This window comes from Gymnodraco acuticeps, unplaced genomic scaffold (assembly GCF_902827175.1).
Source record: "Gymnodraco acuticeps unplaced genomic scaffold, fGymAcu1.1, whole genome shotgun sequence".
Classification (NCBI taxonomy): Eukaryota; Metazoa; Chordata; class Actinopteri; order Perciformes; family Bathydraconidae; genus Gymnodraco; species Gymnodraco acuticeps.
This window is the reverse complement of record NW_022992212.1, coordinates 1-61,954: the sequence shown is the minus strand read 5'-3', so window position 1 is coordinate 61,954 and position 61,954 is coordinate 1. Positions and strand designations below refer to the sequence as shown.

At 46.5% G+C, this 61,954-nt stretch overlaps 1 protein-coding gene across 1 annotated transcript; it reads right to left on the bottom strand.

The window, feature by feature from the left end:
- Positions 1–11,495: 11,495 nt before the first annotated feature.
- Positions 11,496–59,342, bottom strand: LOC117539609 (interleukin-1 receptor accessory protein; the record flags this gene model as incomplete). The annotated part of the gene is given in 10 exon segments (XM_034205839.1): positions 11,496–12,387; positions 14,785–14,928; positions 24,150–24,293; positions 26,171–26,319; positions 28,946–29,072; positions 45,489–45,560; positions 47,378–47,546; positions 48,964–49,177; positions 55,726–55,809; positions 59,147–59,342. Coding segments are annotated over 10 exon segments (1,736 nt in total), but the record flags the coding sequence as incomplete, so codon positions are not given.
- Positions 59,343–61,954: the final 2,612 nt, after the last annotated feature.

Below are 61,954 nucleotides of genomic sequence, written 5' to 3'. Positions count from 1 at the left end.
TCTCTAAACGCTGCCATGTCTCCTCCTCAAGCTGCTGGATGTTTCTCTAAACGCTGCCATGTCTCTTCAAGCTGCTGGATGTTTCTCTAAAACGCTGCCATGTCTCCTCAAGCTGCTGGATGTTCTCTAAAACGCTGCCATGTCTCCTCAGCTGCTGGATGTTCTCTAAACGCTGCCATGTCTCCTCAAGCTGCTGGATGTTCTCTAAACGCTGCCATGCTGTCTCCTCAAGCTGCTGGATGTTCTCTAAACGCTGCCATGTCTCCTCAAGCTGCTGGATGTTCTCTAAACGCTGCCATGTCTCCTCAAGCTGCTGGATGTTCTCTAAACGCTGCCATGGGTCCTCCTCAAGCTGCTGGATGTTTCATCTAAAACGCTTGCCCATGTCGCCTCAAGCTGCTGTGAATGTTCTCTAACCTGCTATGTCCTCCTCAAGCTGCTGGATGTTCTCAACCTGCCAATGTCCGCCTCAAGCTGCTGTGATGTTCTCTAAACGCTGCCATGGTCTCCTCAAGGCTGCTGGAAGTGTTCTCTAACTAAACTCTGCCCATGTCTCCTCAAAGCTGCTGAGTGTTCTCTAAACGCTGCCATGTCCTCCTCAAGCTGCTGAGGTGTGTTCTCTAAACGCTTGCAATGTCTCCTCAAGCTGCTGGAATGGTCTCTAAACAAGCTGCCAGGTCTCCTCAAGCTGCTGAGTGTTCTCTAAACGCTGCCATGTCTCCTCAAGCTGCTGAGTGTTCTCTAAACGCTGCCATGTCTCCTCAAGCTGCTGGATGTTCTCTAAACGCTGCCATGTCTCCTCAAGCTGCTGATGTTCTCTAAACGCTGCCATGTCTCCTCAAGCTGCTGGATGTTCTCTAAACGCAGCCATGTCTCCTCAAGTTGCTGGATGTTCTCTAAACGCTGCCATGTCTCCTCAAGCTGCTGGATGTTCTCTAAACGCTGCCATGTCTCCTCAAGCTGCTGGATGTTCTCTAAACGCTGCCATGTCTCCTCAAGCTGCTGGATGTTCTCTAAACGCTGCCATGTTCTCCTCAAGCTGCTGGATGTTCTCTAAACGCTGCCATGTCTCCTCAAGCTGCTGATGTTCTCTAAACGCTGCCATGTCTCCTCAAGCTGCTGATTTTTCTCTAAACGCTGCCATGTCTCCTCAAGCTGCTGGATGTTCTCTAAACGCTGCCATGTCTCCTCAAGCTGCTGGATGTTCTCTAAACGCTGCCATGTCTCCTCAAGCTGCTGGATGTTCTCTAAACGCTGCCATGTCTCCTCAGCTGCTGGATGTTCTCTAACGCAGCCATGTCTCCTCAAGTGCTGGATGTTCTCTAAACGCTGCCATGTCTCCTCAAGCTGCTGATGTTCTCTAAAACGCTGCCATGTCTCCTCAAGCTGCTGGATGTTCTCTAAACGCTGCCATGTCTCCTCAAGCTGCTGATGTTCTCTAAACGCTGCCCATGTCTCCTCAAGCTGCTGGATGTTCTCTAAAACGGCTGCCATGTCTCCTCAAGCTGCTGGATGTTCTCTAAACGCTGCCATGTCTCCTCAAGCTGCTGAGTGTTCTCTAAACGCTGCCATGTCTCCTCAAGCTGCTGGAATGTTCTCTAAACGCTGCCATGTCTCCTCAACTGCTGGATGTTCTGTAACGCTGCCATGTCTCCTCCTCAAGCGGCTTGGACCAAGTTTCTCTAAACGCTGCTATGTCTCCTCAAGCTGCTGGATGTTACTCTAAACGCTGCCATGTCTCCTCCAGCTGCTGGATGTTCTCTAAAATGCTGCCATTTACTCCTCAAGCTGCGGAGTGTTCTCTAAACGCTGCCATGTTCTCCTCAAGCTGCTGGATGTTCTCTAAACGCTGCCATGTCTCCTCAAGCTGCTGGATGTTCTCTAACGCTGCCATGTCTCCTCAAGCTGCTGGATGTTCTCTAAACGCTGCCATGTCTCCTCAAGCTGCTGTGTGTTCTCTAAATGCTGCCATGTCTCCTCAAGCTGCTGGATGTTCTCTAAACGCTGCCATGTCTCCTCAAGCTGCTGAGTGTTCTCTAAACGCTGCCATGTCTCCTCAAGCTGCTGAGTGTTCTCTAAACGCTGCCATGTCTCCTCAAGCTGCTGGATGTTCTCTAAACGCTGCCATGTCCCTCAAGCTGCTGGTAGTTCTCTAAACGCTGCATGTCTCCTCAAGCTGCTGAGTGTTCTCTAAACGCTGCCATGTCTCCTCAAGCTGCTGAATGTTCTCTAAACGCTGCCATGTCTCCTCAAGCTGCTGAGTGTTCTCTAAACGCTGCCATGTTTCCTCAAGCTGCTGGATGTTCTCTAAACGCTGCCATGTCTCCTCAAGCTGCTGAGTGTTCTCTAAACGCTGCCATGTCTCCTCAAGCTGCTGAGTGTTCTCTAAACGCTGCCATGTCTCCTCAAGCTGCTGGATGTTCTCTAAACGCTGCCATGTCTCCTCAAGCTGCTTGATGTTCTCTAAACGCTGCCATGTCTCCTCAAGCTGCTGGATGTTCTCTAAACGCTGCCATGTCTCCTCAAGCTGCTGGATGTTCTCTAAACGCTGCCATGTCTCCTCAAGCTGCTGGATGTTCTCTAAACGCTGCCATGTCTCCTCAAGCTGCTGGATGTTCTCTAAACGCTGCCATGTCTCCTCAAGCTGCTGGATGTTCTCTAAACGCTGCCATGTCTCCTCAAGCTGCTGAATGTTCTCTAAATGCTGCCATGTCTCCTCAAGCTGCTGAGTGTTCTCTAAACGCTGCCATGTTTCCTCAAGCTGCTGGATGTTCTCTAAACGCTGCATGTCTCCTCAAGCTGCTGGATGTTCTCTAAACGCTGCCATGTCTCCTCAAGCTGCTGAGTGTTCTCTAAACGCTGCCATGTCTCCTCAAGCTGCTGGATGTTCTCTAGACGCTGCCATGTCTCCTCAAGCTGCTGGATGTTCTCTAAACGCTGCCATGTCTCCTCAAGCTGCTGGATGTTCTCTAAACCCTGCCATGTCTCCTCAAGCTGCTGAGTGTTCTCTAAACGCTGCCATGTCTCCTCAAGCTGCTGGATGTTCTCTAAACGCTGCCATGTCTCCTCAAGCTGCTGAGTGTTCTCTAAACGCTGCCATGTCTCCTCAAGCTGCTGGATGTTCTCTAAACGCTGCCATGTCTCCTCAAGCTGCTGAGTGTTCTCTAAACCCTGCCATGTCTCCTCAAGCTGCTGAGTGTTCTCTAAACGCTGCCATGTCTCCTCAAGCTGCTGGATGTTCTCTATAACGCTGCCATGTCTCCTCAAGCTGCTGAGTGTTCTCTAAACGCTGCCATGTCTCCTCAAGCTGCTGAGTGTTCTCTAAACGCTGCCATGTCCTCCTCAAGCTGCTGGATGTTCTCTAAACGCTGCCATGTCTCCTCAAGCTGCTGGATGTTCTCTAAATGCTGCCATGTCCTCCTCAAGCTGCTGGATGTTCTCTAAACGCTGCCATGTCTCCTCAAGCTACTGGATGTTCTCTAAACGCTGCCATGTCTCCTCAAGCTGCTGGATGTTCTCTAAACGCTGTCATGTCTCCTCAAGCTGCTGGATGTTCTCTAAACGCTGCCATGTCTCCTCAAGCTGCTGGATGTTCTCTAAACGCTGCCATGTCTCCTCAAGCTGCTGGATGTTCTCTAAACGCTGCCATGTCTCCTCAAGCTGCTGAATGTTCTCTAAACGCTGCCATGTCTCCTCAAGCTGCTGAGTGTTCCTCTAAACGCTGCCATGTCTCCTCAAGCTGCTGGATGTTCTCTAAACGCTGCATGTCTCCTCAAGCTGCTGGATGTTCTCTAAACGCTGCCATGTCTCCTCAAGCTGCTGAGTGTTCTCTAAACGCTGCCATGTCTCCTCAAGCTGCTGGATGTTCTCTAGACGCTGCCATGTCTCCTCAAGCTGCTGGATGTTCTCTAAACGCTGCCATGTCTCCTCAAGCTGCTGGATGTTCTCTAAACGCTGCCATGTCTCCTCAAGCTGCTGGATGTTCTCTAAACCCTGCCATGTCTCCTCAAGCTGCTGAGTGTTCTCTAAACGCTGCCATGTCTCCTCAAGCTGCTGGATGTTCTCTAAACGCTGCCATGTCTCCTCAAGCTGGAGATGTTTCTTTATGTGGAACATTTGGGTTTCTATATCTGCATCCTTTCTGAAGCTGCAGCACGTTCCTCCTGTTAGCCTCCGTACTCCTGGATGACACACTCGCCTAATTTAAATTTCCCTTTTTGCATCATTTCAAAAGTTTGCTTTAAAATTGAAACGCAGATTATGCTACACCATCCATGGTCCAACCGAACGTCCAGAGTTAGGCTGATGTCGTGTTTGAACCCAGCATTAATGTCTTATTTATAATGTGTAAACAAAATCATCTTTCAGGTAGTGTCAGAACCTCGGACACACACTAGCTGATGAGCGTCGCTTTAACAACAAGCCCCTCCCCTTTTCCCGGTGACTCAGAAGTCCTGGAGCCATTCATCTGCTGACGTGTGGGGAGGGTGGTGTCTTTTGTGGGGGCGGAGCCATGTGTGTGGGCGGAGCCATTTGTGTGAGAGGAGCCATTTGTGGGGGCGGAGTCATGTGTGGGGGCGGAGCCATTTGTGGGGGGCAAAGTCATGTGTGGGGGTGGAGCCATGTGTGTGAGAGGAGCCATGTGTGGGGGCGGAGTCATGTGTGGGGGCGGAGCCATGTACATGGGCGGAGCCATTTATGGGGGCAGAGTCTTGTGTGGGGTTGGGGCCATGTGCATGGGCGGAGCCATTTGTGGGGGCAGAGTCATGTGTGGGGGCGGAGCCATGTGCATGGGCAGAGTCATTTGTGGTGGCATAGTCATGTGTGGGGGCGGAGCCATGTGTATGAGAGGAGCCATGTGTGGGGGCAGAGCCATGTGTATGAGAGGAGCCATGTGTGGGGGCGGGGCCAGGAGATGTGTGACAGTCCTGGGCGGGTTCAGGCCTGTCATGTGACACCTGGTTTATCTCCACTGTTGGCCCCGCCCCCCTCTGCTGCACCTGACCAATAACCCAAGCGCATCCCGAGCAGCTGATACCATTTGACCCCACCCCCTCTCTCACCCGGCCCCTCCCCCTTCTGGCTGGCGCCCGATTGGCTCTCTGATTGGCTCTCTGATTGGCTCTCTGATTGTGTTGATGCACTTTCATCAGAGCGAGCGCAGCCAGGTCAGAGTGAGACGACGTGCTGTCAATCATCCTCCGGCCCAGAGCGATCGGACGGAGGGGCAGCGCCAGCCGGAGGCGGAGCCAGAAGCGGGAACGCAGAGGCTCGGATCGGGATCCCCGCCACGAGACGGAGACAGAGGCAGCCTGGAGAGGAACGTTTATTTATTTATCACCTTTCAACACGAGGCAATTCAAAGTGCTTTACAAAAATGAAAGACATTAAAGGTCTCCTATCATGTTATTTTAAGGCATATATTACAGGTCTCAGATATATGAAAAACAAGTCTCTTTAAACCCAGCATGAGGATGTTCAGATGTTCAGACCCAGAATGAGGATGTTTAGATGTTTAGACCCAGAATGAGGATGTTCAGATGTTCAGACCCAGAATGAGGATGTTTAGATGTTTAGACCCAGAATGAGGATGTTCAGATGTTCAGACCCAGAATGAGGATGTTCAGATGTTCAGACCCAGAATGAGGATGTTCAGATGTTCAGACCCAGAATGAGGATGTTTAGATGTTTAGACCCAGAATGAGGATGTTTAGATGTTCAGACCCAGAATGAGGATTGTTCAGATGTTCAGACCCAGAATGAGGATGTTTAGATGTTCAGACCCAGAATGAGGATGTTCAGATGTTCAGACCCAGAATGAGGATGTTTAGATGTTTAGACCCAGAATGAGGATGTTCAGATGTTCAGACCCATAATGAGGATGTTTAGATGTCAGACCCAGAATGAGGATGTTCAGATGTTCAGACCCAGAATGAGGATGTTTTAGATGTTCAGACCCAGAATGAGGATGTTTAGATTTCAGACCCAGAATGAGGATGTTTAGATGTTCAGACCCAGAATGAGGATGTTCAGATGTTCAGACCCAGAATGAGGAGTTTTAGATGTTCAGACCCAGAATGAGGGTGTTTAGATGTTCAGACCCAGAATGAGGATGTTTAGATGTTCAGACCCGAATGAGGATGTTTAGATGTTCAGACCCAGAATGAGGATGTTTAGATGTTCAGACCCAGAATGAGGATGTTCAGATGTTCAGACCCAGAATGAGGATTGTTCAGATGTTCAGACCCAGAATGAGGATGTTTAGATTTCATACCCAGAATGAGGATGTATCGAGATGTTCAGACCCAGAATGAGGATGTTTAAGATTTCAGACCCAGAATGAGGATGTTCAGATGTTCAGACCCAGAATGATGGATGTTCAGATGTTCAGACCCAGGAATGAGGATGTTTCAGATGTTCAGAACCAGAAATGAGGATGTTTCAGATGTTCAGACCCAGAATGAGGATGTTTAGATGTTCAGACCCAGAATGAGGATGTTCAGAGATGTTCAGACCCAGAATGAGGATGTTCAGATGTTCAGACCCAGAATGAGATGTTAGATGTTCAGACCCAGAATGAGGATGTTTAGATGTTTCAGACCCAGAATGAGGATGTTTAGATGTTCAGACCAGATGAGGATGTTCAGATGTTCAGACCCAGAATGAGGATGTTTCAGATGTTCAGACCCAAGAATGAGGATGTTTAGATGTTCAGGACCCAGAATGAGGATGTTTAGATGTTCAGACCCAGAATGAGGATGTTAGATGTTCAGACCCAGAATGAGGATGTTTAGATGTTCAAGACCCAGAATGAGGATGTTCAGGAATGAGGGTGTTTAGATGTTCAGACCCAGAATGAGGATGTTTAGATGTTCAGACCCAGAATGAGGATGTTTAGATGTTCAGACCCAGAATGAGGATGTTTAGATGTTCAGACCCAGAATGAGGATGTTTAGATGTTCAGACCAGAATGAGGATGTTTAGATGTTCAGACCCAGAATGAGGATGTTTAGATGTTCAGACCCAGAATGAGGATGTTTAGATGTTCAGACCCAGAATGAGGATGTTTAGATGTTCAGACCCAGATGAGGATGTTTTATGTTCAGACCCAGAATGAGGATGTTTAGATGTTCAGACCCAGAATGAGGATGTTTAGATGTTCAGACCCAGAATGAGGATGTTTAGATGTTCAGACCCAGAATTAGGATGTTCAGATGTTCAGACCCAGAATGAGGATGTTCAGATGTTCAGACCCAGAATGAGGATGTTCAGATGTTCAGACCCAGAATGAGGATGTTTAGATGTTCAGACCCAGAATGAGGATGTTTAGATGTTCAGACCCAGAATGAGGATGTTTAGATGTTCAGACCCAGAATGAGGATGTTCAGATGTTCAGACCCAGAATGAGGATGTTTAGATGTTCAGACCCAGAATGAGGATGTTTAGATGTTCAGACCCAGAATGAGGATGTTTAGAAGTTCAGACCCAGAATGAGGATGTTCAGATGTTCAGACCCAGAATGAGGATGTTTAGATGTTCAGACCCAGAATGAGGATAGACCTGTTGGAGCTGCGCTGCCTCCACGCTGGGATGTTTGCTGACGGACTGAAACACCACGGAGACGATGGAGGCGCGACGCTCGTTCTGCAGAAACAAACCCAGCCGGCACTCCAATAGGCTGAAGCTCTTCTCTGAGAGGAAGGCGGGGCTTAGCACGAAGAGGAGGCGGCGGCTTCGCTGCATTGCCTGCAGGATGCACTCTGATTGGTCTAAAGGGGGACAAACAGGAAGTGTCAGGAATAACGGATGACACAATACAAGACAGACGCGAAGAAGGGAAGCTCAGGAACACGTCGTAGAGTTAGGGAATGATCTGATGATATGAAGATGAAGAATGAGCTAAATAAAACAACAAATACTGTGGCAGAACGAAAAACCATCCTGTGCTCCTGGAGCCACATTTAAACACTGATTTAGACTAGTGTTTGAATCCATTATCGTGCAAACATCACACTCTCCTCGGAGCCACGAGACTCCGACAGAAACAGAATCACCTCGGAATAAACTTTAACAAAAACCATCAGCGTCTGACAGTGTTTCTAAAGATCACTCACCAATGAGAATGATCCAATGAAGATGAGACTCTGTTTGACCTTTTCCTGCGCTCTGATTGGCTGTTCAGCTTCAGCCAATCCCGGGTCGCAAAAAGGGCAGAAAAAAAGAAACCAAAACACCAATCGTAGCAAATCTTCACTTCCCGTCCGGTTCGAACGCACCATACGAGGTCCTGACTACCATGCTGTTGTCCGGATGCTAACTCATCGCTTGCTAATCGTAGCATTACGCCAGTAGAGAGAGCTGCTAACGAGGCTGCTGGAGCTATATATTGCTTTATAATATTTAAAGTAAAACATGTATTTACTTTTTGTTTATAGTGAATGATTGTTATTTAGTGTTGTTATTTGTTTGTATTCTTATATGTTGAAGGCATGTTAGGGCACCTGGTGTAATTGTGTATACATTGGAGACAGGTGGAGCACCAGGAGGGTAAGGGTTTTTACCAGGGTGAAGTCATAGGAAAGTCTTTAAGGAAAGGAATCGATAGGAAACCTGTTCATCGTTCTGTTGTTTATGATATTAGATCATTAAAGAAATCCACAAACTTAGATTTTCGGATCATTAACCCTGCGTACGATTGGCTAATCGAAGCCTCTAATGTTCAGTTAAGGATCTGTTTTATTTCGACATGATTGTGTCCGACACAGTGGCTCTAAACACATACTAAATGTGTGTGTTCGTGGACAGCTGAGAATAAGTGACTTTTTGATCTTCTGGAGGCAAAATAATAATTGTAAACGATATGAACATTATGATCCAAACGACATGGTGGAAGGAAGACATGAAATGAAGATGTTCACAAACCAGTCAATGAACAAAGCCTTTATTAAAAAGCAACATGAAGTGAATTACAGTCAAAATACAGTGAAATGCAAGAAGACGAAGTGCAGGATGCTTTCTCCCATTATCGCTAAGTGTAAAAGATGAAGAGCACAGTTTCCCTTAATCAACAGAAATATAAACCTTGATTAATTGCAGATGCATTTATACGATAAAACCATCTTTAAAATGAAACAGAGAAATGTAATGAACTTAAGAAACTAAATGTCTCTTTTTATCTTTATCGATTTGTTTCTGTCTTTGTATACATGTATGTATGTACATGTACGTATGTGCATGTGTGTAGGTATGCACACACATGTATGTGTATATGCGGGTATACATATGTGAGTATATGGGTACATGTATTACTGTTACTATTCTTTATTTCCTTATCTATTAATTTTCTTTTAATATTATCTTCTACATTACTTTACTTTGACCTATTTATTGAGTTATGTGATCTACTAGCTAGGCCCGGGAGGGGGAAAGGGAAAAACATAATATTGACTGTATAAATGTAAACTCATTGTGCCGGACTCAATAAGAATCAGGTGAGTTTAAAACATATATTTCTGACTCAAACACAATTCAAATCGCTGCTGTACATCCGAGGGTTGGTTTCCCTTCAACATGTTTACAAGTAGTTGTTAAAGTGTATCTTGCGTGATATCTTAAATCTCCCAACCTTATTTACATGCTTTTTAATGTGCAGTTCCTCTAACGGCCACTAGAGGAAGTCAATGGGAACTTCCCTCTAGAGGTGCAACTTAAATATAAAAAGTTAACGGTTCCCTGAGGGATATTACTAAATGTTAATTATCAGAACAAACCTTTAAAAACTAAGGACAAAAGTCTATGTACGTGTGTGTGTGGTGTGTGTGTGTGTGTGTGTGTGTGTGTGTGTGTGTGACCATTAACGAGGCTTTCATCTCCAAGTCTAACTTATACTAGGTGGATGCAATTCAAACAGAGGTTGTAAAAGGTCCAAAAATGATCTGGTTAATGTGTTTTGGTGTAAGAAGATGATTGACAGATGTCTCGGCCAATCAGCCGTCCATTTTTGGAGAAATGGTAGTGAGGAAACACTCGGTTTAAAAACACATTCACTGTGACTTCTTAGCACGATGCAGTGACAGGTAATACACATGGAGGTGAGACGTGGTCAGAGTGCAGGTGAAGGCGCTTCATGCTGATGAGACGACAAATAATACTGAGTTCATGAGAAAAGTAAATTCATCTGAGACGAAAGGCTTTTTTATTTCTATGTTTTCAGTACATTCGTCGTGGGTCTGGTCGAAAACGAAATGACTCTGCTTGAGTTATTGTTATCTCAGTTTCAACTCATCTGTGAACGTCTGTGGTCTCACGATGACATCACTTCCTGCACCATGTGACCGATGTGGGTCACGTCTAATCTGCAGACGTCACGTTAAAGTGAGACATTTCCAGTGGCGAGCCGTGACTTTTATACCCAGGCCCTCTGACCCCCACCCCTTCCCTCGAGTTATTACGTCACAGCGTATACTTCAGCGGAATATCAAAACAACGGCCCGGGGTGCAAAACGCATCAATGACAGCGACCCTCTACCACACAGAACAACACCTGTAAATAACCCTATTTGTGTTCTTTGACATTGAAAAGGATATTGCATTGTGTTTGTTACTTTCGTTGCAGTTGTATGTCTTAAGTGTAATATGGCATGCTTTTATTTTGAAGGCGAGTTAACAAAATAACTCCTGTTGACAGGAAGTTGTTGTTGTTATGGAAACAAGAAAAGTTTCACAGCGGGCGGAACTTGTCATAAAGTCCGTGATAATAACACCCACCCATTTAGAGGGAAGATATGATTGGTCAATTGTACTGTCATTTGACATTACTCTCTCGTGCAGTTACTATAGCAACCCTCTGTGAATTCATAGCTGGACCGCCTGGACGTCCAATCAGCTCCTCTCTTCAGTCAGAGACGAGCTTCTTTCATTTAACCCTTCACATTCCAACAGAAACTGAATAGGCAGATTTGAAGGATTTATTTCTTTGGAAATGTTATTTTAAATACAATTAAATCAAGTTATTTTGGTAAAACTAATGAAAAATATAACTAAAAATATAACTAAAAAAATATATAAAAAAATACATTATTTTTTTTAATGTTTTTAAATATTATTTTGTAGAATATTTTAGGCCCTCACAGAGGGCCCTCACAGAGGGCCTAGAGGGCCCTGACGGCTCGCCACTGGACATTTCTTTCTGGCTGTTCTGTTCTTGTTCTATTTTGCCTTCCTTAATAATGCTTTCTGCACGGCCCGCCACTTCCAAATAGAATCTGCTGCAGTTTAAAATATATACTCATTGTTGTAAGTGCTTTTTAGCTTTTAAGGTTATTTGTATAGTCACATTTACATTTGGTGTGTTTGTCTTTAGCATCCTTTTTTAATGCTAAATTGTTTCTTAAATATATATATTTTTATTATACTTATATTTCTTACTTTGCAACTTGTTTTTTATTACCCTTATATAATTCTTTTTTTTACCTAATCATACATGTTTTGGATTGTTAATGTTCGCAGCACCAGACCCCAAAGCAGAGTCCTTGTATGTGTGAACGAACCTGGCTATAAATCTGGTTCTGGTTCTGGTATGTGGAGCGTTGCAGTACACGGATCTGTCTTCTAGGGGTTGATTCCTCTACAGCAGCGCTGCTTTAATATTGATGTTGTAAATCTCCCTCAATGCAGACGACCATAATATTTATATCTGTATGACAAAATCTAACAGAGGTTAACCAACTACGGGACAGGGTTCAGGCCACATGTGAACATTCGGTCTCAAAGATTTGGACTTTTTTCTCAGAATTATAAAAAGGTTTCTGGGAATTTTGACTTTTTTTTCTCAGAATTTTGCAAATGAGTCCTGGCTCTGCGCTGCATCACGTTAAGATCAGGTAAGTCGACGCCACATGTGAACATTTGTCTTGAAACTTGGACTTTTTCTCAGAATAAAAAAAAAAGTCTACGCCGCGGCCTGGAAGACCTTCTGCGGGTGTTTGATGCTGTTGGTGATGAGGCCCGTCTGGGAGTTGGTGCTGTTCTGACTTTGCAGCCTCAGCCCCTTACCCCCCTCCTCCCCCCTCCCTCCCCCCCTCCTCACTGGAAGCTCCACCCTCAGCCTCTTCCAGAAGCGAGAGGTTAGATCTCTGGATTTGTCCCCCTGCCATCGGACCAGAGCCAGAACCACGCGGGCACTCCTGAGCTCGCGGACCAGGCCCCATCCCCCCCCCGGCTGGTACTGCACCAGGATGACCCTCAGCTGCCCCCCCCGGGCCATGCTGTCCAGCCCCACCTGCAGCTCCAGCAGAGCCTGGGACCCCCGTGAGGCGTAACCCGGGCCGAGGACCACCAGGAGGCGCCGGCTGCGAGACACGAAGCTCAGAGTCTCGTCTGTGATGGCTGGGAGAGAGGGGGTGAAGGGGGGGGGGGGGGGGGGGGGGTTGAGATGAAGGGTGACTCTGTTTCTGATAACTCTCACTGTCACACGTTAGTACTGTAGTATCAGTGTGTAGTATCAGTGTGTAGTATCAGTGTGTACTTGTAACCTCAGATGTTAGCGTAGAGCTGTTCAGGGCAGCAGTGTTAGCCATCATGTGAAGTTTGGGGCCATTGGGATGATTTTCCTTTAAGTTATGAGAAAACCATGTTTCATGGCGAGCATTGTGTTGCTATAGCAACGGCTTTTGATGAAATCTCCAAACTGACATGAATATGTCTTCAGGGCTGGACCGTTAGCACACGTGAAGTTTGAGCACTTTTGTGCATTTTCATGGGAGCAATATCGTGTTTTACGGTGAGGGCTTTTGAGAAAAACTCACGAGTGGCACATAGACATGTTCACTCGTCTCCGCACCTTAGATATACGTAGCGATTTTCGTTAGTTTACGTGAAAGGAAGTGGGCGTGGCTTGCATGTTTTTTTACGCAAAGTTCCGGAAATAAGAATCATAAATAATAATAATAATCCTATCGATATCAATAATGAATAGTGTGCGCATGTGTGTGTGTGAGTGTGTGTGTGTGAGCGTGTGTGTTGTAATGTGTGTTTCTGTGCTTTTGCCCATTGTTTTCCCTGTTCTGTGTGTTTGGCAGGATTACAGCAGGGTCTTCACCGACCCCCGCTCTCAGACCCTAGTACACAAAACCTCAGAATGAGAAGGTGTGTCCAAACTTTTGACTGGTACTGTACTTGTGTGTACTATGGTGCGGTAGGTGTGTGTACATCAGAGGTCGCGTTAACCGAATATATTCCGTCTATGACGGAATTTTTTTAACAATGACGGAAAAATCTGAAAGCAGTCCGTCATTTTGACGGATTAGAACAAACTCAGAACAGCGCCAAAGTTTCCCCGCAGCAGGGCTCCGGTGTTATGCCGTTATATCGTTTCCAGACCTAACTATGCCGTACAAATCATTGAAATGTCTGGGAGTTTATGCTTAACGCTGTGGCGCGCTCCCGCAAGGTGCAGTGGGCATGCATAACATGGCATAACACCGGCCCTAACAGTTCACAAGAGTGCTCTTCCCCCCCACCCCCCCCCCCGTCAGTTGTGTACAGACCGACGGGTAATAATGGATTTTGACGGAAATGTTACGATCCTGTCCGTCAAAATGAGTCTAGCACAACCTCTGGTGTACATGTACTTGTCAGGGTTTCCGCTAGGATTTTTTCTCGCCGGTCAAATGTCCGGGCAGAATTTATTTTATCGGACAAATTTGAAACTTACCGGTCATATTTCAATAATAATAATAAGAGTTGTGTAGCAGAGTTTCCGTTAGCGGGTAATCACCGGACTATGAGCAGATATGCTGATGTTTAAAACACAGTTAATGGGAGTCATTTTTATATTGCTTCAGTCTATAATCGTAACAGATCGAAAAATTCAGATTCATTTCCAATAAATGATTCCACAAACAACATAATTATTACATTCAAACAAACTACTTGTAGTAGATGAAGTACATTATTCAAAAGTTTACATTAACTTTGAATAATAACACGGGAGAAACGGATCCTCTCTTTTCCCCTCTCCCTCTCTCTCCCTCTCTCTCTCTCTCTCTCTCTCTCTCCTGACAGCCCGTCAGTTTCTCCTGCAGCTCGCTAAACAGTGGGCGGGGCTTCAGGTGATCATGCAGAGCTGCGTGTCTCGGTCTGACTCAGCAGCTGATCTGATCTCTCTCGCGTGTCCGGTTATACTTCACTCGCGTTTATGTCCATATCGATCAGATCCAGCTCTCCTGATCGGCCTTTATAGAGAGCACCGATCAAACTATTAACAGTGAATATCGGCCGATAATGACCGGCGGCAGATCTATCGGAGCCTCCCTAATTATTACCAGACATTTTGACCGGCAGGTTTTGAATTTACCGGTTTTTAATAAATGTTACCAGCTAAAAACCGGTAATTACCGGCTAACGGAAACCCTGGTACTTGTGTGTACTGTGGTGCGGTAGGTGTGTGTACATGTAGCCTACTTGTGTGTACTGTAATGCGGTAGGTGTGTGTACATGTACTTGTGTGTACTGTGGTGCGGTAGGTGTGTGTTCATGTACTTGTGTGTACTGTGGTGCGGTAGGTGTGTGTACATGTAGCCTACTTGTGTGTACTGTAATGCGGTAGGTGTGTGTACATGTACTTGTGTGTACTGTGGTGCGGTAGGTGTGTGTACATGTACTTGTGTGTACTGTAGTGCGGTAGGTGTGTGTACATGTACTTGTGTGTACTGTGGTGCGGTAGGTGTGTGTACATGTACTTGTGTGTACTGTGGTGCGGTAGGTGTGTGTACTTGTACTTACTCCCCCCCGGCAGGCTGTCTCTGTCGAAGATACACACAGAGTACCCCAGCTCGTTCTCCAGAACGCTGCGAAGAGTGGAGAGAACGAAGAGTTCCTCCTCACTGCCCCTCGCATAGGAGATGTACAAATCGTATTCCTTATCATCTACACACACACACACACACACACACACACACACACACACACACACACACACACACACACACACACACACACACACACACACACACACACACACACACACACACACACACACACACACACACACACACACACACACACACACCACACACACACACACACACACACACACACACACACACACACACACACACACACACACACACACACACACACACACACACACACACACACATTATTAAATTACATTTAGGAAGAGGAAGTAGAAGTACTCAGATCTTACAAAGTAGCAGAAAATGGAAATACTCTAGTACAAATACCTCAACATTGTACTTAAGTACAGCACTTGTACTTACTACTATTAATACACTACTGTATTAATAGTAGTAAACATATTTTAACTAGGGCCGGGACTCGATTAAAACAATTAATCTAATTAATTAGAGGCTTTGTAATTAATTAATCGAAATTAATCGCATTTTTAATCACATATAAATATTTGACCTGAGAACAGTGAGAAGCAATTTTTTTCACATGGATTTTAGTATACCATTAGGCGCATTCACACCGCAGTACTTTTCCCACAAAGGTTCATGAGAACTTGGTTCATGAGAACTCTTTGAACCTGGGGGTGGATTAGGCAAATGAAGCCGTTGACGTCACTTCTTCTTCTTCTGCTTTGGGTTTACTGGCAGGCCGCAAACCACCCAAAGTCCCCGGCCGGAAGTCCCCGGAGTTGGGGACTGGCTTCAGTAGAAGCTGCTGGGACTCCCAGCAGCTTCTACTGAAGCCTTCCGAGTAAATCGCCAGAACGCCGACACCTCCTCATCTCCACCGCTCCCATGTTTTATTTTGTGTTGCCATAAGTTAGTCTCTCTGCGTTTCTGCGCTGGGCTAATGCTAATACGAGGATAATAAAATGGCGGCTTCACAAAACTTTTTGGGAGTTTTACGGGGCGTGGTTTGCAATCCGCCCAGCCAATCAGAAATATAGCTCTTTTCTCACAAGAGAGCCGTACGAAAGTCCCTGCTCTCTAGCAGCTCTCTGCTCTCTAGCAGGGACTTTCGTGGGGGTAAAAAAGGTTCTCATGAACTAATTTTAGTACCGGCTCTTTTTGGTGTGAACGCGATAAAAGAGGCTAACGTCCACGCTAGCTTCCACGCTAGCTGCTATATGTTTTGCATTGAGGTGATACTTGAGGCTTGATGTGCTGCGGTGATATGCGAATTCCTTTTTGCATAATTTGCACACAACCGTGCTCTTATCGACGCTTCCATCCGTCCGTTTTTTAAAACAACATTTCCCACTGTTGTTCACTGTGGTTTGTTGTTGTCTGAAGTCATGAACGTTAGTTGGTGCTCCAGTATAATCGGTACGCCTGAAACTCATCCAGTGAGAAACGTTCCGCGGTGCAAAAATAAGTGCGATTAAAATGCGTTAATTTTTTTAACGCGTTAATTTTTGTGTAATTAATTAATCTTAATTAACGCGTTAAAGTCCCGGCCCTAATTATAACTAATATCTCAGATTGAGGCTTTCTTTCCAAATAAAAGCCCCATAGAGTAACTGAATACCAACAGGACGATCATGAAGAGGCCCGTACTGTAACGTATACTTACAGAAAACGCCTGGTGAGGCTTGTTTTTCAAAATAAAAGCCCTAGACAGTATGCGATTAAAATGCGTTAATTTTTTTAACGCGTTAATTTTTGTGTAATTAATTAATCTTAATTAACGCGTTAAAGTCCCGGCCCTAATTTTAACATATGACTATTATATATATGTACTTAATGTTCTCAGAGTTGAACTCTCTGTTCAGAAACAGAGTTCAGATCGACTGATTCCTCAGAAAGAAGCGTCTTGTTTACGTCACATGATCAGATCAGTTTCCACCTCCCTCTCTACGTCACATGATCAGATCAGTTTCCACCTCCCTCTCTGCGTCACATGATCAGATCAGTTTCCACCTCCCTCTCTACGTCACATGATCAGATCAGTTTCCACCTCCCTCTCTGCGTCACATGATCAGATCAGTTTCCACCTCCCTCTCTGCGTCACATGATCAGATCAGTTTCCACCTCCCTCTCTACGTCACATGATCAGATCAGTTCCACCTCCCTCTCTACGTCACATGATCAGATCAGGTTCCACCTCCCTCTCTGCGTCACATGATCAGATCAGTTTCCACCTCCCTCTCTACGTCACATGATCAGAATCAGTTTCCACCTCCCTCTCTGCGTCACATGATCAGATCAGTTTCCACCTCCCTCTCTGCGTCACATGATCAGATCAGTTTCCACCTCCCTCTCTGCGTCACATGATCAGATCAGTTTCCACCTCCCTCTCTACGTCACATGATCAGATCAGTTTCCACCTCCCTCTCTGCGTCACATGATCAGATCAGTTTCCACCTCCCTCTCTGCGTCACATGATCAGATCAGTTTCCACCTCCCCTCTCTGCGTCACATGATCAGATCAGTTTCCACCCTTCCCTCTCTACGTCACAATGATCAGATCAGTTTCCACCTCCCTCTCTGCGTCACAGGATCAGATCAGTTTCCCACCTCCCGCTCTGCGTCACATGATCAGATCAGTTTCCACCTCCCTCTCTGCGTCACATGATCAGATCAGTTTCCACCTCCCTCTCTGCGTCACATGATCAGATCAGTTTCCACCTCCCTCTCTGCGTCACATGATCAGATCAGTTTCCCACCTCCCTCTCTGCGTCACATGATCAGATCAGTTTCCACCTCCCTCTCTGCGTCACATGATCAGATCAGTTTCCACCTCCCTCTCTGCGTCACATGATCAGATCAGTTTCCACCTCCCTCTCTACGTCACATGATCAGATCAGTTTCCACCTCCCTCTCTACGTCACATGATCAGATCAGTTTCCACCTCCCTCTCTACGTCACATGATCAGATCAGTTTCCACCTCCCTCTCTACGTCAACAATGATCAGATCAGTTTCCACCTCCCTCTCTACGTCACATGATCAGATCAGTTTCCACCTCCCTCTCTGCGTCCATGATCAGATCAGTTTCCACCTCCCTCTCTACGTCACATGATCAGATCAGTTTCCACCTCCCTCTCTACGTCACATGATCAGATCAGTTTCCACCTCCCCTCTACGTCACATGATCAGATCAGTTTCCACCTCCCTCTCTGCGTCACATGATCAGATCAGTTTCCACCTCCCTCTCTGCGTCACATGATCAGATCAGTTTCCACCCCTCCCTCTCTGCGTCACATGATCAGATCAGTTTCCACCTCCCTCTCTACGTCACATGATCAGATTCAGTTTCCACCTCCCTCTCTACGTCACATGATCAGATCAGTTTCCACCTCCCTCTCTACGTCACATGATCAGATCAGTTTCCCACCTCCCTCTCTGCGTCACATGATCAGATCAGTTTCCACCTCCCTCTCTACGTCACATGATCAGATCAGTTTCCACCTCCCTCTCTGCGTCACATGATCAGATCAGTTTCCACCTCCCTCTCTACGTCACATGATCAGATCAGTTTCCACCTCCCTCTCTGCGTCACATGATCAGATCAGTTTCCTCCTACCCTCCCTCTCTGCGTCACATGATCAGATCAGTTTCCACCTCCCTCTCTACGTCACATGATCAGATCAGTTTCCACCTCCCTCTCTGCGTCACATGATCAGATCAGTTTCCACCTCCCTCTCTGCGTCACATGATCAGATCAGTTTCCACCTCCCTCTCTGCGTCACATGATCAGATCAGTTTCCACCTCCCTCTCTACGTCACATGATCAGATCAGTTTCCACCTCCCTCTCTGCGTCACATGATCAGATCAGTTTCCACCTCCCTCTCTACGTCACATGATCAGATCAGTTTCCACCTCCCTCTCTACGTCACATGATCAGATCAGTTTCCACCTCCCTCTCTGCGTCACATGATCAGATCAGTTTCCACCTCCCTCTCTACTCAGGAAGTCAAACTCTAAACATGTAAAGGTCAGAAAGCCCTCGATGTTGATCTGCAGCAGAGCGTCTCTGAGGGACAGAGTGAACATCTATACAGACACACTGAGAGTCTCACAGAGTGACGCTCACAGAGTGACACAGAGTGACACAGAGTGACTCTCTCAGAGTGACTCAGAGTGACTCTCTCAGAGTGACTCAGAGTGACTCTCTCAGAGTGATACAGAGTGACGCTCACAGAGTGACTCAGAGTGACTCAGAGTGACGCTCACAGAGTGACTCAGAGTGACACAGAGTGACTCAGAGTGACACAGAGTGACTCAGAGTGACTCAGAGTGACTCAGAGTGACACAGAGTGACTCAGAGTGACGCTCACAGAGTGACTCAGAGTGACTCAGAGTGACTCAGAGTGACGCTCACAGAGTGACTCAGAGTGACACAGAGTGACTCAGAGTGACACAGAGTGACTCAGAGTGACTCAGAGTGACTCAGAGTGACACAGAGTGACTCAGAGTGACGCTCACAGAGTGACTCAGAGTGACACAGAGTGACTCAGAGTGACACAGAGTGACACAGAGTGACTCAGAGTGACTCAGAGTGACTCTCTCAGAGTGATACAGAGTGACTCTCTCAGAGTGACTCAGAGTGACGCTCACAGAGTGACTCTCTCAGTGTGATACAGAGTGACTCAGAGTGACTCTCTCAGAGTGATACAGAGTGATGCTCACAGAGTGACTCTCTCAGAGTGACTCTCTCAGAGTCCTACGGGAGTCACGAGGGAGGCAAAGAGGAGACAAATCCTACTCTGATTGGATTTGCTACTCTGATTGAGCTGGTGTCTTATTTCTCTTTTATTTGGTTGTTTAGCCCCTCAGGCTATAATCATGTGTATTTTCTCCATTCCTGTTTATGTGTCTTCTCGCAATTATCACTGGCCCCGTGTATCTCGTAATCGATATAACCGGCCTGCTCTCGTCTATCCCACGTGCTCCACTGAGATCCAACATCTAGTTTCAGGCGGCCTGTGGAACTGCCAGTCAGCTGTTCCTAAGGCTGACTTCATCTCTGGCTACGCCTCCCTGCAGTCTCTGGATTTCCTTGCTCTCACTGAGACCTGGATTACTCCATCCAACACATCCACCCCAGCAGCTCTCTCCACTGCATATTCCTTCTCCCATACACCCAGACCCACTGGCAGAGGAGGTGGCACTGGTCTCCTGCTCTCTCCCAAATGGAGCTTTTCCCTCTTCAAGCTACCTAACTTCACTCCTTCCACCTTTGAATTCCATGCCGTCACAGTAACCCATCTTATACAGTTAACCATTGTTGTTCTCTACCGTCCACCAGGCGCCTTGGGGGACTTCTTGGAGGACTTCTTGGAGGAATTAGATCATCTCCTCTCACTCATCCCTGAAACTGGCCCTCCCGCTGTACTTCTCTGAGACTTCAACCTCCAGACGGGGAAGATAGACGAACTAACATCTCTGTTAACCGCCTTTGCTTTCTCACTGTCTCCGTCCCCACCGACTCATAAAGCTGGCAATGTCCTTGATCTCATATTCTCAAGGAACTGCGCTACTTCTAACCTCTCTGTAAACCCGCTCCACACATCCGATCACTTCTTCATTTCATTCTCTCTACCCCTTTCCAAACATAACAAACTAATCTCTTCTCATCCTGCACTTGTCCGCCGTAACCTTCGTTCCCTCTCCCCCTCTACCTTTACCTCATCGGTGCTCTCAGCCCTCCCTTCCTCTGACTCGTTCCAACTCCTGCCTTCAAACTCTGCTGCAGAATCTCTCCTCTCTACTCTCTCATCCACTCTGGACTCTCTCTGTCCTCTCACATCTCGGCAGGCTCGTCAGTCCCCTCCTGCTCCCTGGCTAAATGATGCACTGCGTGCTAATAGAACCGTCCTTAGGGCAGCAGAGCGGAAATGGTGGAAATCCAAACACCGTGACGACCTCCTAAACTATCAGGCTCTCCTCTCCTCTTTCTCTGCTTCGATCTCTCAGGCAAAAAGCACTTTCTTTCAAGATAAGATCCAATCTTCCTATTCCAATCCTAAAAAACTATTCTCCATCTTCTCCACCCTCTTGGACCCTCCAAAAGCTCCTCCCCCCTCCTCACTTCTGTCAAACGACTTTGTTACCCACTTTGAAAAAAAGGTTGATGATATTCGCTCTTCTTTTTCTGACTCACCTTTACTCACCGCTGGGTCACCAGACCCTCCTTCCACCAACACACTAACCTCCTTTTCCCCTCTCTCTCCAAGTGAGGTTCTTACCCTCATTACCTCTGCCCGCCCTACCACCTGTCCTCTGGACCCTATCCCTTCAAACCTCCTTCAGACTATCGCTCCTGATATTCTACCGTTTCAAACCCATTTCATCAACACTTCTCTAACTTATGGTCACTTTCCAAACAGTCTCAAGGAGGCAAGAGTAAACCCTCTCCTAAAGAAACCCACTCTCAACCCGTCTGATGTTATAAACTACAGGCCTGTCTCTCTCCTCCCGTTCCTGTCTTTAGATAACTCTCCTGTTATCTCCATCAGAAAAACCTTCTGGATCCGCACCAGTCTGGTTTCAAGGCAGGTCACTCCACAGAAACTGCTCTCATTGCTGTCACGGAGGAACTGCACACTGCCAAAACTGCATCCCTCTCCTCTGTCATCATCCTATTGGACCTGTCTGCTGCATTCGACACGGTGAATCATCAGATCCTCCTTCGCACTCTCCAAGAACTTGGAGTTTCAGGCTCTGCACTTTCCCTCCTCACCTCATACCTCAAAGACCGTACCTACAGGGTGACTTGGAGAGGGTCTGAGTCCGACCCTTGTCAATTAACTACAGGGGTCCCTCAGGGCTCTGTTCTTGGTCCCCTCCTCTTCTCCCTGTTAACAAACTCGCTCGGATCAGTCATTAGCCCGCATGGTTTTTCTTACCACTGCTACGCTGACGACACCCAATGAATTCTCTCCTTTCCCCGCTCAGAGACCCAGGTCGTTGCACGCATCTCTGCTTGTCTAGCTGACATCTCTCAGTGGATGTCTGCTCATCACCTCAAGCTCAACCTTGACAAGACTGAGCTGCTCTTCCTTCCGGGAAAAGATTGTCCCACTCTTGACCTAACAATCAACATCGGCACCTCAGTTGTTTCCCCGACTCAGACTGCAAGGAATCTGGGTGTGACCCTAGATAACAACCTGTCCTTCACTGCAAACATTGCTGCTACAACCCGCTGCTGCAGATACACGCTTTATAACATCAGGAAGATACGTCCCCAGCTGACACAGAAAGCGACGCAGGTTCTGGTCCAGGTTCTCGTCATCTCACGCCTAGACTACTGCAACTCCCTCCTGGCTGGTCTACCTGCATGTGCCATCCGACCTCTGCAGCTCATCCAGAATGCAGCGGCTCGCCTGGTCTTCAACCTTCCTAAATGTTCCCACACCACTCCGCTCCTCCGCTCCCTTCACTGGCTTCCGGTAACTGCTAGAATCCACTTCAAGACACTGGTACTTGCGTACCATGCTGCGAATGGATCTGGCCCTTCCTACATCCAGGACATGGTTAAACCGTACACCCCAGCACGTGCACTACGCTCTGCATCAGCCAAACGACTCGCTGCACCCTCGCTGCGAGGGGGACCCAAGTTCCCATCGGCGAAAACACGTGGGTTTGCTATCCTGGCTCCAGGATGGTGGAATGAGCTCCCCATTGACATCAGGACAGCAGATAGCTTGCACATCTTCCAGACTGAAAACTCATCTCTTTCGACTCCACTTCGAGCGATAGAACTATTAACAAAGCACTTATATACTAATAAAGGACTGGATTACCTAAAGCCAGTTGAGTAGCACTTGAAATGTTTGGCTCTATGAAACCTGATGTACTTTATGATTCTGTTTTCTTCAAGTTTGTGTCTTCCTGGTCGAATGCACTTATTGTAAGTCGCTTTGGATAAAAGCGTCAGCTAAATGCAATGTAAAGAGTGATACAGAGTGACACTCACAGAGTGACGCTCACAGAGTGACGCTCACAGAGTGACTCTCTCAGAGTGATACAGAGTGATGCTCACAGAGTGACGCTCACAGAGTGACGCTCACAGAGTGACTCTCTCAGAGTGACTCTCTCAGAGTGACTCTCTCAGAGTGATACAGAGTGATGCTCACAGAGTGATGCTCACAGAGTGATGCTCACAGAGTGATGCTCACAGAGTCTCACAGAGTGAATCTCTCAGAGTGATACAGAGTGACTCTCTCAGAGTGATACAGAGTGATGCTCACAGAGTGACTCTCTCAGAGTGATACAGAGTGACGCTCACAGAGTCTCACAGAGTGACTCTCTCAGAGTGATACAGAGTGACGCTCACAGAGTGATGCTCACAGAGTGACGCTCACAGAGTGACTCTCTCAGAGTGATACAGAGTGACTCAGAGTGACTCTCTCAGAGTGATACAGAGTGATGCTCACAGAGTGACGCTCACAGAGTGACGCTCACAGAGTGACGCTCACAGAGTGACTCTCTCAGAGTGACTCTCTCAGAGTGATACAGAGTGACGCTCACAGAGTGACTCTCTCAGAGTGACTCTCTCAGAGTGATACAGAGTGACGCTCACAGAGTGACGCTCACAGAGTGACGCTCACAGAGTGACTCTCTCAGAGTGATACAGAGTGACTCAGAGTGACTCTCTCAGAGTGATACAGAGTGATGCTCACAGAGTGACGCTCACAGAGTGACGCTCACAGAGTGACGCTCACAGAGTGACTCTCTCAGAGTGACTCTCTCAGAGTGATACAGAGTGACGCTCACAGAGTGACTCTCTCAGAGTGACTCTCTCAGAGTGATACAGAGTGACGCTCACAGAGTGACGCTCACAGAGTGACGCTCACAGAGTGACTCTCTCAGAGTGACTCTCTCAGAGTGATACAGAGTGATGCTCACAGAGTGACGCTCACAGAGTCTCACAGAGTGACTCTTTCAGAGTGATACAGAGTGATGCTCACAGAGTGACTCTCTCAGAGTGATACAGAGTGACGCTCACAGAGTCTCACAGAGTGACTCTCTCAGAGTGATACAGAGTGATGCTCACAGAGTGACTCTCTCAGAGTGATACAGAGTGATGCTCACAGAGTCTCACAGAGTGACTCTCTTAGAGTGATACAGAGTGACTCTCTCAGAGTGATACAGAGTGATGCTCACAGAGTGACTCTCTCAGAGTGATACAGAGTGATGCTCACAGAGTGACGCTCACAGAGTGACGCTCACCTGTGTGCCGCTCGTCGGTGCCGAACCAGGACCTGTAGAGCAGCAGCAGCTCCAGCCAGAAGACGTGATAGATGATGAAGAGGAGCAGCATGAGGACGAGGGTCGCCCCGAGGCCGACGCCCAGCTCCACCGAGGGCACCCACACTGGAGGAGATACAACACGTTACAATACAATACGTTAGTTTGTATTAAAGGGATCCAGAAATAAAACACAAACTGGTTTCAGGTTTTTTTTTAACTTTATTTTCCTTTTTCTTAGGATATATACAAATATATAAAAAACATGTCCATGAAGTGTTTTGCTCAAAATACCCATGCCTCATCCCCCTCTATTTCAGTCCTGTTACTAAAGTGCTGATTCTGGGTCTGTTGCTTTAAAGAACTCATCAGGAGGATTCTACCCAGATACCCATATCATGTTCCAAACCACATCAAGGATTATTTCTGAAAGAGTATGGAGCTCAAACTCAAGAAAAGAAAGAGGGTTTATTTCCTGACACTTAGTGAGTCTCCTGTCACACCGGGGACACACCGGGGACGCACCGGGGACGCACGGGGACGCACCGGGGACACACCGGGGACACACCGGGGACGCACGGGGGACGCACCGGGGACGACCCGGGAACGCACCGGGGACACACGGGGGACACACCGGGGACACACGGGGACACACCGGGGACGCACGGGGACGTACCGGGGACGCACGGGGACACACGGGGGACACACCGGGGAGACACGGGGGACACACAGGGACACACCGGGGACACACCGGGGAGACACGGGGGACACACGGGGACACACGGGGACACACCGGGGACGCACGGGGACACACCGGGGACACACCGGGGACGCATGGGGACACACTGGGGACACACGGGGGACACACCGGGGAGACACGGGGGACACACGGGGACACACCGGAGACACACCGGGGAGACACGGGGGACACACCGGGGACACACCGGGGAGACACGGGGGACACACAGGGACACACCGGGGACACACCGGGGACACACCGGGGAGACACCGGGGACACACCGGGGAGACACGGGGGACGCACGGGGACACACGGGACACACACGGGGGACACACCGGGGAGACACGGGGGACACACGGGGACACACGGGGACACACCGGGGAGACACCGGGGACACACCGGGGACACACCGGGGACGCACCGGGGAGACACCGGGGACACACCGGGGAGACACGGGGGACGCACGGGGACACACCGGGGACACACCGGGGAGACACACCGGGGAGACACCGGGGACATACCGGGGACACACCGGGGACACACCGGGGACACACCGGGGACACATTTTAAATGATAAACGGACAAATGGTTAAAATCACATTACAAAAACCTCAAACCAAACATGAAACAGAAACACACAGATGAAGGGTAGTCATGGCTTCAGGCTGTGTTTTTACCCGCAGGTGACCATCGTCTTTAAGAGCTAATTGATAATGCTAAAAAACAACCTCTGGAGGTCTCGTACTAAAAGCTTCTTTGGACCATAAACCCCGTCTTCCTCGTTTTAATGTGAAACTTCAGCAGGAAGTGTTTAACGGCTGCATCTTAGCAGATGTATCATACGGAGAGAGCAGAGAGATGGAAGATCTCCCCATAGGTAGTGAAGGCGCCAGAATGCTACTTAGCATGAGTTCTTTATTTGTATTAGTTGTTCTTTATTTGTATTAGTTGAGCACTTCAATCGTCACATGGTCGTGGTTTGTGTATTCATGTCACCTGTTACATGTCGGGGGGCGGGTGACAGAGGGTGAGCTAGCGTTGACATTGTTTCTGTTGATCTTTTTGGTCCTTCTAAGTTATTGTTTGATTTTGTTTATTAAACATCTTCAACCTTTGGAGCGTCAGTATGGACTTTCTCACTGAAAAGGCGTCGCAGCAAAAAGCTCAGCCTCTCGGCGACTTGAATTGAGCCGCCACGTGTAGAGTTAAACGTTGACAGGAAGGAGAGGAGCTTCCTGGCTCCCCTCCACAATAAAAGCCTCACCCTCCAGCTGCAGGGCGGCTCTGCGGGTCTGGACCCCTTCCTCGTTCTTGACGGAGCAGTTAAACTCCCGGTTCAAGTCCTCGGAGGAGAAGTCCTGGATCAGCAGAACGCTCTCCTCCGTACGGTCGCCGTGGTCGTCGCTCAGCAGCCTGAAACATAGGGACGAGGAATAAAACACGAAGAATAAAACACGGAGAATAAAACACGGAGAATAAAACACGGAGAATAAAACACGGAGACGCAGTGAAATACACGAGCAATACATCCTGCAAGAAGAAGAAAAAGAAATGAAGGTACATTTCAAAAGAAAAGCTGTAAAACAGAATTCACTGAACTTAGAAACCATATTATCCATACATGATAACAGTTAGAAACAAGAAGGGGATGAGTTAGGAAATAAGGAAAACAGAAATAAAACAAAAAGAGGGGACAAATTGTAAAAGGAAAAATGGAAGAAATAAAATAAACAGAAAATATTGAAAAAATGAAGAAATGAAAAATAAGATAAATAAGAAGAAAACTGAAAGAAAGGGAAAAAGAGGGAACAAGAAAAACAAAAGAAATAAAAAGAAAAAATTGATAAAAAAGACCCATGTCGTATATTTCAAAATAAAGCTCTCACACGAACATACAAAGAGACGGACTGGAGATCTAATGCTACCCATCACTCCTGCATCGAGTTCAGATTCAGAAGAGATGAAGGAAGAAGACGAACAAAACACACACACACACACACACACACACACACACACACACACACACACAACACACACACACACACACACACACACACACACACACACACACACACACACACACACACACACACACACACACACACACACACACACACACACACACACACACACACACACACACACCACACACACACACACACACACACACACACACACACACACACACACACACACACACACACACACACACACACACACACACACACACACACACACACACACACACACACACACACACACTAAATGCCAGGATTGAGCCACGTAGTAGATTTCAAAATAAAGCACTCGGACGTCGTAAACCCGGCCTGTCCGTGACCTGCAGATTTAAAACGAGCCATAAATCCTGCACGCATGACCCCGCTGAGCTCTGCCATATAAATATTCATATATTTCATGCACTGCACTTGTTCCTGGCAATCCTAAAGTCTACGTTTGGGTTTGGTCCAGGACTGCTGGGTGAACCGAAGGAAGCACGAAATCTATTTCACTCTCTTGTTTTCGAGGTGGAAACTCCACATATAATCACCTTCTGGTAAGAAATGAAGAAATATACCAGCTTCAACCAAAGTTATGTTCTTTAATAAAGAGTTATAGCATTTAACAGAATCAATATATTTCCATCTGGAAGGCCAGATAACCTGGACCAATGTGTGCTCAAGACATCTCTCCATCAAACAAATGACAAGACTCTTTAAGGGAAGAGAGCAACAGATGGGAAGGGGAACAGCCAAGAGTGGTGGCTCCACGGGGTTACGGGATGATGATTGGCCTGACACCGGTCACACCTTCTGTTGAATGAGAACAAGAGGAAGCCAGTCTGTGTTGAAGGTGTGAAGAAGCTGTAGCTCACATCCAACTGAAACATTTAAACCATGAAGAAGCTGTAGCTCACATCAAACTGAAACATTTAAACCGTGAAGAAGCTGTAGCTCACATCAAACTGAAACATTTAAACCGTGAAGAAGCTGTAGCTCACATCAAACTGAAACATTTAAACAGTGAAGAAGCTGTAGCTCACATCAAACTGAAACATTTAAACCGTGAAGAAGCTGTAGCTCACATCAAACTGAAACATTTAAACCATGAAGAAGCTGTAGCTCACATCAAACTGAAACATTTAAACCGTGAAGAAGCTGTAGCTCACATCAAACTGAAACATTTAAACCGTGAAGAAGCTGTAGCTCACATCAAACTGAAACATTTAAACCGTGAAGAAGCTGTAGCTCACATCAAACTGAAACATTTAAACCGTGAAGAAGCTGCAGCTCACATCAAACTGAAACATTTAAACAGTGAAGAAGCTGTAGCTCACATCAAACTGAAACATTTAAACCGTGAAGAAGCTGTAGCTCACATCAAACTGAAACATTTAAACCGTGAAGAAGCTGTAGCTCACATCAAACTGAAACATTTAAACCGTGAAGAAGCTGTAGCTCACATCAAACTGAAACATTTAAACCGTGAAGAAGCTGTAGCTCACATCAAACTGAAACATTTAAACCGTGGGAAAAACACAAGAAAGAAAGTTACAGTGACACATCTCATTGAATGAGACTCAGGATGCATTTCTGCGATAGTAGAGTTGAAAGAGGGAGACAGAGGGGAGAGAGGGAGGGGAGAGAGAGGGGAGACAGAGGGGAGAGAGAGGGGAGACAGAGGGGAGAGAGAGGGGAGAGAGGGGAGACAGAGGGGGAGAGAGAGGGGAGACAGAGGGAGAGAGAGGGGAGACAGAGGGGAGAGAGAGGGGAGACAGAGGGGAGACAGAGGGGAAACAGAGGGGAGACAGAGGGGAGACAGAGGGGAGACAGAGGGGAGAGAGAGGGGAGACAGAGGGGAGACAGAGGGGAGAGAGAGGGGAGACAGAGGGGAGACAGAGGGGAGAGAGAGGGGAGACAGAGGGGAGACAGAGGGGGGGAGAGAGGGGAGAGAGAGGGGAGACAGAGGGGAGAGAGAGGGGAGACAGAGGGGAGATGGCTCGGGATTCGAACCGGCTTACTGGGCAGCGGTCTCCTCGTACCTGTTAGTTTTGGAGAAGCGGTCGGGCAGCTTGTCCAGAGTCTTCCCGTCCACCGTCCACCAGAGGTCCCAGGGAGTGTCTTCCAGGTACGGGAGCAGAGCTTTGCAAACCAGACGCACCTCGGAGTCTGGATCACAGCAAGAAGATTAGTGTCATAACAAACTACCTTCAACTGAACAGCGACAAATCTGATATCATCATAATCGGACCCCCATTCCGCACCAACACCACTCAGAACTTCAACCTCACCCTTGACAACACCACTCTAACCCCCTCTCCTCACATTCGCAGCCTTGGAGTAATCTTGGACAGCCAGCTCAAATTTGACAAACACACAAACCACATCACCAGGACTGCCTTCTTCCATCTGAAAAACATTGCCCGCCTCCGCCCCTCACTCACCTTCCCGGCTGCTGAAACCCTCATCCACGCATTTGTCACTTCAAGACTGGACTACTGCAACAGCATCCTGTATGGTTCATCATCCAAAATCCTAAATAAACTACAATACATCCAGAACTGCGCTGCCCGCCTCCTCACCAACACCCGCTCCAGAGACCACATCACCCCCGTCCTTCAAAACCTGCACTGGCTCCCTGTTCGTCAACGAATACACTTCAAAATCCTTCTGCTAACACACAAAGTTCTCAATAACCAGGCTCCCCCCTACCTCTCTGACCTGATCCACCACTACACCCCTTCCCGCAGCCTTCGCTCATCAGAAGCGAACCTCCTCTCTATCCCCAAGAAAACCAAGCTCCGAACCTGGGGGGATAGAGCCTTCTCCATCGCTGCCCCCCACCCTCTGGAACTCCCTCCCACAACACATCAGAGACTGCACTGACCCCCCCACTTTCAAAACACTGACCAAAACACACCTCTTCAGACTGGCTTTTAATCTGTGAATTATGCTGTATTGCTGTTTTAATAACTTTTAAATGTTATTTTATCTTGTTTTAATAACTTTTAAATTCTATTTTATCATGTTTTATCACCACTGTAAAGCGTCTTTGAGCACCTGGAAAAGCGCTTTGAAATGCAATGTATTATTATTATTATTATAGGAATATAATCTGACAGTTACAGTAAGTCACTTTGAGTCTCTTTGAAGTCCCACTTTGAGTCACTTTGAGTCTCTTTGAAGTCTCTTTGAGTCTCTTTGAAGTCTGTTTGAAGTCTCTTTGAAGTCACTTTGAGTCTCTTTGAAGTCACTTTGAGTCTCTTTGAAGTCACTTTGAGTCTCTTTGAAGTCTCTTTGAAGTCACTTTGAGTCTCTTTGAGTCTCTTTGAAGTCACTTTGAGTCTCTTTGAAGTCTCTTTGAGTCTCTTTGAGTCTCTTTGAAGTCTCTTTGAAGTCACTTTGAGTCTCTTTGAAGTTATTTTGAGTCTCTTTGAAGTCACTTTGAAGTCACTTTGAGTCTCTTAGAAGTCACTTTGAATCTCTTAGAAGTCACTTTGAGTCTCTTTGAAGTCTCTTTGAAGTCTCTTTGAAGTCTCTTTGAAGTCACTTTGAGTCTCTTTGAAGTCACTTTGAGTCTCTTTGAAGTCACTTTGAGTCTCTTTGAAGTCACTTTGAAGTCACTTTGAGTCTCTTTGAAGTCACTTTGAGTCTCTTTGAAGTCTCTTTGAGTCTCTTTGAAGTCACTTTGAGTCTCTTTGAGTCTCTTTGAAGTCACTTTGAGTCTCTTTGAAGTCACTTTGAGTCTCTTTGAAGTCACTTTGAGTCTCTTTGAAGTCACTTTGAGTCACTTTGAGTCTCTTTGAAGTCACTTTGAGTCTCTTTGAAGTCTCTTTGAGTCTCTTTGAAGTCACTTTGAGTCTCTTTGAAGTCTGTTTGAAGTCTCTTTGAGTCTCTTTGAAGTCTCTTTGAGTCTCTTTGAAGTCACTTTGAGTCTCTTTGAAGTCTCTTTGAAGTCTCTTTGAAGTCACTTAGAGTCTCTTAGAAGTCTCTTTGAGTCTCGTTGAAGTCACTTTGAGTCTCTTTGAAGTCAGTTTGAGTCTCTTTGAGTCTCTTTGAAGTCTCTTTGAGTCTCTTTGAAGTCACTTTAAAGTCACTTTGAGTCTCTTTGAAGTTATTTTGAGTCTCTTTGAAGTCACTTTGAGTCTCTTAGAAGTCTCTTAGAAGTCTCTTTGAAGTCTCTTTGAAATCTCTTAGAAGTCACTTTGAGTCTCTTAGAAGTCACTTTGAAGTCACTTTGAGTCACTTAGAAGTCACTTTGAGTCTCTTAGAAGTCACTTTGAAGTCACTTTGAGTCTCTTAGAAGTCACTTTGAGTCTCTTTGAAGTGACTTTGAGTCTCTTAGAAGTCACTTTGAGTCACTTAGAAGTCACTTTGAGTCTCTTTGAAGTGACTTTGAGTCTCTTAGAAGTCACTGAGAGTCTCTTAGAAGTCTCTTAGAAGTCACTTTGAAGTCACTTTGAGTCACTTAGAAGTCACTTTGAGTCTCTTAGAAGTCACTTTGAAGTAACTTTGAGTCTCTTAGAAGTCACTTTGAGTCACTTAGAAGTCACTTTGAGTCTCTTTGAAGTGACTTTGAGTCTCTTAGAAGTCACTTTGAGTCACTTAGAAGTCACTTTGAGTCTCTTTGAAGTGACTTTGAGTCTCTTAGAAGTCACTTTGAGTCTTAGAAGTCTCTTTGAAGTTATTTTGAGTCTCTTAGAAGTCTCTTTGAAGTCACTTTGAGTCACTTAGAAGTCACTTTGAGTCTCTTAGAAGTCACTTTGAAGTCACTTTGAAGTCACTTTGAGTCTCTTAGAAGTCACTTTGAAGTCACTTTGAGTCTCTAAGAAGTCACTTTGAGTCTCTTAGAAGTCACTTTGAAGTCACTTTGAAGTCACTTTGAGTCTCTTTGAAGTCTTAGAAGTCACTTTGAAGTCACTTTGAGTCTCTTAGAAGTCACTTTGAGTCTCTTAGAAGTCACTTAGAAGTCACTTTGAGTCTCTTAGAAGTCACTTTGAGTCTCTTTGAAGTCTCTTTGAAGTAACTTTGAAGTCACTTTGAGTCTCTTAGAAGTCACTTTGAGTCTCTTTGAAGTTATTTTGAGTCACTTTGAGTCTCTTAGAAGTCACTTTGAGTCTCTTAGAAGTCACTTTGAAGTCACTTTGATTCTCTTAGAAGTCACTTTGAAGTCACTTTGAAGTCACTTTGAAGTCACTTTGAGTCTCTTAGAAGTCACTTTGAAGTCACTTTAAGTCTCTTAGAAGTCACTTTGAGTCACTTAGAGTCTCTTAGAAGTCACTTAGAGTCTCTTAGAAGTCACTTAGAGTCTCTTAGAAGTCACTTTGAGTCTCTTAGAAGTCACTTTGAGTCTCTTAGAAATCACTTTGAGTCACTTTGAGTCTCTTAAAAGTCACTTAGAGTCTCTTAGAAGTCACTTTGAAGTCACTTTGAGTCTCTTAGAAGTCACTTTGAGTCTCTTAGAAGTCACTTTGAGTCTCTTAGAAGTCTCTTTGAAGTTATTTTGAGTCTCTTAGAAGTCTCTTTGAAGTCACTTTGAGTCACTTAGAAGTCACTTTGAGTCTCTTAGAAGTCACTTTGAGTCTCTTAGAAGTCACTTTGAGTTTCTTTGAAGTCTCTTTGAAGTCACTTTGAGTCTCTTAGAAGTCACTTTGAGTCTCTTAGAAGTCACTTTGAAGTCACTTTGAGTCTCTTAGAAGTCACTTTGAAGTCACTTTGAAGTCACTTTGAGTCTCTTATAAGTCACTTTGAAGTCACTTTAAGTCACTTTGAAGTCACTTTAAGTCTCTTAGAAGTCACTGAGAGTCTCTTAGAAGTCACTTAGAAGTCACTTAGAGTCTCTTAGAAGTCACTTAGAGTCTCTTAGAAGTCACTTTGAGTCTCTTAGAAGTCACTTTGAGTCTCTTTGAGTCTCTTAGAAGTCACTTAGAGTCTCTTAGAAGTCACTTTGAGTCTCTTAGAAGTCACTTTGAGTCTCTTAGAAGTCACTTTGAGTCTCTTAGAAGTCACTTTGAGTCACTTTGAGTCTCTTAGAAGTCACTTAGAGTCTCTTAGAAGTCACTTTGAGTCTCTTAGAAGTCACTTTGAGTCACTTTGAGTCTCTTAGAAGTCACTTTGAGTCTCTTAGAAGTCACTTTGAGTCACTTTGAGTCTCTTTGAAGTCACTTTGAGTCTCTTTGAAGTCACTTTGAGTCTCTTTGAAGTCACTTTGAGTCTCTTAGAAGTCACTTTGAGTCTCTTTGAAGTCACTTTGAGTCTCTTAGAAGTCACTTTGAGTCTCTTAGAAGTCACTTTGAGTCTCTTAGAAGTCACTTTGAGTCTCTTAGAAGTCACTTTGAAGTCACTTTGAAGTCACTTTGAGTCACTTTGAGTCTCTTAGAAGTCACTTTGAGTCTCTTAGAAGTCACTTTGAAGTCTCTTAGAAGTCACTTTGAGTCTCTTAGAAGTCACTTTGAAGTCACTTTGAAGTCACTTTGAGTCACTTAGAGTCACTTTGAAGTAAAAAAATAACATAATAAGAAAAAGGGGGAAGTCCGGAACAGTAAGACAAACCAGTTAATAAATAAATAAAAGAGGGGAAAAGGAAAAACAAAAGAAAAAAGACGGAAAAGGAGAATATGATAAAAAAGAAATACATTTCAAATAAGAAGAGCTAAACATGACACACGTGGTACGGCATCAGAATAGACGGACTGCCAGTGAACCTGGAGATGTAGAACTACCCATGAATCCTGCACGTTAAGATTCAGATTAAGAAGAGATGAAAGAATCTTTTGAGTCTCTTTGAAGTCATTTTGAGGTCATCTTGAGTCTCTTAGTAGTATTTTGAGGTCATCTTGAGTCTCTTAGTAGTATTTTGAGGTCATCTTGAGTCTCTTAGTAGTATTTTGAGGTCATCTTGAGTCTCTTAGTAGTATTTTGAGGTCATCTTGAGTCTCTTAGTAGTTGTCTTTTGTGTGACTTAGTAGAAATCCTTTTCAGTTTTAATTTTCTGTATTTTTTTGGTCCTTATTGTCGTTTTGCATGTCTTTCGAAATCATTTTTGTGTCATCACCACCAGTGATACTGTGTGTGTTGGTGAGCGTGCGTGATGGTGTGTGTGTGTGTGTGTGTGATGGTGTGTGTGTGATGGTATGTATGTTGATCTGTGTGTTGTTGTGTGTGTGTGTGTGTGTGTGTGTGTGTGTGTGATGGTGTGTCCTAACGGCCTGTTCTTATTGGACGAGCTCCTGCAGCTAATTCTTCTCGCTCTGTTAGCGTTGAATCTGCCGCGAGGAGACGCTCTCAGGAAACCAATCTAGAGAAGTTCAGAGTGTGTGTGTTGGTGTGTGTGAGTGTTGGTATGTGTGTTGGTGTGTGTCGGTGTGTGTGTTAGTGTGTGTGTTGGTGTGTGTGTGTGTGTGTGATGGTGTGTGTTAGTGTGTTGTTGGGTGTGGTGATGGTGCTGTGTGTTGGTTGTGTTGGTGTTTGGTGTGTATGTGTGTGGTGTGAGTGTTGGTACTGTGTTTGGGTGTGTGGTGGTGTGGTGTTGTTTCTGTGGTGTGTTGGTGTGTTGTGGTGTGGTGTGCTGGTGTGTTTCGTGTGTGTGTTGGTGTATGTAGCTGGTGTGTTGTTGGTGTGTGTGTCTGTTGGTGTGTGTGTGTGCGTGTTGGTCTTGTGTGTTGTGTGTGTCTGTGTTGGTGTGTTGGTGTTGTGATTGGTGTTGTGTGTGTGGTGTTGTGGTGGTGTGGTGTTGTGGTGGTTGTTGTGTGTGTGCTGTGTTGGTGTGTATGTGTGTGTGTGTTGGTGTGTGTGTGTTGGTGTGTGTGTGTGTGTGTGTGGGTGTGTGTGTGTGTTTGGTGTGTTTGGTGTGTGAGTGCTGGGTGTGGTGTGTGTTGGTGTGTGAGCCTGCCGGTGGAGCTGCCATAAACCCCCATAAGTGAGGAACACATGAAGCTCCATCTGGCCGCGGCATGGGGGGTGATTAACATCGCATTCATCACTGGAGCTCTGTTGCAACGCTGCGGAGAAACTGCAGCTGCATCAGAACCTCACTGAGAACAGGAGAAAGAGTCAGGGGCCGGTTCATCAGAACCTCACTGAGAACAGGAGAAAGAGTCAGGGGCCGGTTCATCAGAACCTCACTGAGAACAGGAGAAAGAGTCAGGGGCCCGGTTCATCAGAACCTCACTGAGAACAGGAGAAAGAGTCAGGGGCCGGTTCATCAGAACCTCACTGAGAACAGGAGAAAGAGTCAGGGGCCGGTTCATCAGAACCTCACTGAGAACAGGAGAAAGAGTCAGGGGCCGGTTCATCAGAACCTCACTGAGAACAGGAGAAAGAGTCAGGGGCCGGTCATCAGAACCTCACTGAGAACAGAAGAAAGAGTCAGGGGCCGGTTCATCAGAACCTCACTGAGAACAGGAGAAAGAGTCAGGGGCCGGTTCATCAGAACCTCACTGAGAACAGGAGAAAGAGTCAGGGGCCGGTTCATCAGAACCTCACTGAGAACAGGAGAAAGAGTCAGGGGCCGGTTCATCAGAACCTCACTGAGAACACGAGAAAGAGTCAGGGGCCGGTTCATCAGAACCTCACTGAGAACAGGAGAAAGAGTCAGGGGGGCCGGTTCATCAAACCTCACTGAGACAGGAGAAAGAGTCAGGGCCGGTTCATCAGAACCTCACTGAGAACAGGATAAAGAGTCAGGGGCCGGTTCATCAGAACCTCACTGAGAACAGGAGAAAGAGTCAGGGGCCGGTTCATCAGAACCTCACTGAGAACAGAGAAAGAGTCAGGGTCCGGTTCATCAGAACCTCACTGAGAACAGGAGAAAGAGTCAGGGGCCGGTTTCATCAGAACCTCACTGAGAACAGGAGAAAGGGTCAGGGCCGGTTCAATCAGAACCTCACTGAGAACAGGAGAAAGAGTCAGGGGCGGTTCATCAGAACCTCACTGAGAACAGGAGAAAGAGTCAGGGGCCGGTTCATCAGAACCTCACTGAGAACAGGAGAAGAGTCAGGGGCCGGTTCATCAGAACCTCACTGAGAACAGGAGAAAGAGTCAGGGGGCCGGTTCATCAGAACCTATCTGAGAACATGAGAAAGAGTCAGGGGCCGGTTCAATCAGAACCTCACTGAGAACAGGAGAAAGAGTCAGGGGCCGGTTCATCAGAACCTCACTGAGAACAGAAGAAAGAGTCAGGGGCCGGTTCATCAGAACCTCACTGAGAACAGGAGAAAGAGTCAGGGGCCGGTTCATCAGAACCTCACTGAGAACAGGAGAAAGAGTCAGGGGCCGGTTCATCAGAACCTCACTGAGAACAGGAGAAAGAGTCAGGGGCCGGTTCATCAGAACCTCACTGAGAACAGAAGAAAGAGTCAGGGGCCGGTTCATCAGAACCTCACTGAGAACAGGAGAAAGAGTCAGGGGCCGGTTCATCAGAACCTCACTGAGAACAGGAGAAGAGGCAGGGGCCGGTTCATCAGAACCTCACTGAGAACAGGAGAAAGAGTCAGGGGCCGGTTCATCAGAACCTCACTGAGAACAGGAGAAAGAGTCAGGGGCCGGTTCATCAGAACCTCACTGAGAACAGGAGAAAGAGTCAGGGCCGGTTCATCAGAACCTCACTGAGAACAGAGAAGAGGTCAGGGGCCGGTTCATCAAACCTCACTGAGAACAGGAGAAAGAGTCAGGGGCCGGTTCATCAGAACCTCACTGAGAACAGGAGAAAGAGTCAGGGGCCGGTTCATCAGAACCTCACTGAGAACAGGAGAAAGAGTCAGGGGCCGGTTCATCAGAACCTCACTGAGAACAGGAGAAAGAGTCAGGGCCGGTTCATCAGAACCTCACTGAGAACACGAGAAAGAGTCAGGGGCCGGTTCATCAGAACCTCACTGAGAACAGGAGAAAGAGTCAGGGGGCCGGTTCATCAGAACCTCACTGAGAACAGAGAAAGAGTCAGGGGCCGGTTCATCAGAACCTCACTGAGAACAGGAGAAAGAGTCAGGGGCCGGTTCATCAGAACCTCACTGAGAACAGGAGAAAGAGTCAGGGGCCGGTTCATCAGAACCTCACTGAGAACAGGAGAAAGAGTCAGGGGCCGGTTCATCAGAACCTCACTGAGAACAGGAGAAAGAGTCAGGGGCCGGTTCATCAGAACCTCACTGAGAACAGGAGAAAGAGTCAGGGGCCGGTTCATCAGAACCTCACTGAGAAACAGGAGAAAGAGTCAGGGGCCGGTTCATCAGAACCTCACTGAGAACAGGAGAAAGAGTCAGGGGCCGGTTCATCAGAACCTCACTGAGAACAGGAGAAAGAGTCAGGGGCCGGTTCATCAGAACCTCACTGAGAACAGGAGAAAGAGTCAGGGGCCGGTTCATCAGAACCTCACTGAGAACAGGAGAAAGAGTCAGGGGCCGGTTCATCAGAACCTCACTGAGAACAGGAGAAAGAGTCAGGGGCCGGTTCATCAGAACCTCACTGAGAACAGGAGAAAGAGTCAGGGGCCGGTTCATCAGAACCTCACTGAGAACAGGAGAAAGAGTCAGGGGCCGGTTCATCAGAACCTCACTGAGAACAGGAGAAAGAGTCAGGGGCCGGTTTCATCAGAACCTCACTGAGAACAGAAGAAAGAGTCAGGGGCCGGTTCATCAGAACCTCACTGAGAACAGGAGAAAGAGTCAGGGGCCGGTTCATCAGAACCTCACTGAGAACAGGAGAAAGAGTCAGGGGCCGGTTCATCAGAACCTCACTGAGAACAGGAGAAAGAGTCAGGGGCCGGTTCATCAGAACCTCACTGAGAACACGGAGAAAGAGGTCAGGGGCCGGTTCATCAGAACCTCACTGAGAACAGGAGAAAGAGTCAGGGGCCGGTTCATCAGAACCTCACTGAGAACAGGAGAAAGAGTCCGGGGCCGGCTCATCAAGAACCTCACTGAGAACAGGAGAAAGAGTCAGGGGCCGGTTCATCAGAACCTCACTGAGAACAGGAGAAAGAGTCAGGGGCCGGTTCATCAGAACCTCACTGAGAACAGGAGAAAGAGTCAGGGTCCGGTTCATCAGAACCTCACTGAGAACAGGAGAAAGAGTCAGGGGCCGGTTCATCAGAACCTCACTGAGAACAGGAGAAAGGGTCAGGGGCCGGTTCATCAGAACCTCACTGAGAACAGGAGAAAGAGTCAGGGGCCGGTTCATCAGAACCTCACTGAGAACAGGAGAAAGAGTCAGGGGCCGGTTCATCAGAACCTCACTGAGAACAGGAGAAAGAGTCAGGGGCCGGTTCATCAGAACCTCACTGAGAACAGGAGAAAGAGTCAGGGGCCGGTTCATCAGAACCTATCTGAGAACATGAGAAAGAGTCAGGGGCCGGTTCATCAGAACCTCACTGAGAACAGGAGAAAGAGTCAGGGGCCGGTTCATCAGAACCTCACTGAGAACAGAAGAAAGAGTCAGGGGCCGGTTCATCAGAACCTCACTGAGAACAGGAGAAAGAGTCAGGGGCCGGTTCATCAGAACCTCACTGAGAACAGGAGAAAGAGTCAGGGGCCGGTTCATCAGAACCTCACTGAGAACAGGAGAAAGAGTCAGGGGGCCGGTTCATCAGAACCTCACTGAGAACAGAGAAAGAGTCCAGGGGCCGGTTCAATCAGAACCTCACTGAGAACAGGAGAAAGAGTCAGGGGCCGGTTCATCAGAACCTCACTGAGAACAGGAGAAAGAGTCAGGGGCCGGTTCATCAGAACCTCACTGAGAACAGGAGAAAGAGTCAGGGGCCGGTTCATCAGAACCTCACTGAGAACAGGAGAAAGAGTCAGGGGCCGGTTCATCAGAACCTCACTGAGAACAGAGAAAGAGTCAGGGGCCGGTTCATCAGAACCTCACTGAGAACAGGAAGAAAGAGTCAGGGGCCGGTTCATCAGAACCTCACTGAGAACAGGAGAAAGAGTCAGGGGCCGGTTCATCAGAACCTCACTGAGAACAGGAGGAAAGAGTCAGGGGCCGGTTCATCAGAACCTCACTGAGAACACGAGAAAAGAGTCAGGGCCGGTCAATCAGAACTCCACTGAGAACAGGAGCAGAGAACGAGTCAGGGGGGCCGGTCATCAAACCTCACTGAGAACAGGAGAAAGAGTCAGGGGCCGGTTCATCAGAACCTCACTGAGAACAGGAGAAAGAGTCAGGGGCCGGTTCATCAGAACCTCACTGAGAACAGGAGAAAGAGTCAGGGCCGGTTCATCAGAACCTCACTGAGAACAGGAGAAGAGTCAGGGTCCGGTTCATCAGAACCTCACTGAGAACAGGAGAAAGAGTCAGGGGCCGGTTCATCAGAACCTCACTGAGAACAGGAGAAAGGGTCAGGGGCCGGTTCATCAGAACCTCACTGAGAACGGAGAAGAGTCAGGGGCCGGTTCATCAGAACCTCACTGAGAACTGGAGAAAGAGTCAGGGGCCGTTTCATCAGAACCTCACGAGAACAGGAGAAAGGTCAGGGGCCGGTTCATCAGAACCTCACTGAGAACCTGGAGAAAGAGTCAGGGGCCGGTCATCAGAACCTCACTGAGAACAGGAGAAAGAGTCAGGGTCCGGTTCATCAGAACCTCACTGAGAACTGGAGAAAGAGTTCAGGGGGCCGGTTCATCAGACCTAACTGAGAACAGGAGAACGAGTCAGGGTCCGGTTCATCAGAACCTCAACTGAGAACCGGGAGAAGAGTCAGGGTCCGGTCATCAGAACCTCACTGAGAAACAGGAGAAAAGGGTCAGGGGCCGGTTTCATCAGAACCTCACTGAGAACAGGAAGAAAGGTCAGGGGTCCGCTTCATCAGAATCTCACTGAGAACAGGAGAAAGGTCAGGGCGGTTCATCAGAACCTCACTGAGTACAAGGAGAAAGAGTCAGGGTCGTTTCATCAGAACCTCACTGAGTAACAGGAGAAAGAGTCAGGGGCAGGTTCATCAGAACCTCACTGAGAACAGAAGAAAGAGTCAGGGGCCGGTTCATCCAGAATCTCACTGAGAACAGGAGAAAAGGGTCAGGGTCCGCTTCATCAGAATCTCACTGAGAAACAGGAGAAAGAGTCAGGGGCCGGTTCATCAGAACCTCACTGAGAACAGGAGAAAGGGTCAGGGGCCGGTTCATCAGAACCTCACTGAGAACAGGAGAAAGAGTCAGGGGCCGGTTCATCAGAACCTCACTGAGAACTGGAGAAAGAGTCAGGGGCCGGTTCATCAGAACCTCACTGAGAACAGGAGAAAGAGTCAGGGGCCGGTTCATCAGAACCTCACTGAGAACAGGAGAAAGGGTCAGGGGCCGGTTCATCAGAACCTCACTGAGAACTGGAGAAAGAGTCAGGGGCCGGTTCATCAGAACCTCACTGAGAACAGGAGAAAGAGTCAGGGTCCGGTTCATCAGAACCTCACTGAGAACTGGAGAAAGAGTCAGGGGCCGGTTCATCAGAACCTAACTGAGAACAGGAGAAAGAGTCAGGGTCCGGTTCATCAGAACCTCACTGAGAACAGGAGAAAGAGTCAGGGTCCGGTTCATCAGAACCTCACTGAGAACAGGAGAAAGGGTCAGGGGCCGGTTCATCAGAACCTCACTGAGAACAGGAGAAAGGGTCAGGGTCCGCTTCATCAGAATCTCACTGAGAACAGGAGAAAGAGTCAGGGGCCGGTTCATCAGAACCTCACTGAGTACAGGAGAAAGAGTCAGGGTCCGGTTCATCAGAACCTCACTGAGAACAGGAGAAAGAGTCAGGGGCCGGTTCATCAGAACCTCACTGAGAACAGAAGAAAGAGTCAGGGGCCGGTTCATCAGAACCTCACTGAGAACAGGAGAAAGAGTCAGGGTCCGGTTCATCAGAACCTCACTGAGAACAGGAGAAAGAGTCAGGGGCCGGTTCATCAGAACCTCACTGAGAACAGGAGAAAGAGTCAGGGGCCGGTTCATCAGAACCTCACTGAGAACACGAGAAATAGTCAGGGGCCGGTTCATCAGAACCTCACTGAGAACAGGAGAAAGAGTCAGGGGCCGGTTCATCAGAACCTCACTGAGAACAGGAGAAAGAGGCAGGGGCCGGTTCATCAGAACCTCACTGAGAACAGGAGAAAGAGTCAGGGGCCGGTTCATCAGAACCTCACTGAGAACTGGAGAAAGAGTCAGGGGCCGGTTCATCAGAACCTCACTGAGAACAGGAGAAAGAGTCAGGGTCCGGTTCATCAGAACCTCACTGAGAACAGGAGAAAGAGTCAGGGGCCGGTTCATCAGAACCTCACTGAGAACAGGAGAAAGAGTCAGGGGCCGGTTCATCAGAACCTCACTGAGAACAGGAGAAAGAGTCAGGGGCCGGTTCATCAGAACCTCACTGAGAACAGGAGAAAGAGTCAGGGCCGGTTCATCAGAACCTCACTGAGAACAGGAGAAAGAGTCAGGGCCGGTTCATCAGAACCTCACTGTTCATCAGAACCTCACTGAGAACAGGAGAAAGTAGTCAGGGGCCGGTTCATCAGAACCTCACTGAGAACACGAGAAAGAGTCAGGGGCCGGTTCATCAGAACCTCACTGAGAACAGGAGAAAGAGTCAGGGGCCGGTTCATCAGAACCTCACTGAGAACAGGAGAAAGAGTCAGGGGCCGGTTCATCAGAACCTCACTGAGAACAGGAGAAAGAGTCAGGGGCCGGTTCATCAGAACCTCACTGAGAACAGGAGAAAGAGTCAGGGGCCGGTTCATCAGAACCTCACTGAGAACAGGAGAAAGAGTCAGGGTCCGGTTCATCAGAACCTCACTGAGAACAGGAGAAAGAGTCAGGGGCCGGTTCATCAGAACCTTACTGAGAACAGGAGAAAGGGTCAGGGGCCGGTTCATCAGAACCTCACTGAGAACAGGAGAAAGAGTCAGGGGCCGGTTCATCAGAACCTCACTGAGAACAGGAGAAAGAGTCAGGGGCCGGTCATCAGAACCTTACTGAGAACAGGAGAAAGGGTCAGGGGCCGGTTCATCAGAACCTCACTGAGAACAGGAGAAGAGTCAGGGGCCGGTTCATCAGAACCTCACTGAGAACAGGAGAAAGAGTCAGGGGCCGGTTCATCAGAACCTCACTGAGAACAGGAGAAAGAGTCCCATTGGCAGAAGGAAGAACGGAGAGAAATATGTGGAAATAAAACCATGAATAAAATGTTACCTCTCATTTATCAGATATGAAGAATTCATTTTCAAACATCGATCAAAGCCGATCTTAAAAAGATGAACCAAACGCCCGTCTGAGACTCCTCAGCGTCATGTCGCTTTTAGACGCTTTCATCCAAAGCGACTCACATACTCGATACTGTGGGCACTTTGGGGTGAAGCGTCTCAGGGACACAACGACATGCTGACTGCAGTGGGGTTTGAACCTGTGACGCCCTGACCCCGACACCAACGCACTACCCACTGCACCACAGCCTCCCTGTGTTATGATCAGCCCTCGATGATGTTCTCTTGTTATGAAATGTTTCCTCATAAATGATGCGGTGAGCAGGAGGACAGAATTACGTCTGAACTGACGCCGTGTTGCTTTTCTATAGGTTGTAGATACGAGCATGGTTTTATATACTATCACGTTTAATCGTGTTTTATGCCGTTTGCTAAGACTTGATAAGTCGCTCGTAAAACACAGGAGGTATGGAAGCTAAGAACACCATGTGGTCAATTGTACAGCTGATATAACACATTAGTTGTGTTTCCTCTAACTGGTGGATTATGGAGATAGAGTTGCTGATCGACAGCTGGGACACAAACCACCAAATACAAACACATAATTCAGATCAGTCGTCATGACTCCACTCCGGAGGGATTCCCCGATCACTTCTTACAGTCTCTCATCAAGGGGGGTCTCCTGTCCCCGGTGCAAACACACTGCCTGAGGAAGGCTGTGTGTATTGTTTTTGTCATGAACCTTTTTCGGACCAATTATTTATGTTGGTGACGATCCGACCTCCATGCTGCTACTCTGGTTCAAACTGCATCCACCAAACAATATGATTTATCTCCACCTCCCCAAAATAACCCACATCTGACACGGTGTGAGACGTCTGTTTTAGCTTTCTGTCGTCATTTCCTGCGATCTCCTTCATGCAGTCAGTCAGAATGAATGAATGAATGAATGAATGCATGAATGAATGAATGCATGAATGAATGCATGAATGAATGAATGCATGAATGAATGAATGAATGAATGAATGAATGAATGCATGAATGAATGGATGGATTAATGGATGGATTAATGAATGAATGGATTAATGCATGAATGGATGAATGGATGGATGAATGAATGGATGGATTAATGAATGAATGGATGGATTAATGAATGAATGGATTAATGGATGAATGGATGAATGAATGAATGGATGAATGAATGGATGAATGAATGGATGAATGGATGAATGAATGGATTAATGAATGGATGAATGGATTAATGAATGGATGGATGGATGAATGGATTAATGAATGAATGAATGAATGGATGAATGGATGAACGAATGAATGAATGGATGGATGAATGAATGGATGAACGAATGAATGGATGAATGAATGGATTAATGAATGAATGAATGAATGAATGAATGAATGGATTAATGGATGAATGGATGGATGAATGAATGGATGAATGGATGAATGAATGAATGGGCGTTACGTGAAGCCCGCAAAAGCTGAGCCGCATTTCGAGTCGGTTGTGATTTATAAAGGAAACCGGCGAGGGACATGCCATACGCACTTTCCTCGCCGGTACGCAATGTTTTGTGAATCGGAAAGTGTCGGTGCGTATTTATTTGCTTTGTCCTACGTAAGCAACCTTCCCACGTCAATCCTACACAAGGCTTTATCAATGAGGCCCCTGAACTTTAGAAAGAACATCCAGAACATTCATCCGTTTGCATCGTGCTAATTATTTATCTAATATATCATATTCCAATTACCTGTATATCGACTCTCCTTGCACTATTTGATCTGTGTCATTGTGTTGCTCTGTGGGAGGAGCCTCAGATTTTAATTGCTGTATCTAAACTGTAGCTCTGTACGAATGACAATACAAGCCTTGAACCTTGAATCTTGATTGTTACAGAAAAAAAAAGTAAATATATGCTTCTAATTGACGTCTTACTGTGTCTACGTACACATTACATTAACAACACAGTTTATAATAATTGCTATTTGTGTGTATTCTTCAAGGCAGTCTGTTTTTCCGGACTATTTAACAGTTATTTGATGCATCATCGATCTACTCTGTGGAAGTTACATAAGGTCAGGTTTCTGCAGGATCCTCTCTCTTAGTTCCTTAAAATGAAGTCATCTGGACGGTTAGTTTTACCTGGATCATTTTTACTTATTGACTTCGGAAAAACTGCTTAAATATATTATTGTATTGTTGTTGTTGTAATACTCGTTTGGGCCACTAGAGGCTGAAGTGCAGAAAGAAACCCTTTGTCTCTAAATAGGACTAGAAGCAGTATCAGTACTTTCATTTGAAGGATATGCTGCACTCTTGTAGTCTGGATTATAACTAAGTACATTTATTAAGTATTTTCATGGACTACAATTCTCAAGGAAATGTTGATCTTTTTACTTCTCGATATGTGTCTTACAGCTTTAGGCCCCGTCCACACGGATGCGATTTCAGTTGTATCCGCTAACGTTCTTCATCGTATAGACGGTTCGTCCACACGAAGCCGAAACGGAGCCCGAAACCGGCTCCCGAAGTGGGTAGGTCTGGAGACGACACGCTTGCGGCTCGGTGTGTTCGCCCTATACGATCTTTTCCTGAATCGATGACACCATAGCCCCGCCTCTCCCCACCTCTCCCGCTCACCCCGCGTCATTGCTGATGCGTTTCGCCAACAACAACAACAATGGCGGATCACAGGGTTGCGTTCGTGCTCCAGACGCTACTGACCATGATAGAGATGTTAGTGCAACATCTACAGCTCCTCGACCACAACCATCAGCAACAAGTGGACCTGGAGAACTACATGAACTAGCTAGTTTGTTTGTTTATGCCTTATGCCCATGCTCGGGGGTCTTATTCGCTGCTTTTGGTGTATTTAGTGGCGGAAGTACAGCGCCACTTACAGGCTGGCATATGTACTACAGCGTTTCCAGCGGGTCGAGCGCTCTCGTGCGGACGCGTTTATTGAGCCGACTCCGTGTGGACGGAAGACTTTCTTGAAATCGACTTCGGTTTCTAAATCGGTTTCGTCTCCGTGTGGACGGGGCCTAAGATACTTTACAAAATGTGATTTTTGCATAAAAAGCACAATAGCGGATAAAATATGTTTGTTATAAATTAAACTAGCCAACATTTTATACAAATAGAGTTTATTAAATAACTAATTAGCCTGTTGAGAGATAATCAATGGGTATGCATCAACGTTTATAAATATTCTAAATGATTTATGAATAATTTAGAGTTTACAAAACATTTAAAAAACTACATTTTGCTGATTTGGGGAGCTAGCGTTAGCGTTAGCCACAATCTGAAACTCTTTTTACTGCTTTGTACGCGAGGAGAGGAGGAGCCACACTGAAGCTGAACACTACAACTCCCATGATGCAACGCTGCATGCTTCACTCACCCTGTTTGACCGTGAAGATCTGCTCCTTAGCCGGGTTCAAGATGGTCGGTATTTTGGGCAGACCGGGCGGATCTGAGAGAGAAACAGATTATTAACCTTCTTCATTAAGGTCTGTGGTGTAAATACACACGTGTGGTGTAAATACACACATGTAGTATACATATACACACATGTAGTATAAATACACACATGTAGTGTAGTATAAATATACACACATGTAGTATAAATACACACATGTAGTGTAGTATAAATATACACACATGTAGTATAAATATACACACATGTAGTATAAATACACACATGTAGTGTAGTATAAATATACACACATGTACTGTAGTATAAATATACACACATGTACTGTAGTATAAATATACATATGTAGTGTAAATACACACATGTAGTATAAATATACACACATGTGTGATGGTGTGTATATGTGTGTGATGGTGTGTGTGTGTGCGTGTGATCGTGTTCAAATCAATAGGCACGCAATGACTCTAAATAATAATGATCACGCATCAAACACACATTCAGACTAAAGGAACCAGCTGTTTGGAAAATGTAAGAAGTAGAAAGTACAGGTATTTGAGTTCAACATGTAAGAAGTAGAAAGTACAGGTATTTGAGTTCTACATGTAAGAAGTAGAAAGTACAGGTATTTGAGTTCAACGTGTAAGAAGTAGAAAGTACAGGTATTTGTGTTCAACATGTAAGAAGTAGAAAGTACAGGTATTTGTGTTCAACATGTAAGAAGTAGAAAGTACAGGTATTTGAGTTCAACATGTAAGAAGTAGAAAGTACAGGTATTTGAGTTCAACATGTAAGAAGTAGAAAGTACAGGTATTTGTCTTCAACATGTAAGAAGTAGAAAGTACAGGTATTTGAGTTCAAAGTGTAAGAAGTAGAAAGTACAGGTATTTGTCTTCAACATGTAAGAAGTAGAAAGTACAGGTATTTGTGTTCAACATGTAAGAAGTAGAAAGTACAGGTATTTGTGTTCAACATGTAAGAAGTAGAAAGTACAGGTATTTGAGTTCAACATGTAAGAAGTAGAAAGTACAGGTATTTGTGTTCAACATGTAAGAAGTAGAAAGTACAGGTATTTGAGTTCAACATGTAAGAAGTAGAAAGTACAGGTATTTGAGTTCAACATGTAAGGAGTAGAAAGTACAGGTATTTGAGTTCAACATGTAAGAAGTAGAAAGTACAGGTATTTGAGTTCAACATGTAAGAAGTAGAAAGTACAGGTATTTGTCTTCAACATGTAAGAAGTAGAAAGTACAGGTATTTGAGTTCAAAGTGTAAGAAGTAGAAAGTACAGGTATTTGTCTTCAACATGTAAGAAGTAGAAAGTACAGGTATTTGTGTTCAACATGTAAGAAGTAGAAAGTACAGGTATTTGTGTTCAACATGTAAGAAGTAGAAAGTACAGGTATTTGAGTTCAACATGTAAGAAGTAGAAAGTACAGGTATTTGTGTTCAACATGTAAGAAGTAGAAAGTACAGGTATTTGGGTTCAACATGTAAGAAGTAGAAAGTACAGGTATTTGAGTTCAACATGTAAGAAGTAGAAAGTACAGGTATTTGAGTTCAACATGTAAGGAGTAGAAAGTACAGGTATTTGAGTTCAACATGTAAGAAGTAGAAAGTACAGGTATTTGAGTTCAACATGTAAGGAGTAGAAAGTACAGGTATTTGAGTTCAACATGTAAGAAGTAGAATGTAGAAAATTGTCAGAAAAATAAGTAGTGGAGTAGATGAACTGAGACCAGAAACATGTACTCAAGTACAGTAACGAAGTATTTGTACTCCACTTCTTCCCACCTCTGTACACATGTAGTATAAGTACACACAGTATATATACTATATATGTAGTATAGGTGACTCACTGACGGCGCTGAGGTTGATGCTGCGGGTGAAGTTGAGGGGTCTTCCTCTCCTCTGGTAGCTCACGGTGCAGAAGTAAAGACCCTCGTAGCTCCCCAGCATGATGTGGACCCTCAGGCTGACGCCCCTCAGCTGCCGGTTACCCCCAACGAACGGGGGGCGCTTACATTTCTGACATCACAGAGACACAGGGTTTAAACAACTGAGCTTTAAAGAGACACCTATTATACAAAACGTCTTCTCTACATCAACATGTGTCCCCTCTTCTTCATGTCTCTTCTACATCAACATGTGTCCCCTCTTCTTCATGTCTCTTCTACATCAACATGTGTCCCCTCTTCTCCATGTCTCTTCTACATCAACATGTGTCCCCTCTTCTTCATGTCTCTTCTACATCAACATGTGTCCACTCTTCTTCATGTCTCTTCTACATCAACATGTGTCCCCTCTTCTTCATGTCTCTTCTACATCAACATGTGTCCCCTCTTCTTCATGTCTCTTCTTCATCAACATGTGTCCCCTCTTCTTCATGTCTCTTCTTACATCAACATGTGTCCCCTCTTCTTCATGTCTCTTCTACATCAACATGTGTCCCCCTCTTCTTCATGTCTCTTCCTACATCAACATGTGTCCCCTCTTCTTCATGTCTCTTCTACATCAACATGTGTCCCCTCTTCTTCATGTCTCTTCTACATCAACATGTGTCCCCTCTTCTCCATGTCTCTTCTACATCACCATGTGTCCCCTCTTCTTCATGTCTCTTCTACATCAACCATGTGTCCCCTCTTCTTCATGTCTCTTCTACATCAACATGTGTCCTCTCTTCTTCATGTCTCTTCTACATCAACATGTGTCCCCTCTTCTTCATGTCTCTTCTACATCAACATGTGTCCCCTCTTCTTCATGTCTCTTCTACATCAACATGTGTCCCCTCTTCTTCATGTCTCTTCTACATCAACATGTGTCCCCTCTTCTTCATGTCTCTTCTACATCAACATGTGTCCCCTCTGTGGAAAGAGACTGAAAGTCTCAGAAACAAAGATTCTCTCTCTTTTTGATCCATTTCTATAAAAACCTGTCTGAAAATGAACTGAATCTCCTCTTAGAGCACCATTGAGTTCTTTGTAACCAAATGTCTCTCAGAGGGGCGTGGGGAGGGGCTCCTTATTTTCATCTAAAGTAACAGACAGAGAATCAGCACTTTGGAAACAGGGCTGAAACAGAGGGGATTATGGGTAATGCTGCAATGATCTGTTTGGTGTTTCAGCCAATCAGAGACAGGCCTGTGATATATTGTTGAAGAAGAAGATAATAGGGGACCTTTAAACATATTTCATTGTGTTGTGAAAATCCTGAGTGTCCTCTTCCAACATGAGAGTAGCATGCTAACAGAGGTATCAACTGCAGCTGTGAACATGACAGGATGTGTGATTACCTAGAAGAGCATCAGGACTGTTTGAGGCAGATGATAGCTATGTGATTAACATGATGATTCAGCCTCTATGGAGAGAGACATCAAGCATGCTCATTTCTGACGTGGAGCTAATCTGAAGTAAACATTGAATACTGGGTGTTATTATTCCCTCACGTTGTACCAGGTGACGGTGACGGTGGTGTTGTTGTCGGCCATCTTGCCGGCCTCTTTCAGGTCGGGGCAGTCCATGGTCCCTCCCTTCTGGAAGGGGATGACCTGCCGGGTCGATTCCCAGGCGACGGGGGGGTCGCAGTCATTGGCGCGGAGCACCTTGCTGGGCCGCAGGACGGAGAGACGCATCGCCATCTTACTGCACGACGTCTTGTTCCTGAGGAGAGACGGACAGTAACCATAACAGAAGCTGTGTTGCTGCTTTCTGGGGCTTTTATTTTGAAAAAACAAGCATAGATCTAAGCTGAAAACATGGTCCATCCTTCCTTCCATAAAGTAACTATGGGCTTTTATTTTGAAAAAAAAGCATAAATCCGAGCCTCCTGTAATGGTGCAGTTACTTTCTGGGGCTTTTATTTTGAAAAACAAGCCTAAACCGGAGCTTTTGGTTACCACAATGTCAACTTCTAGGTCTTTTATTTTGAAAAACAAGCCTAAATCTGAGCTTTCTCTTATGGTGAAGTCACTTTCTAGGGCTTTTATTTTGAAAAACAAGCCTAAATCTGAGCTTTCTCTAATGGTGTAGTTACTGTCTAGGGCTTTTATTTTGAAAAACAAGCCTCACCAGGCGTTTTCTGTAAGTATACGTTACAGTACGGGCCTCTTCATGATCGTCCTGTTGGTATTCAGTTACTCTATGGGGCTTTTATTTGGAAAGAAAGCCTCAATCTGAGATATTAGTTATAATTAGGGCCGGGACTTTAACGCGTTAATTAAGATTAATTAATTACACAAAAATTAACGCGTTAAAAAAATTAACGCATTTTAATCGCACTTATTTTTGCACCGCGGAACGTTTCTCACTGGATGAGTTTCAGGCGTACCGATTATACTGGAGCACCAACTAACGTTCATGACTTCAGACAACAACAAACCACAGTGAACAACAGTGGGAAATGTTGTTTTAAAAAACGGACGGATGGAAGCGTCGATAAGAGCACGGTTGTGTGCAAATTATGCAAAAGGAATTCGCATATCACCGCAGCACATCAAGCCTCAAGTATCACCTCAATGCAAAACATATAGCAGCTAGCGTGGAAGCTAGCGTGGACGTTAGCCTCTTTTATCGCGTTCACACCAAAAAGAGCCGGTACTAAAATTAGTTCATGAGAACCTTTTTACCCCCACGAAAGTCCCTGCTAGAGAGCAGAGAGCTGCTAGAGAGCAGGGACTTTCGTACGGCTCTCTTGTGAGAAAATAGCTATATTTCTGATTGGCTGGGCGGATTGCAAACCACGCCCAGTAAAACTCCCAAAAAGTTTGGTGAAGCCGCCATTTTATTATCCTCGCATTAGCATTATTAGCATTAGCCCAGCGCAGAAACGCAGAGAGACTAACTTATGGCAACACAGAATAAAACATGGGAGCGGTGGAGATGAGGAGGTGTCGGCGTTCTGGCGATTTACTCGGAAGGCTGCTGGGACTCCCAGCAGCTTCTACTGAAGCCAGTCCCCAACTCCGGGGACTTCCGGCCGGGGACTTTGGGCGGCAGTATACGCCGTGAAGTGGTTTGCGGCCTGCCAGTAAACCCAAAGCAGAAGAAGAAGAAGTGACGTCAGCGGCTTAATTTGTTCTCATGAACTAAGTTCTCATGAACCTTTGTGGGAAAAGTACTGCGGTGTGAATGCGCCTAATGGTATACTAAAATCCATGTGAAAAAAATTGCTTCTCACTGTTCTCAGGTCAAATATTTATATGTGATTAAAAATGCGATTAATTTCGATTAATTAATTACAAAGCCTCTAATTAATTAGATTAATTTTTTTAATCGAGTCCCGGCCCTAGTTATAATAAAGCGATTTATTCTGAAAAACACATTCCATCCTAAGCTTCCTGTGAGGATAGAGTAACTCTGTGGGGCATTTATTCTGAAAAACACATCCCATCCTAAGCTTCCAGTGAGGATAGAGTAACTCTGTGGGGCTTTTATTTGGAAAAAAATGCCTCATCATAAGCTTCCTGTGAGGATAAAGTAACTCTGTGGGGCTTTTATTGTGAAAAACACATCCCATCATAAGCTTCCTGTGAGGATAGAGTAACTCTGTGGGGCATTTATTCTGAAAAACACATCCCATCCTAAGCTTCCTGTGAGGATAGAGTAACTCTGTGGGGCTTTTATTTGGAAAAAAATGCCTCATCATAAGCTTCCTGTGAGGATAAAGTAACTCTGTGGGGCTTTTATTGTGAAAAACACATCCCATCCTAAGCTTCCTGTGAGGATAGAGTAACTCTGTGGGGCTTTTATTTGGAAAAAAATGCCTCATCATAAGCTTCCTGTGAGGATAAAGTAACTCTGTGGGGCTTTTATTGTGAAAAACACATCCCATCATAAGCTTCCTGTGAGGATAGAGTAACTCTGTGGGGCATTTATTCTGAAAAACACATCCCATCCTAAGCTTCCTGTGAGGATAGAGTAACTCTGTGGGGCTTTTATTTGGAAAAAAATGCCTCATCATAAGCTTCCTGTGAGGATAAAGTAACTCTGTGGGGCTTTTATTGTGAAAAACACATCCCATCCTAAGCTTCCTGTGAGGATAGAGTAACTCTGTGGGGCTTTTATTGTGAAAAACACATCCCATCCTAAGCTTCCTGTGAGGATAGAGTAACTCTGTGGGGCTTTTATTTGGAAAAAAATGCCTCATCATAAGCTTCCTGTGAGGATAAAGTAACTCTGTGGGGCTTTTATTGTGAAAAACACATCCCATCCTAAGCTTCCTGTGAGGATAGAGTAACTCTGTGGGGCTTTTATTGTGAAAAACACATCCCATCCTAAGCTTCCTGTGAGGATAGAGTAACTCTGTGGGGCTTTTATTTGGAAAAAAATGCCTCATCATAAGCTTCCTGTGAGGATAAAGTAACTCTGTGGGGCTTTTATTGTGAAAAACACATCCCATCCTAAGCTTCCTGTGAGGATAGAGTAACTCTGTGGGGCTTTTATTTTGAAAAAAATGCCTCATCATAAGCTTCCTGTGAGGATAAAGTAACTCTGTGGGGCTTTTATTGTGAAAAACATGCCTCTTCTGGAACAACCATGTGTTATAAAAAGTCTCTCAGCGTTGTGTCGCTGTTGCTCCAGAATGAGGTCACAGTGGAGAGACACGTTCCACGTGTTCTGTCATTTTACCCGTGAGAGCTGAGTGCGTCAGACAGGAAACAGGAAGTGAGTTCTGACCACACAGGAAGTGAAAGCAGAGCGCACTGGGCTGTTGAAATAAACCTGTTTGTGTCTCACTCACTAACTCTGAAACTAAGACTAACTAAAACAGATACCTCATTTACCTCAACAAATAAATACAAATGTTTTATTTTATTCATTTAATGTTCATTTAATTTAATGATGGTTCTACTTTTATATATTTTATTTAATTAGTTTTACTTTTTTTTAATTTGTATTTCATTTTATTTACTTCATTTATCTTAAAGGTCCCGGCCATTTCCACTGATCATAGTTCCATCGTTGAGGTCTATAGAATAGATGTACATTGTTCAATGTTCCAAACTCACATTGGTTTCTCACAGCCTCTCTGTGTAGTCTGTGTATTCACTCTCTGTCCTACACGGCTTGTTGGAGCTCCCTCCCCCCCTGTGAGCCCACTGTGCTCTGATTGGTCGGCTCGCCCACTCTGTTCTGATGAGTCCACCCCCGTTACAGCTGAACATCAGTGATTATGTTTTACAATGGCGTTTGTTAGCAACCAGGAAGTGACACCAGTGATGACAAACAGGTGAGAATGCTGCGTGGGGTCTGGGGGCCGTGTTGGGGGGCCGTTGGGGGGCTCGCTGCTCCGCCCTGTGAGGCTCGAGGGGCCGACAGTGTGAGCTGGGTTACTGCTGTCGTTCCCTGGTTGCTGCGTGGGGTCTGAGCTTCGATCTCTCAGGCAAAAAGCACTTTCTTTCAAGATAAGATCCAATCTTCCTATTCCAATCCTAAAAAACTATTTTCCATCTTCTCCTCCCTCTTGGACCCTCCAAAAGCTCCTCCCCCCTCCTCACTTCTGTCAAGCGACTTTGTTACCCACTTTGAAAAAAAGGTTGATGATATTCGCTCTTTTTTTTCTGACTCACCTTTACTCACCGCTGGGTCACCAGACCTTCCTTCCACCAACACACTAACCTCCTTTTCCCCTCTCTCTCCAAGTGAGGTTCTTACCCTCACTACCTCTGCCCGCCCTACCACCTGTCCTCTGGACCCTATCCCTTCAAACCTCCTTCAGACTATCGCTCCTGATATTCTACCGTTTCTCACCCATTTCATCAACACTTCTCTAACTTCTGGTCACTTTCCAAACAGTCTCAAGGAGGCAAGAGTAAACCCTCTCCTAAAGAAACCCACTCTCAACCCGTCTGATGTTATAAACTACAGGCCTGTCTCTCTCCTCCCGTTCCTGTCTAAATCACTTGAACGCGCTGTCTTTAAACAACTCTCCTGTTATCTCAATCAGAACAACCTTCTGGATCCGCACCAGTCTGGTTTCAAGGCAGGTCACTCCACAGAAACTGCTCTCCTTGCTGTCACGGAGGAACTGCACACTGCCAAAACTGCATCCCTCTCCTCTGTCATCATCCTGTTGGACCTGTCTGCTGCATTCGACACGGTGAATCATCAGATCCTCTTTCACACTCTCCAAAAACTTGGAGTTTCAGGCTCTGCACTTTCCCTCCTCACCTCATACCTCAAAGACCGTACCTACAGGGTGACTTGGAGAGGGTCTGAGTCCCACCCTTGTCAATTAACTACAGGGGTCCCTCAGGGCTCTGTTCTTGGTCCCCTCCTCTTCTCCCTGTACACAAACTCGCTCGGATCAGTCATTAGCCCGCATGGTTTTTCATACCACTGCTACGCTGACGACACCCAATTAATTCTGTCCTTTCCCCGCTCAGAGACCCAGGTCGTTGCACGCATCTCTGCTTGTCTAGCTGACATCTCTCAGAAGCAGAAACACGTGGGTTTGCTGTCCTGGCTCCAAGATGGTGGAATGAGCTCCCCATTGACATCAGGACGGCAGATAGCTCGCACATCTTCCGGCGCAAACTGAAAACTCATCTCTTTCGACTCCACTTCGAGCGTTAGAACTATTAACGAAGCACTTATATACTAATAAAGGACTGGCTTACCTAAAGCCAGTTGAGTAGCACTTGAAATGTTTGGCTCTATGAAACCTGATGTACTTTATGATTCTGTTTTCTTCAAGGTTGTGTCTTCCTGGTCGAATGTACTTATTGTAAGTCGCTTTGGATAAAAGCGTCAGCTAAATGCAATGTAATGTAATGTAATGTAATGTAATGAGCCAGTGTTGCCAACTCCATAGTAAGGAGTAGCTATTGGCTGTCCGAAAAGTCGCCAGAAGTCCCTAAATGACGTCATCGCCTAATTTGCATATCATGTAATGGCGGTAAAAAAACGTTCCACTCCCTTCAAGGATCAAAACTTAAAACCACCAGAGTAAATCCAGACGACAGTAGATCAGACATGTCTCTATTAGACAAAGTAGAAAGTAGAAATAGTTTTAGTAGAAATCTCCCTTACAATAAAGGCAGTACGCCCGTGTGTCATCTCCAATAAATGTCTTCAACCATCCTTTAAACTCAGGGTTTGATTCCCACTCCTCTCTGTACTTTAGTGAATACAGTTCAGACTGTGACACGATGAGCTATGTGGATGTTTAGCTTGTCACAGAGAGGCACACACAGTGGACGAGGTGATTAAGTGACTGAAGCTGTCTCGACGCGGGAGAGTGTGGCTGTCTCCTCTCTGCTCTGACTGCAGCTGAGCTGCTGCGGGAGGCAAAGTGAGTCTGCGCGCCTGTGAGGGCTATGGGAGGGCTATGGGAGGGCTATGGGAGGGCTATGAGAGGGCTGAGGGAGGGCTATGGGAGGGCTATGGGAGGGCTATGGGAGGGCTGAGGGAGGGCTATGGGAGGGCTATGGGAGGGCTATGGGAGGGCTGAGGGAGGGCTGAGGGAGGGCTATGGGAGGGCTATGGGAGGGCTATGAGAGGGCTATGAGAGGGCTGAGGGAGGGCTATGGGAGGGCTATGGGAGGGCTATGGGAGGGCTGAGGGAGGGCTGAGGGAGGGCTGAGGGAGGGCTGAGGGGCTCACGGCAGCTCGTTAACTGCAGAACAATACGTGAGTCTCCGAACACCAGAAAAGTCCCTGATAACACCATTACAAGTCGTTCGATCAGTCGTTAGTCGCTTTTGACAAAAACAAGTAGCCGGAAGGTTTGGAAAGCCGTCGAATTTAACGACAAAGTCGCCAAGTTGGCAGCACTGGTCTGAGCTCCTGCTGAGTGAGTGTGTGCCGGTAAAGCTCCCACTCCCGCAGAGCTTTACCGGCACACACACTCAGGCTGAGTGTGTGTGTGTGTGCCGGTAAAGCTCCGCGCAGCACCGTGGCTGAGAAAAGACAAGGCTGAGTGAGTGTGTGTCAATTTGGACTTCGTTACATCACTTGGTTCCCAGAAGAACAACATGGAGAAAGAGAAATGTCCAACGAGGCGTTCTGGCAGCACAGACAGGTCTTCTCTGAGTCAGAGTGTTACTCCCTACAGGGGGCACTTTGAGGCTCAGAGCGTTCACATGCAGAAGCTTCAGAACACAAGGGGACGGGTCAGAACCAGAGGAGCAGGACGTGGGACCTTCAATAGTTTCTTCATGAGTTTCTTACCTGCTAATGACAGTAACTAAAGGTGTGATGTCTCTCACCTCAGCATGCAGATGTAGAGTCCGGTGTCGGCGGCGCTGCTCGGCTGGAGCCACAGTCTGACTCCGTCTCTGCTGATTCTGGAGCTGCACAAACACACCAGAACCAGAACTGATGTTAGCTGCTGACGCTAACGAGCCTCCATGCAACCTGTCTGACGGGAAATCATTAAAACACTCGCTCACTGAGTCTGTTAGAATCCCTGCTGACCTCTACGGGCTGAAGGACGATGGGGTTCATTACTGTGGACCGAGGCTGGGGAACATATCGTTATAATATTCATATTGTGATTGAGATTAGATAGATATTGTGGAAATGTCATTTAATCCTACATCGGTCTCTGCACCTTCCTGAGTCACTGTAATCCGTGGGGTTATAAAACACGTCGGGCCTGGACCTTCAGAGGATGGTCAGATAAGATGTCCCTTAATAATCCTAGTTCTGGGAAATGTGTTTGTTGTTGAACTGGGACCTCTCCATGCTGCCTTCAGGGACCAACAGCACTAGGGAGATGCTGCCTTCAGGGACCAACAGCACTAGGGAGATGCTGCCTTCAGGGACCAACAGCACTAGGGAGATGCTGCCTTCAGGGACCAACAGCACTAGGGAGATGCTGCCTTCAGGGACCAACAGCACTAGGGAGATGCTGCCTTCAGGGATCAACAGCACTAGGGAGATGCTGCCTTCAGGGACCAACAGCACTAGGAGATGCTGCCTTCAGGGAACAACAGCACTAGGGAGATGCTGCCTTCAGGGGCCAACAGCACTAGGGAGATGCTGCCTTCAGGGATCAACAGCACTAGGGAGATGCTGCCTTCAGGGACCAACAGTACTAGGGAGATGCTGCCTTCAGGGACCAACAGCACTAGGGAGATGCTGCCTTCAGGGACCAACAGCACTAGGGAGATGCTGCCTTCAGGAGCCAACAGCACTAGGGAGATGCTGCCTTCAGGGACCAACAGCACTAGGGAGATGCTGCCTTCAGGAGCCAACAGCACTAGGGAGATGCTGCCTTCAGGGACCAACAGCACTAGGGAGATGCTGCCTTCAGGGGCCAACAGCACTAGGGAGATGCTGCCTTCAGGGGCCAACAGCACTAGGGAGATGCTGCCTTCAGGGGCCAACAGCACTAGGGAGATGCTGCCTTCAGGGACCAACAGAACTAGGGAGATGCTGCCTTCAGGGAACAACAGCACTAGGGAGATGCTGCCTTCAGGGACCAACAGCACTAGGGAGATGCTGCCTTCAGGGACCAACAACACTAGGGAGATGCTGCCTTCAGGGACCAACAACACTAGGGAGATGCTGCCTTCAGGGACCAACAGCACTAGGGAGATGCTGCCTTCAGGGATCAACAGCACTAGGGAGATGCTGCCTTCAGGGGCCAACAGCACTAGGGAGATGCTGCCTTCAGGGATCAACAGCACTAGGGAGATGCTGCCTTCAGGAGCCAACAGCACTAGGGAGATGCTGCCTTCAGGGATCAACAGCACTAGGGAGATGCTGCCTTCAGGGACCAACAGCACTAGGGAGATGCTGCCTTCAGGAGCCAACAGCACTAGGGAGATGCTGCCTTCAGGGACCAACAGCACTAGGGAGATGCTGCCTTCAGGGGCCAACAGCACTAGGGAGATGCTGCCTTCAGGGACCAACAGCACTAGGGAGATGCTGCCTTCAGGGGCCAACAGCACTAGGGAGAGATGCTGCCTTCAGGGGCCAACAGCACTAGGGAGATGCTGCCTTCAGGGGCCAACAGCACTAGGGAGATGCTGCCTTCAGGGACCAACAGAACTAGGGAGATGCTGCCTTCAGGGAACAACAGCACTAGGGAGATGCTGCCTTCAGGGACCAACAGCACTAGGGAGATTGCTGCCTTCAGGGACCAACAACACTAGGGGGATGCTGCCTTCAGGGACCAACAGCACTAGGGAGATGCTGCCTTCAGGGACCAACAGCACTAGGGAGATGCTGCCTTCAGGGACCAACAGCACTAGGGAGATGCTGCCTTCAGGGACCAACAGCACTAGGGAGATGCTGCCTTCAGGGACCAACAGCACTAGGGAGATGCTGCCTTCAGGGACCAACAGCACTAGGGAGATGCTGCCTTCAGGGACCAACAGCACTAGGGAGGATGCTGCCTTCAGGGACCAACAGCACTAGGGAGATGCTGCCTTCAGGGACCAACAGCACTAGGGAGATGCTGCCTTCAGGGACCAACAGCACTAGGGAGATGCTGCCTTCAGGGGACCAACAGCACTAGGGAGATGCTGCCTTCAGGGCCAACAGCACTAGGGAGATGCTGCCTTCAGGGACCAACAGAACTAGGGAGATGCTGCCTTCAGGGAACAACAGCACTAGGGAGATGCTGCCTTCAGGGGCCAACAGCACTAGGGAGATGCTGCCTTCAGGATCAACAGCACTAGGGAGATGCTGCCTTCAGGGCCAACAGCACTAGGGAGATGCTGCCTTCAGGACCAACAGCACTAGGGAGATGCTGCCTTCAGGGACCAACAGCACTAGGAGATGCTGCCTTCGGGACCAACAGCATAGGAGATGCTGCCTTCAGGGACCAACAGCACTAGGGAGATGCTGCCTTCAGGGACCAACAGCACTAGGGAGATGCTGCCTTCAGGGACCAACAGCACTAGGGAGATGCTGCCTTCAGGGGCCAACAGCACTAGGGAGATGCTGCCTTCAGGGGCCAACAGCACTAGGGAGAGCTGCCTTCAGGGAGCCAACAGCACTAGGGAGATGCTGCCTTAGGGACCAACAGCACTAGGGAGATGCTGCCTTCAGGGACCAACAGCACATGGGAGATGCTGCCTTCAGGGACCAACAGCACTAGGGAGATGCTGCCTTCAGGGACCAACAGCACTAGGGAGATGCTGCCTTCAGGGACCAACAGCACAGGGAGGATGCTGCCTTCAGGGACCAACAGCACTAGGGAGTGCGCCTTCAGGGACCAACAGCACTAGGGAGATGCTGCCTTCAGGGACCAACAGCACTAGGGAGATGCTGCCTTCAGGGATCAACAGCACTAGGGAGATTGCTGCCTTCAGGGACCAACAGCACTAGGGAGATGCTGCCTTCAGGGCCAACAGCACTAGGGAGATGCTGCCTTCAGGGAACCAACACAGCACTAGGGAGATGCTGCCTTCAGGGACCAACAGAACTAGGGAGATGCTGCCTTCAGGGACCAACAGCACTAGGGAGATGCTGCCTTCAGGGACCAACAGCACTAGGGAGATGCTGCCTTCAGGGACCAACAGCACTAAGAAGATGCTGCCTTCAGGGACCAACAGCACTAGGGAGATGCTGCCTTCAGGGGCCAACAGCACTAGGGAGATGCTGCCTTCAGGGACCAACAGAAATACTACATGATGTTAATACTGAAGGTACCTAATGATATATATCTGTGTGTACCTGTAGGTGAGGGGCTGCTCCAGGTCGTGGCCCTCCGGCAGGCGGTACCAGAACAGGTTGTGTCCGGTGCTCTGAGTGGAGGAGTAGTTGTAGACGGAGGGGTGAGAGAAGAGAGGGCAGGACAGCCAGCCCACCTCCCCCTCCAGCACAGAGACCCCCTGATCACTGGACTCGCCCCAGTCGAAGCACATGGGCTCTGAAGGAAACAAACATCAGCCATCACCAACATGTGCAATATTATTATTATTATTATTATTAATGTTCTATGATAACGTGGAATTACGTTCTTTTGCATGACTAAGTAATGTTAATATTTACATTCATTTACCCCCCCCCCCCCCCTCTGATACAAGAGCGTCTGACTGAGTCTTCACAGTATCTCCGTGGTCAGAAAGGTTTGTTATCTGATGAGTATCTGAAGGGGAGACTCAGCGTCTCTCCTCTGGACCCCGTTGTAATGAAGTTATTCTTTAACGTTATAATGTGGTTACGATGGATGGCGTCTCTCTCTCTGGACGAGGTCCAGGCGTCCGATTGAAGGACTTTATGAGCGCATCATTAGTGGCTCCGCCGTTAAATAGCTTGTTACAGAAAGACATTATTACACTGCCATGCATTAAAACACTGAGACCCCCCCACCCGCACTCTGTAATCAGAGGCTCTCTCTGAGATTAAAACGCTGCTGATCATACACTTATTCTTTATTCGTACGAACGCTGTGCAGCTGAGACTGAGACAGCAGCGAGATGTGAGACGATGCTTTAGGGCTGAGAACACGTTCTGAGCCCTAAAGCACGTCTTCAATGGAGGCTGAGGGAGCGTCTGAAACTCAGACACTGATATCTGATGATATTGCTGTGTATGAATGACAGAGCTTCAATCGTCTCAAGTCATTATTAAAATCGGGTTTTTAAACTAACAGAAACAAAAGAAGAGCTTTTTGATTTTTCTTTTTAAAAACCTCTTATAATAAATACCTTGAGAGGCAGTGAGCTATTTCAATAGCAAACGTTGGGGACAATTTGAGGCCCCGTCCACACGGAGACGATTTCAGTTGTATCCGCTACAGTTCTTTTTCGTATAAACGCTTAGTCCACACGAAGCCGAAACGGATTGAGTAGAGTGAACTCTAAGTAAATACATATATTCACTAACTTCAATATTTTGGGTTCCTGCAACATTTTCTTAGTATTTGAGTTAATTTAATTGATATTCCTTTATTGACGGATTAAAATGTAATGTTTACACTGTTTTGCAGATTTCACTGTACTATTGTTTATCAGAATAGGTCAGAATTAAGATATGAAAACCTTCGACATGTCTGTTATCTGTAATAAGTAACTCTCTCAACTCTACACCGTGTTTTGGTAGCATCTGCTGAGGATCATGGGTAATGTAGTTTACACTACCTAATTGTTTTTTATAATCGGTCAACATTGGGGATTAGGTTGTTTACATTGTCTACATTCCTGCTACACACTATTTCTTAGTTTTTACGTTCATTTAACTGTTATTTGCTGAGGATCATGGGTAATGTAGTTTAAACAACCTTCCAACATGTGGGGAGAGAAGCCAAACGCCTCAAACTGATGACTGCATTAAATAACTGCAAACGCTCCCATCGAGAGACACGAGGGACTTTGATGACAATCGATCATCAGAATTAGCGCAGACTCATTATCTGCTGATTGACTTCATCGAATATAAAGCTTTCAGCACGGAGTCAGTCTGCAAACCCATCAGATCAGAGACTCATCGGGACATCAGCAGGAGAGGACTCTTTAAAGCAGAGACACTACATACTGATATAAACCTGAACATCAGCAGGAGAGGACTCTTTAAAGTAGATACACTACATACTGATATACACCTGAACATCAGCAGGAGAGGACTCTTTAAAGTAGAGATACACTACATACTGATATACACCTGAACATCAGCAGGAGAGGACTCTTTAAGTAGGAGACATACTACTGATATACACACTGAACATCAGAAGCGAGAGGGACTCTTTAAAGTAGAGGACACTACATACTGATATACACCTGAACATCAGCAGGAGAGGACTCTTTAAAGTAGAGACACTACATACTGATATACACCTAACATCAGCAGGAGAGGACTCTTATAAGTAGAGACACTACATACTGATATACACCTGAACATCTAGCAGGAGAGACTCTTTAAAGTAGAGACACTACATACTGATATACACCTGAACATCAGCAGGAGAGGACTCTTTAAAGTAGAGACACTACATACTGATATACACCTGAACATCAGCAGGAGAGGACTCTTTAAAGTAGAGACACTACATACTGATATACACCTGAACATCAGCAGGAGAGAACTCTTTAAAGTAGAGACACTACATACTGATATACACCTGAACATCAGCAGGAGAGGACTCTTTAAAGTAGAGACACTACATACTGATATACACCTGAACATCAGCATAGAGGACTCTTTAAAGTAGAGACACTACATACTGATATACACCTGAACATCAGCAGGAGAGGACTCTTTAAAGTAGAGACACTACATACTGATATACACTGAACATCAGCAGGAGAGGACTTTTAAAGTAGAGACACTACATACTGATATACACCTGAACACCAGCAGGAGAGGACTCTTTAAAGTAGAGACACTACATACTGATATACACCTGAACATCAGCAGGAGAGGACTCTTTAAAGTAGAGACACTACATACTGATATACACCTGAACATCAGCAGGAGAGGACTCTTTAAAGTAGAGACACTACATACTGATATACACCTGAACATCAGCAGGAGAGGGACTCT